The sequence below is a fragment of the Diaphorina citri genome, unplaced genomic scaffold (genome assembly GCF_000475195.1).
Source record: "Diaphorina citri unplaced genomic scaffold, Diaci psyllid genome assembly version 1.1 scaffold2054, whole genome shotgun sequence".
In the NCBI taxonomy this organism is placed as follows: domain Eukaryota; kingdom Metazoa; phylum Arthropoda; class Insecta; order Hemiptera; family Psyllidae; genus Diaphorina; species Diaphorina citri.
This window is the reverse complement of record NW_007379479.1, coordinates 1-51,182: the sequence shown is the minus strand read 5'-3', so window position 1 is coordinate 51,182 and position 51,182 is coordinate 1. Positions and strand designations below refer to the sequence as shown.

The following is a 51,182-nucleotide window of genomic DNA, read 5'->3' as shown; positions in this document are numbered from 1 at the left end:
GCCCTTTGAGTGGTAGGGCGTCCGCAGAAGATACTCGTTCCGGTTGTCCTCCGACTTCTTGAAGTAGGGCAGGACGTCTTTGTATCCCCAACCAGAGTTGCCGAGGCGCTCCCACTGGTCGTAGTCGTTCTTGTTGCCGCGGACGTAGATCATGGCGTTCAGGACGCTTGAGCCTCCTGGGGAAGAAAAATGAAATATTTATGGTGGATTTCACCAATCTTCTTTTTTGCCCCTAACAGCCTGTTAGCTCAATTAAAGAAGAACCTCAAACAAACCTAAAGAAGAACCCCAAATACCCCTGAAGCGAAACCTATAGGAGAACCTGAAACAAAACCTAAAGAAAAACCAGACTTCGAGAACCGAAACTTAAAGAAGAACCTGAAACGAAACTTAAAGAAGAACCTGAAACAAACCCTAAAGATGAACCTGAAACGAAACCAGAAAGACGAACCCATTCCCAACAGAAAGTAAAAACCGATTCCCGATGTAATAACAAAAAAGTTCCGGGAACAAGAAAGAAGAGCGGGGAGGTTTTTTAGCGGGTTGAGCGGCCAGGAATGGTGCCACAGAATGGGCGAAACACCATACCCTGAGCCGTGACTCCAGCATACCCTCCACACCATGCTGGAGAAGTCATTAAGATTTTTCCTCCTCATAAAAAAAAGCTCAACAGCCCCTTTAAGCCTATACAAATCAAATGGAACTTTACAGTCTGTTGGCTTAACATGCCTTTTAATGACTCAAAAAATATTGGTGAAATCCATTGTTCCTATAACTTCTACCCATTGTAACGTTGAATCTGAAGTTGAACCCATTCAGAACAAAAGCTTAGATACTTCATCCCTAAGCCATTTATTTTTCCCTAGGCCATTGTGATTCTTTCTACTTTTATTTAGAAGTTCCATCAATAACGCAAAACAAATTATAACTCATTTTAATGTTCTGAAGCTTTCTTCACATTTGTAGGTCGTTGAAGATTAACAGTTCGAGAAAATTAAAAAGTTGAGAGGTCGTTATTGAAGTTACCTGTCGATTTAGAAAATTTTGATTTAGGGAAACAAAACGGGAAAAAGCTAACTTCACAGGCCGAGAAACTTGGAACTAAAACTAAATAGCACTAAATCCACTAACTTAGAATTCGCACTTCCTCACACAACACTAAGTTCAACCCTGAGCCAAGTCCTGGCACGAGATACCATCATACTCCAGTCTGTTTTGTTCAATGACGAATTGAGAATTTGAAATTCAAATTCTGAACAAAACCGTAGAGCGTCTCTAATAAGAGTTGAAGAATTCTATGAGAGAAGGGCTGAATCCTGCTTACGCCCTTTTTTTTTAGGTAAAACGGATTTTCTAATGCGGAATGTTGTTGAAAATCAGTTCCAGAAAGAATCCTGCTGATATCTCCAGAAAACGTCAAGATAACACGAGTTTTTGTAAAAATCTTCACAATAGGAACGTATCTACTTTTCAGAGGAAATCAAAAACTTCAAATCTGTTTTCTACTAGTCTAGTTATCTTGGAGGGTAGCGCGTCTACCTTGTAAGCGCTAGTTCGCGGGTTCGATTTCCGCCCGAGGTGAACTTTATCCTCACAAGGTAAGTTTCGGAGTGGCGGTCTTTCTCCTCCCCTGTCCTCCTTCTCACTTCGATTTCGGGAACATAAGACCTCAGTCGTTACAGATTCCTCTATGAAACCTCTTGGAAAAACCCAAAGTTGTGACTTTGCCGGGAAAAAAAACGTTGCACAGAAAAGAGCTTTTTTCAATCGGACACATAAAGCTTTAACACTCATAGTACGGTCGCGGTCGTTCGCGCCGAAAAAGCAACTTTTTTTAGTGCCTGAACAACAAATATCTATCCGCTTTCAGCAAAATCTCACCTGACACCATCAGTAGCTGCGGCGAGTTGATAGCTCCGGCCGAGGATATAATCTCCTTCTTAGCCCGGATAATATGTTTCCGTCCATCCCTGAGGATTTCAATGCCCACAGCTTTGGGGACAGGGCCGGACTTGTCGAAGAGAAGTCGCAGGGCCTGCGTTTCCATGGCAATATGCAGGTTTTTCCGCAGTCGAATGGGACGCAGGAAAGCTTTAGACGTGGAACAGCGAGATCCGCGCCTTATTGTACCTGTGGGAATTAGTGGGAAGTAATGGGAAGATTGGTTAATTTTGGATACGAATAGAACATCAAGGAAGACTTTTAGCCGGCCTAGTCAGCTTGGTTGGTAGCGCGTCTGCCTTGTAAGCGTTAGGCCGCGGGTTCGATTCCCGCCAAGGGCGAATTTTATCCTGAAGGGATTATGTTCCTTCCCGGAACGGCTGGCTTTCTCCTATCCCGTCTTCCTTCTCTCTTCGATTTTGGGACGATAAGACCTTAGCAGCTACTGTTCTCCCTATCAAACCTCTTGAAAAAAAAAATCTTACCTTGAGCAATCATAAACCCAGTCTGTCCATTATGTTCCTTCCCGGAACGGCTGGCTTTCTCCTATCCCGTCTTCCTTCTCTCTTCGATTTTGGGACGATAAGACCTTAGCAGCTACAGTTCTCCCTATCAAACCTCTTGAAAAAAAAAATCTTACCTTGAGCAATCATAAACCCAGTCTGTCTTTGTTCCACGACTCTTGAAGGGTTCGTCCGATTTTGATGAAATTTGGCACAAATTTTCAACGGGTAAACGAAATTTTCTCACTAGATATTGTGCTCAATTGGGTCTTTGGGGACCGCGTACGGTCCTTGTTTCCGAGTTCTACCGAACTACTAGTATTATACGTAATATCTAGGTAGGTAGGTAGGTACGCATGTTGCATTCATATTTTACATATGAATGGAAAACTTGTCTATTACCAGCATTACTGTTATCTACCGTCCTTTGTGACTATTACTGGTACCGTCCTCTAGTTTCCAGCTAGCTTTAATCCAGTCCCTTCTCTCATGCCATTATTTTATATCCTGCCCAATGCCATTTTTACCACATTCATTATGTAGCTTCATACATAGAACTCATAGAAGTGATTCTAATATTCAAATGGTTTTTCTTTGATTACAGGTAAGATTGCGATATACGTAATATCTAGGTAGGTAGGTAGGTACGCATGTTGCATTCATATTTTACATATGAATGGAAAACTTGTCTATTACCAGCATTAATGTTATCTACCGTCCTTTGTGACTAATATTACTGGTACCGTCCTCTAGTTTCCAGCTAACCTTAATCCAGTCCCTTCTCTCATGCCATTACTTTATATCCTGCCCAATGCCATTTTTACCACATTCATTATGTAGCTTCATACATAGAACATAGAACTCATAGAAGTGATTCTAATATTCAAATGGTTTTTCTTTGATTACAGGTAAGATTGCGGGCTCAGCGCAGAATGGAAATCGTCTTTCGAAGATCTATTTTAAGAACTAAAACCTGAAATGGATATCTACGAACTTATGGATAAGAGACTAGATATCTTAGATAAGACAAACAATTACGTAAAGATTGCGATCTATTCTGCCAACGTTTCTGCGTGAGTCAACATGTCCTTCTGGTACTCTGATGGGTAAGTTCTGGAGATCCGTGATGGTAACTTCTTTTATGTAGGTTCTGCCTTTTCCGTAGACTGTTGATTCTAATATTTTCTTGAGAATGAGTTATAGAGGTCTCTAGAAACCTTGCAAAGTTTGATCTTGAAGTAGGAAGGTAAACCTTTTGCTATTCCTTTTTTATGGGCAATATGCCAAACGCTTGTGGTTAGTAACAATTCACATAAGTGTCTTTAGTGACAAATGTTATTACTAGATGAGGTACCTTGAGGTACCTATAGGCTGAGAACGTTCGCAGATTGTTTGATGTATTTCTGAAGTTATAGTTCACTTGATATTATTTTAGTTCGTGAAACAATTCATTTGGTGAATACCTAGAGCTTTACATGACAGTAAAAAAAAGCAAGCTAGAAGACGTTTTGCCCTCAGTCCTTTCAGATTATTATGGGTACTGATTACTGATTGTCTTGAAAATCAATATAATACTGAAGTATATCCACTACCCACCAATAGTCAAATACTACTATTTTGAAGATTGTGTTCACCATGTTTAGTGGATAGAGTGGACTAAAGTTCAAAGATGTAAAAGGGTTCCAAATACCAATACAATCCCACCTACTAAACCTAGAAATGACAACTGTTGAAATTGTATCAATAAAACTATGTTAGCGAAAATTGGGTGTTCAAGTTACATCAATAAGTTTGCAATAAGTTTTATATGTTTGCGAAATTGGGTTCGATTTTTTTCCCCTCCAAAGTATTCACACAAAAAACTTTTGACCCCATTGTCCAAGTTGGCTCGAAGCCCGTCAGTTAACATGTTGTGCAATAACCTCTTCAAGTCAGTTTGATGTACGAGTAAACTTTCAGTTTAATAAATTACTCTTTATTCGGTCTGATAGGTATTAATGTGACTAGAGCATTCGACAATATTGTAGACTCAAAGAAAGGAAGAGGTTTTTTTTTTTTTCTTGACTTCGTTCGGAGAACGAACCTTAACCGTTCAGGATAAAATCCACCCCGGGCGGGACCTAGCGCTTAGTGCTTACAAGGCAGACGTGCTACTTTCCAAGCTAACTAGGCCAAGTGGGTATTTGAGATGTTATGAACCTGGTCATAAAAGTTTCAATAAATCACTGAAGAAGTCAAGATTCAACCCTCAGTTCTCCAGTTTGTCTCATGAGTCTCAGGTAAATGCACATAACCTTCTGGTAAATTGACACAGTCGCTGAAATAATGCATTTTTTCCTTCCAGTGAGATTTCAAACTATTTTTTATACATGGTCTGAACTAATGATGAGAGAAAGTTCACGTCTCAATACACCATAACATGATCAGAATACTAGATTGTCCAATCGGCCTGACGAGTTGAATAATTACGCCAATCAGTTATTGGAATGAACGCGGCGTAGTCATTTTGTGTGTAAGGCCAGCCACTCATTATCAGATAGACCTGACACCTGATGATGAGCAGCACTATCAGGTAGACCTTATAGGTACGCCTGAATTCCATCTGTTAGGTATACCTGATGAGCACACACATTATCAGGTAAAACTGACTCTATCAGGTATACCTGACACCTGATCAGGTCTACCTGATAGTGAGTGGCTGGCCTAAGTTGTGTAGTAAGTACATTTCATCTCCTACTAGAGAAGGTCGATTATAATGAACGAGAATACCTTCCTAACCAAGCTAACCACACCCCTGACATATTTATGAGGATAAACGGTGGTAATTGAGGTAATAGATAGACAGGTTCTACTGGTGTTTATCCTTTAGTTTATCTTAGCTTCATCCTATATTATGTTTCATGTACAGTATGCATGCACACGTCACCTCTTCGTACAACTAAAGGCAAGATCCAGTAAACTCAGACTGAACCAAGCATCCATGAAAGCCATTTTATTGGAATGATGGGTTATTTGGGATAATCCAAATCTGTAAGAATTACTTATCAGCAAAAAAGTATCTTATCAGACCAAATATCCATCAAACATTTTCCTACAATAACCACGGAATGTTTGGAATATGCCCAATCATTTGATTATCAAATCAAGTATCCATCAAAAATCAAATACATTTTCCAAGTTTACCTATGAGGATCGCTTATTAAACCAAATATTCATCAAACATTATTCATCTTACAAACATCTTCCTACAGTAACCAAGGAATGTTTAGAATCTGCCCAACACCATCGTGAGGAGGATTGCTAGAATATTCTTCTCGTGTCTTTCGCTTATGAGTACTTATGACTCAATCAATAGAAAGTAAAATAGATGGCAAGTACTCTCGGTTTGGTATTTGACCACATGAGGTATCAGGATATTTCATGATGTTATTCTAGTGACTAGTCTTTGATACTACTTCTTGTGTGAAATGGGTCTGATCACTGATGTTGGCAATGTTTCTTGTTGACTTAGCACCTAGAATAACTAGATCGATGTAAAACTTTGAGTGGGTTTCAACAATATTTCTCAAGCAGGCCTGTTAAGTTCCATTTGATTTGTATTGGTTTAACAGGACTGTTGAGCTAACTGAGGCTGTTAGGAGCTAAAAAGAAGGTTGGTGAAACCCACCCTTTGTATTTTTATATTGTAGGGCATATGTGGGTAGATAGGTTTGAATTACAACTGTGGATGCGTCTCTGTCCGTTGATACGATTTCGCTGATTTACAGCGTCGTTTGAGGGTTTTGCAAATCATTCTGTCAAGAGGCACTCAAAGAAAAAGTATCGCCAAATGGCGAGGAAGACACGCGTTCACCCTGCCCCCTCTTTAGTTTCTGTTTAAACAAATCAACGACCAAAGGCCTCTGTTATTGTTGTTGTAGCGGTGTACCTGCACCGAGGGGAGTTGATGGTTGATGGAAATCAACGGCCAAAGGCCTCTGTTATTGTTGTTGTAGCGGTGTACCTGCACCGAGGGGAGTTGATGCGTTGATGGTGATTAGCCAATATTATTTGACGCGTCCTGAAAGCCCTACAAAGCTCTCTGTAGAGAAGACTTGTCAACAAAAGACATAGCATACATAGAAGATAATATAATTATATACACATCGTTCGTCACAATACACAAAATTGAATGATATTAAAACAGACATAAATACACATTGTTCCACTCAACACAGCAATAAATTCCAACATAAATGATAAATATGTAAGTATATTAAATGATGAACACAGTGCAACGGTTTGAGTTATGCAACTCACAATTATCATCCAAGGTATCTATTATGATCTCAAGAACACTCTAATGTATTCTGTTCACATAATGGCCACGTAATGACCAAGCCAGGACTATATGCCTTGTGTTAATTGTTCAATGCTATCGGATATACTAGAGGAAGTTATTCACACTGACATGGAAGACAATGTTGAATGAACAATTAGTACGACGTCGGGTTGTCTGGATTCTGTTTGTTTTGTACTAGAACTTCTTGATGATATAATGACAAATTTACCTGGAATATACAAAACGTTGTTAAAAGAGGAAACAAATCGTTCATAGAAGATACATATCGTTCATTCCAAAGTGTTGATGGGTAATGAGAACAAAACTGATCCATAGCACAGAAATCATAGAGTCCTCGTCGGGTTGTCTGGATTCTGTTTGTTTTGTAGAACTTCTTGATGATATAATGACAAATTTACCTGGAATATACAAAACGTTGTTAAAGGAGGAAACAAATCGTTCATAGAAGATACATATCGTTCATTCCAAAGTGTTGATGTAATGAGAACAAAACTGATCCATAGCACAGAAATCATAGAGTCCTAGAAAACTATTTGACTGAAGTTAAAAGCCGAGTGTAGGATTAGGATCATGAGCAAGTCAATTTGATAAATCTTATACCAAAGTACATGGTTTGATTGTCAGCTTTCGCTTATCTGGAAAATATTTTTGAGCCACTTTTGTTGCCCTTTCAGAAAGTTGCTACTGTTTGTGCACGTTGAGTTCAATAACATTGTAGGTTGATCTTTATTTAATGGTTTGATTGTCAGCTTTCGCTTATCTGGAAAATATTTTTGAGCCACTTTTGTTGCCCTTTCAGAAAGTTGCCACTCATTATCAGGTAGACCTGACACCTGATGATGAGCACTATCAGGTAGACCTTATAGGTACGGCTGAATTCCATCTGTTAGGTATATCTATACCTGATGAGCACACACACTATCAGGTAAAACTGACTCTATCAGGTATACCTGACACCTGATCAGGTCTACCTGATAGTGAGTGGCTGGCCTAAGTTGTGTAGTAAGTACATTTCATCTCCTACTAGAGAAGGTCGATTATAATGAACGAGAATACCTTCCTAACCAAGCTAACCACACCCCTGACATATTTATGAGGATAAACGGAGGTAATTGAGATATGAGTATAGTGGTAATTGAGGTAATAGATAGACATGTTCTACTGGTGTTTATCCTTTAGTTCATCTTGCCTTATGCACTATGCACACATCTACAGTATACTCTACACCCGTCTTCATTTACGTTTACGTAAATGTTGCCATCTGTCAAGTACCTTTATCACAGTAGTAATCTTTTCATAAATAGGTATCAAAGGAAACACCCATCAAATAAGTATCATCTTGAATAATAAAGGAATTGGAATACGTATGATTGCTTACCAAATCAAGCATCCACCAAAGCCATCTTATTGTAATGATGGTTTATTTCAAATATGCCAAAATCCAAATCTGTCCCAGATATTTAAAGAATTTTTCTATCAGACGAATATTCATCGAACATCTTCCTTCATCAGTGACCGTGGAATGTTTGGAATCTGCCCAACACCACCGTGAGGAGGATTGCTAGAATATTCTTCTCGTGTCTTTCGCTTATGAGTACTTATGACTCAATCAATAGAAAGTAAAATAGATGGCAAGTACTCTCGGTTTGGTATTCGACCACATGAAGTATCAGGATATTTCATGATGTTATTCTAGCGACTAGTCTTTGATACTACTTCTTGTGTGAAATGGGTCTGATGTTGGCAATGTTTCTTGTTGACTTAGCACCTAGAATAACTAGATCGATGTAAAACTTTGAGGGGGTTTCAACAATATTTCTCAAGCAGGCTTGTTAAGTTCCATTTGATTTGTATTGGTTTAACAGGACTGTTGAGCTAACAGAGGCTGTTAGGAGCTAAAAAGAAGGTTGGTGAAACCCACCCTTTGTATTTTTATATTGTAGGGCATATGTGGGTAGATAGGTTTGAATTACAACTGTGGATGGGTCTCTGTCCGTTGATACCATTTCGCTGATTTACAACCTCGTTTGTGGGATTTGCAAATCATTCTTCAAGAGGCACTCAAAGAAAAAGTATCGCCAAATGGCGAGGAAGACACGCGTTCACCCTGCCCTCTCTTTAGTTTCTGTTTAAACAAATCAACGGCCAAAGGCCTCTGTTATTGTTGTTGTAGCGGTGTACCTGCACCGAGGGGAGTTGATGCGTTGATGGTGATTAGCCAATATTATTTGACGCGTCCTGAAAGCCCTACAAAGCTCTCTGTAGAGAAGACTTGTCAACAAAAGACATAACATACATAGAAGATAATATAATTATATACACATCGTTCCTCACAATACATAAAATTGAATGATATTAAAACAGACATAAATACACATTGTTCCACTCAACACAGCAATAAATTCCAACATAAATGATAAATATGTAAGTATATTAAATGATGAACACAGTGCAACGGTTTCAACGGCCAAAGACCTCTGTTATTGTTGTTGTAGCGGTGTACCTGCACCGAGGGGAGTTGATGGTGATTAGCCAATATTATTTGACCCGTCCTGAAAGCCCTACAAAGCTCTCTGTAGAGAAGACTTGTCAACAAAAGACATAGCATACATAGAAGATAATATAATTATATACACATCGTTCGTCACAATACACAAAATTGAATGATATTAAAACAGACATAAATACACATTGTTCCACTCAACACAGCAATAAATTCCAACATAAATGATAAATATGTAAGTATATTAAATGATGAACACAGTGCAACGGTTTGAGTTATGCAACTCACAATTATCATCCAAGGTATCTATTATGATCTCAAGAACACTCTAATGTATTCTGTTCACATAATGGCCACGTAATGACCAAGCCAGCACTATATGCCTTGTGTTAATTGTTCAATGCTATCGGATATACTAGTAACTAGAGGAAGTTATTCACACTGACATGGAAGACAATGTTGAATGAACAATTAGTACGACGTCGGGTTGTCTGGATTCTGTTTGTTTTGTAGAACTTCTTGATGATATAATGACAAATTTACCTGGAATATACAAAACGTTGTTAAAGGAGGAAACAAATCGTTCATAGAAGATACATATCGTTCATTCCAAAGTGTTGATGTAATGAGAACAAAACTGATCCATAGCACAGAAATCATAGAGTCCTAGAAAACTATTTGACTGAAGTTAAAAGCCGAGTGTAGGATTAGGATCATGAGCAAGTCAATTTGATAAATCTTATACCAAAGTACATGGTTTGATTGTCAGCTTTCGCTTATCTGGAAAATATTTTTGAGCCACTTTTGTTGCCCTTTCAGAAAGTTGCTACTGTTTGTGCACGTTGAGTTCAATAACATTGTAGGTTGATCTTTATTTAATGTGTAGATTCTTGAACAATCTTTTCTCCAACATATCCTAGGTCTTCCATACGTAGCCTTCCACACATATCCAAGGCATCTATTCATAACCAGCAAAGTCACGTTGCATTTTCAAGATCTTCCATTCCTATACTGCAGCAAGCATAGCCAGCAAAGTCTGGCTTCACTTGACCTACTACGGTGTTTTCTAAAACATTCAATAGTGTCCATGATTATTTTTATTCATTACCTACATATTTCTCTTTAATCATATATTAATTCCATATTTCTCTTTAACCATATATTCATTCCATATTTCTCTTTGATCATAGATATTATTGGCATTTACAGAGTATCTTCTATCTTCAAGTAGAACTAGATCTCTAGATCACCTATAACTCCCAATACCACATTCTCGTTTTGATGAGAAGTGGTACCATTAGCTGAGAATCTCATTGATTGTTTCATTAATTCCTCTCTGTGGAAGACCATGAACCTCGTTTGTACCGTTTTACCTGACCATACTATTTTGGCACCATATTAGACTTTTATTCGTTTTCGTCCCTAATTTGGGCACCACTGCGAGTTTTAAAAAATCCGTTCTTAAGATACCTTTACTTACTAAAAGGCAAGCAACTATCTTACTTACAAACTTCATGTAAATTGACCTACCCGTTTTGGCCATGGGTCGATTTTTAGTAGTTCTTTGGTCATAGTGTGGAAACCACTGCGAGTTTCGGAAAATCCGTTCTTAGTGGGCCTATTCAAATCAAAAGGAAGCTTCTTGGATTAACTAGATCCCTTTGTTTGTCACTTGTCTAAAAGACCTTTAGACTTTTGATAAAGGTGAGTGATACGAATTTTAGATGTAGGTAGATACCACATTCACACAATGATGTTTTCTCCTATTGCTGGTGCTTCTTTGCAGAGCTGGCAGGGGTCTCAGCTATGCCTATTTTGTTTAGGTGGTAATTGGTAATATCTTGTTGATAGTTGATAATTACTTCAAGTACTCTTCATAGTATTTAGGTAATAGGTACTAAGGATTCTTGATATTGACTCTTATCATTTGAATTCTTAAAATTCAAGTTTGAGTGAATCGTCAAGTTTCCCAGACAAGCAAGGGTATACTACTTTTGAAGAAAAAAACAAAGACAGTTCCTTTTTTAAAATATACACGTAAGATTTTATTTTTATTTTGTACAGACATACTGACAGCTAAAAATAATAGACAGTAAAATTAAAATGCTTTATTTACAAGATTATGCTACACTTAGAAAATTAAAAGGAAGGTACTAACCACATTACATATATATACAGAAATTGTTTTGATATAAAAGAAGAGGCTTTTTTTAAATAATTTAAGTGGATAATCTTAATCTAATCAGGTAACTATAGCAAGGTAACTTCTTAAAGCTAAATTTATCAAATTTCAGAAAACCCTAAACCAGCAGTTTCTAAACTATGGATCCTTGATTAACAGCTACGTATCTGGGTGATCAGATCTCTCAGCAGTTTAAAAACGGCTGGTGTATTTACAAGTAAAATTAATTAAATCTAAAATCTAATTTACACAATTAGGTACCTGTCGTTATAGGAAATTCGTGTTACTAATAAATTCTTGTCTCTAGAATAAAATTTATTGAGCAATACGACTAAGTATCAAAATATAAATAAAATAAAATTTGAAATCAAAGATAATATCCTGATTTGAAATATCAAAGACAAATTCTTGTCTCTAGAATAAAATTTATTGAGCAATACGACTAAGTATCAAAATATAAATAAAATAAAATTTGAAATCAAAGATAATAGGCTGATTTGAAATATCAAAGATAGTATAAAGTTATATTATGTCTATTTCATTCGTAGAAGGTAAGGACATTATTGGAGAAAAATTCAGGTTGCGTTCCAATTTGCCTTTTCCAATTTCAATTTAGAGGGTTCAAAGTAAGAACCTGCTAAGTCCCATTCCAAATTATGGGACTTAATGGGTTTTTATTTTGACCTCTCTAATTGCGACTGTAGACCCTACTTTTGTACTACCTGAGGACCTTGTTTTTGAAAAGCCCAATTCAAACACCGCCTGTGATTCAAAATCCATAATTATGTCCTTCTTGTTAATTAGATTCATATTAGACACCCAAATTAGATAATTGCTTACCTTATTTCATCCATGACTAGGCATCCTTAAGGGCCCATGACTAGGCAGAAATCATAGAGTCCTAGAAAACTATTTGATTGAAGTTAAAAGCCGTGTGTAGGATTAGGATCATGAGCAAGTCAATTTGATAAATCTTATACCAAAGTACATGGTTTGATTGTAAGCTTTCGCTTATTTGGAAAATATTTTTGAGCCACTTTTGTTGCCCTTTCAGAAAGTTGTTACTGTTTGTGCACATTGAGTTCAATAACATTGTATGTTGATCTTTATTTTATGTGTAGATTCTTGAACAATCTTTTCTCCAACATATCCTAGGTCTAGGTCTTCCATACGTAGCCTTCCACACATATCCAAGGCATCTATTCATAACCAGCAAAGTCACGTTGCATTTTCAAGATCTTCCATTCCTATACTGCAGCAAGCATAGCCAGCAAAGTCTGGCTTGACTTGACCTACTACGGTGTTTTCTAAAACATTCAATAGTGTCCATGATTATTTTTATTCATTACATAAATATTTCTCTTTAATCATAATATATTAATTCCATATTTCTCTTTAACCATATATTAATTCCATATATTTCTCTTTAATTATATATTAATTCCATATTTCTCTTTGACCATGGATTGGCATGGATATTATTGGCATTTACAGAGTATCTTCTATCTTCAAGTAGAACTAGATCTTTAGATCACCTATAACTCCCAATACCACATTCTCGTTTTGATGAGAAGTGGTACCATTAGCTGAGAATCTCATTGATGGTTTCATTAATTCCTCTCTGTGGAAGACCATGACCTCGTGTGGTTTGTTGCATCTTGCATTCCATGCAACACCTTTTAAAATGACCCTCGAAATCTTCTTCTCTGGATTGCACAATAAGGAGTATTGGAAATCGTCTTTCGAAGACCTATTTTAAAACCAGAAATGAACCTCGTTTGGTTTGTTGCATCTTGCATTCCATGCAACACCTTTTAAAATGACCCTCGAAATCTTCTTCTCTGGATTGCACAATAAGAAGTATTGGAAATCGTCTTTCGAAGACCTATTTTAAAACCAGAAATAAATACCTTAAGGATACTACTCGTACATTGAATTCTAGGTAACTTTGTGAAGGTCCACTTTATTTTATTGAAATCACTTTTGTCCAAATGGATATAGGACACAAATCAGCTATCTCTGGATTGCACAGCGCAGAATAGAAATCGTCTTTCGAAGATCTATTTTAAGAACTAAAACCAGAAATGGATATCTACGAACTTATGGATAAGAGATAAAGATAACTAGATATCTTAGATAAGACAAACAATTATACATATGTATTTCAAGACAATACCTTCAGTCCCTATAACCCTCGAAGTCTTTTTCAGCAATATCTGGATTGCACAAACCAGCCTAGAAATCGTCTTTCGAAGACCCATTTGAAGATCTAAAACCAGAAGTTCTGAAACGACAAACAATTATACATATGTATTTCAAGACAATACCTTCAGTCCCTATGACCCTCGAAGTCTTTTTCAGCAATATCTGGATTGCACAAACCAGCCTAGAAATCGTCTTTCGAAGACCCATTTGAAGACCTAAAACCAGAAGTTCTGAAATAGATACCTTATACCCTTAAGGATATTCTTGATTGAAGACTTCGTAACTTTGTGAAGGTCCTTTTCAACTGTTGGATTGTATGGAAAATGATCATTACGTCACTTTTGTCCTTATTGATAATATACACAATTATGCCTATATTGCCTATCCTTCGTTCTGCAATAATCTCTATGTTGTTTTCTGCACTGTCTGTATTGTGCAACTTTAGAAATCTTCATTCAGAGTTCTATATTTAGAACTAAAACCAAGTATTATGTTGCTAAACATGACTAAACAATATGTAAAATGTTGGATTATAATCTTCAGGGCTTTTAAATTTCCTGATACTTACGTACGAGTAATTTGTTATCAATCCTTATCAGTCTTATCACAGTGTTCATAATCTGATATTGCTGTTATTTTTCTGTGCATAGTAACATCATAATCCTTCTACTCGTAGGTTATGTAGGTACATAATTACCTATGTATATTGTATATAACCTACTAGTTTGGCAAATTTTTTTTTCTAGATCAGTAAATACATTATTTAAATGTTTCTCTCAAAATCTGTCTAATCGTTCAAGATACATGTATTGCGGATGAAAGGTTCGGATCTAAATCGTCGAGTTAAAACTCATATCTCAATTCGTTCAATCATTTATTTTATTTTCACACAATTTGGCAACATGGGCCATTTGCGGCAAATAAATAAGGTGGCCTACAGTTCTTTTGGGAAATTTCTCTTTAAGAAATGCATAAGGATAGAGTCAGGACCATCTTTGAGGATATCAGAGAGTTCAATCATTTCGTTTCTCAATATTTGGATCTAGACCGTTGAGTTAAAACTTAGCTCTCAATTCGTTCAATCATTTCTCGATTTCTTCATTTTTGTCCTTATTGATAATATACACAATTATGCCTATATTGCCTATCCTTCGTTCTGCAATAATCTCTATGTCGTTTTCTGCACTGTCCGTATTGTGCAACTTTAGAAATCTTCGTTCAGAGTTCTATATTTAGAACTAAAACCAAGTAATATGTTGTTAAACATGACTATACAATATGTAAAATGTTGGTTTATAATCTTCAGGGCTTTTAAATTTCCTTATACTTACGTAATTTGTTATCAATCCTTATCAGTCTTATCACAGTGTTCATAATCTGATATTTGCTGTTATTTTTCTGTGCATCGTAACATCATAATCCTTCTACTCGTAGGTTATGTAGGTACATAATTACCTATGTACATAACCTACTAGGTAGTTTGGCTTTTGTCCTTATTGATAATATACACAATTATGCCTATATTGCCTATCCTTCGTTCTGCAATAATCTCTATGTCGTTTTCTGCACTGTCTGTATTGTGCAACTTTAGAAATCTTCGTTCAGAGTTCTATATTTAGAACTAAAACCAAGTATTGTGTTGTTAAACATGACTAAACAATATGTAAAATGTTGGTTTAAAATCTTCAGGGCTTTTAAATTTCCTGATACTTACGTAATTTGTTATCAATCCTTATCAATCTTATCACAGTGTTCATAATCTGATATTTGCTGTAATTTTTCTGTGCATCGTAACATCATAATCCTTCTACTCGTACCTACATAAGGTACATAATTACCTTTGTATATAACCTACTAGTTTGGCAATTTTTTTTTTCTAGATCAGTAAATACTGTCTAATCGTTCAAGATACATGTATTGCGGATGAAAGGTTCGGATCTAAATCGTCGAGTATGGCGACATCCTGGTACCGGCTTGGCGTGGAATTTGGCTCCGAATCTTTTCATGGCGTCCGTTTCACCTGGGAAGAAAGGGAATAGATTCGAGATGAGAAAGACTTCTCTTTTATCAACCTGTTACGTACATTATTTAAATGTTTCTCTCAAAATCTGTCTAATCGTTCAAGATACATGTATTGCGGATGAAAGGTTCGGATCTAAATCGTCGAGTTAAAACTCATATCTCAATTCGTTCAATCATTTATTTTATTTTCACACAATTTGGCAACATGGGCCATTTGCGGCAAATAAATAAGGTGGCCTACAGTTCTTTTGGGAAATTTCTCTTTAAGAAATGCATAAGGATAGCTATAGAGTCAGGATCATCGTTGAGGATATCAGAGAGTTCAATCATTTCGTTTCTCCATATTTGGATCTAAACCGTTGAGTTAAAACTTAGCTCTCAATTCGTTCAATCATTTCTCGTTTTCTTCAGACTACTCGTACATTGAATTCTAGGTAACTTTGTGAAGGTCCACTTTATTTTATTGAAATCACTTTTGTCCAAATGGATATAGGACACACAAATCAGCCATCTCTGGATTGCTCAGCGCAGAATGGAAATCGTCTTTCGAAGATCTATTTTAAGAACTAAAACCTGAAATGGATATCTACGAACTTATGGATAAGAGATAACTAGATATCTTAGATAAGACAAACAATTTATAGAGATCACGGAGTCACTACTTTCTCTTTAAATTTAGGATCGAACACACTTAAGTGGAGATCGAACACACTTAATTGAAAAAAACTACCAAACTTTTTACTAACTGAATTTGTCTTGCTGACTTTGAGTAGTTTCTAGTTTGCCAGAGGTTTTATTCTGAAAGATTGAAAATGTTGAGACTTGGAAAAGGGCCGTTTGCAATATGGCTCTATTAATAGAGTGTAAGAGCTCCTTCAGGAGAAATCTACCACTTAAAAAAAGGTCTATCGGGAAATTTGTGTTCCAGGAATCCAGCCCAAAAGTACCAGTACATTTGCAAGCCCATAATTAACAGTACTTCGGCTTTTGATTTCTTCATTTTCTTCTCGACCTGTATCAGTATCACTCACCTCTCACTGGATTCCATGTCGTGAAGTTCAGAAGAGTTTGGCCACCATAGGAGAGAGATAGGTCCAATATACATCCAGATATAGACAGTTATAGAGATCACGGAGTCACTACTTTCTCTTTAATTTTAGGATCGAACACACTTAAGTGGAGATCGAATACACTTAATTGAAAAAAACTACCAAACTTTTTACTAACTGAATTTGTCTTGCTAACTTTGAGTAGTTTCTTTAGTTTCTAGTTTGCCAGAGATTTTATTCTGAAAGATTGAAAATGTTGAGACTTGGAAAAGGGCCGTTTGCAATATGGCTCTATTAATAGAATGTAAGAGCTCCTTCAGGAGAAATCTACCACTTAAAAAAAGGTCTATCGGGAAATTCGTTTTCCAGGAATCCAGCCCAAAAGTATCAGTACATTTGCAAGCCCATAAGTAACAGTACTTCGGCTTTCAGTTTGGCCACCATAGGAGAGAGATAGGTCCAATATACATCCAGATATAGACAGTTATAGAGATCACGGAGTCACTACTTTCTCTTTAAATTTAGGATCGAACACACTTAAGTGGAGATCGAACACACTTAATTGAAAAAAAAAACTACCAAACTTTTTACTAAACTAACTGAATTTGTCTTGCTAACTTTGAGTAGTTTCTTTAGTTTCTAGTTTGCCAGAGGTTTTATTCTGAAAGATTGAAAATGTTGAGACTTGGAAAGGGCCGTTTGCAATATGGCTCTATTAATAGAGTGAAAGAGCTCCTTCAGGAGAAATCTACCACTTAAAAAAAGGTCTATCGGGAAATTTCTGTTCCAGGAATCCAGACCAAAAGTACCACTACATTTGCAAGCCCATAAGTAACAGTACTTCGGCTTCCGAATATGATTCTAGAATCTACACTAAAGAGTTAATCTTGAAGATCTTCTTAACGCCTACCTGACCCATCTTAAAATAGCTTTTTATTTTAGCTATCTCTAAATAAAATAGCTTGTTATTAGCTATGTAATTATCTAATCCTACGAGTGAGAAAAGGGAGTTTAATTATTTTAATATTTTATTGTTTCCTTCATGATGCGTTGATCGCTTGCGGTTCAAATTCCGATTTCTAAAAATTGCAATTAAAATTGAACAGTACCTATGTACACACCTTTCACAATGTAATAAAAATTCAATGTAAATAAATAAATTGAATACTTATTAAACAGATGAAATATTCACACCAAAAGAGAAACTTTATAGCGCCTAATACATCAAAACCCAAATAAACTTGAAACTGGATTTGATTTCACAAAATTTCAAATTTAAAATGTGCACATTGAGAGAACTTTAAAAACTTTTCATTATTATTATTTTTAAATTAAAAAACGATAGTTTTTACGATGATGGTTTAAGTCCAGCTGGGTTTGAATTCCAACAGTTACTGATAACGATTGGTTTGAACTTCAGGTTTAGAGATAGGATAGAGATATCTTGAGTATACTATTCTAAATTATTGGACTTAATGGGTTTTTATTTTGACCTTTCTAATTGCGACTGTAGACCCTACTTTTGTCAAAAACAAGGTCCTCAACCTTGTTTTTGAAAAGCCCAATTCAAACACCGCCTGTGATCCAAAATCCATAATTATGTCCTTCTTGTTAATTAGATTCATATTAGACACCCAAATCAGATAATTTCTTACCTTATTTCATCCATGACTAGGCATCCTTAAGGACCCATGACTAGGGATCCTTAAGGACCCTAGTCATGTATGAAATAAGGTAAGCAATTATGTCCTTCGATGAGACTACGAGATCCCTTTGCTACCCGTTTAGTCCTTTTGATGTACAGTGTACTGTTCGCCACCTATTTGCGTGTCCGACCAACACAATAGTACCTGAGCCTCTGTTGACAAACCCAGGGTGCCCACCTGGAGTTACGGCTTTCCTATCTTCCTGAATCTAGAAGTGGAATACTGCCTTCGAAAACGTTAAAGAACAACCCGCTCAGTCTAAAGGTGTGTCCAAAGTCGATCAACCATCGATTGATGTCGATCGACGTCGATTCACATCGATCGACGGCCGTGGCCTATGTGTGGAACTGTGGACATCTTAAAAATGTTTTGATGAGAACTACTTACATATATATACAGAAATTGTTTTGATATAAAAGAAGAGGCTTTTTTTAAATAATTTAAGTGGATAATCTTAATCTAATCAGGTAACTATAGCAAGGTAACTTCTTAAAGCTAAATTTATCAAATTTCAGAAAACCCTAAACCAGCAGTTTCTAAACTATGGATCCTTGATTAACAGCTAAGTACAAAGGTAACTTCTTAAAGCTAAATTTATCAAATTTCAGAAAACCCTAAACCAGCAGTTTCTAAACTATGGATCCTTGATTAACAGCTACATATCTGGGTGATCAGATCTCTCAGCAGTTTAAAAACGGCTGGTGTATTTACAAGTAAAATTAATTAAATTTAAAATCTAATTTACACAATTAGGTACCTGTCGTTATAGGAAATTCGTGTTACTAATAAATTCTTGTCTCTAGAATAAAATTTATTGAGCAATACGACTAAGTATCAAAATATAAATAAAATAAAATTTGAAATCAAAGATAATAACCTGATTTAAAATATCAAAGACAGTATAAAGTTATATTATGTCTATTTCATTTGTAGAAGGTAAGGACATTATTGGAGAAAAATTCAGGTTGCGTTCCAATTTGGCTTTTCCAATTTCAATTTCAAAGTAAGAACCTGCTAAGTCCCATTCTAAATTATTGGACTTAATGGGTTTTTATTTTGACCTTTCTAATTGCGAGTGTAGACCCTACTTTTGTACTACCTGAGGACCTTGTTTTTGAAAAGCCCAATTCAAACACCGCCTGTGATCCAAAATCCATAATTATGTCCTTCTTGTTAATTAGATTCATATTAGACACCCAAATCAGATAATTTCTTACCTTATTTCATCCATGACTAGGCATCCTTAAGGACCCATGACTAGGGATCCTTAAGGACCCTAGTCATGTATGAAATAAGGTAAGCAATTATGTCCTTCGATGAGACTACGAGATCCCTTTGCTACCCGTTTAGTCCTTTTGATGTACAGTGTACTGTTCGCCACCTATTTGCGTGTCCGACCAACCAAATAGTACCTGAGCCTCTGTTGACAAACCCAGGGTGCCCACCTGGAATTACGGCTTTCCTATCTTCCTGAATCTAGAAGTGGAATACTGCCTTCGAAAACATTAAAGAACAACCCGCTCAGTTTAAAGGTGTGTCCAAAGTCGATCAACCATCGATTGATGTCGATCGACGTCGATTCACTTCGATCGACGGCCGTCGCCTATGTGTGGAACTGTGGACATCTTAAAAATGTTTTGATGAGAACAATCAAGTAGGATGACTAGTATGCTTATTTTCTTTCAATTGATCATGGCGCTTGTTTTCATATTTGGACTCAGGAAACTCCCTGTTGCTGTTTCTTCATCATATCCATCATAGTGCCTTGATAGCTGGTACCCACTATATCGGAGTACCTCATCTTTTGACTATCCCGATGACGAGGTTGCGTATTTGATTTGGTCACATCTTCGTCATTAGATGGCACAAACTGGTATTGCTCTTGATTTGGTGCAGGGTTGGTGACGTCCGCTGAAGAGTCGCTTGTGTTGTATCTTACGTATTGTTCATATTGGTGACTTCTGCTTTCAGATGGTTGTTGTTGTTGCTGGTGGTGAGTTCTTTCTTTCACTCCAAACTGACCACTGTCTGGAGTTGCATACTCATCTACATCTTCCACAGTTACTTCGTCATTGTCTTCGTTGTAATAAATTCGCGAAGATTCGTAAGTCTGCTCCGGTCCAGCAACGCGTTCCTGAAGCCAACTGTTCTCAGGAGCGTTATCTTGCACGGGGTCGTAGAGAACTCTTTCATAGTTCTCTTTCACAGTTTGTCCTGTATATCCCGGATTGGGTTGTCCAGCAAAGGGATAGAAAGTCTGATTGAACGGGTTGTTCACATAGTCCGCATATTGCTTCAGGACATGGTCTTTATACCCGGACTGTTCCGTTGCTTCGCGGTACTGGTTTGGGCCTCTCGGTGGGGTGCGTTTTCGTTTCTTCTTCAGCGCCTCAGTACCGAACCAGTAGTCTTTGATCATGTCGGATCCCTTCTCGCCTATCATAATGACTGGGGCGTTGATATTGCCAGAGGTAATTCTGGGCATGATGGAGGCATCTATTACGCGAAGACCTTGCACTCCGTACACGCGAAGTGTTGGATCTACAACGGCGTATGGGTCTGAGTCTGGTCCCATTTTGGTGGTTCCTGTAATGAAAATGGTAAATTAGTATGAACTAATGAAGAAAATGGAAGAAACGAAAGAACCGTTTGTAGTGCTCGGCATCCTTCCTCCTTATTTTCTTGCCAAATCAAAACTTCCCTTTGTATGGTTATGGTTGGTGTATGATTTGGTTAGGTGTACGAGTATGGTGTATGGTTAAATCTGGGTTTCTTCCTTATAGAACAATTCCTGGGTGCCCAAAGGGATTTTAACCCCAATCCTTCCCACACAAGGTATCATGGCTGTCACACAGACAGGGGAAGTTCAACCTGCTCTACCATTACTACCCTTTTGTTTCCGTTAAATCGTCAAAATGGTAAAAAAATAATAATAATAATACATAATAATAAAAACCTCCTCGTCCCTTTTCTTCCTTATAGAACAATTCCTGGGTGCCCAAAGGGATTTTAACCCCAATCCTTCCCACACAAGGTATCATGGCTGTCACACAGACACGGGAAGTTCAACCTGCTCTACCATTACTACCCTTTTGTTTCCGTTAAATCGTCAAAATGGTAAAATAAAAACCTCCTCGTCCCTCATACAATCTCATACATATCTATTTTCTTACCCGACATGTGATAAATAGTCATCGTATATTGGCGAATATAGCAATCCCAGTAGTCATCCGTGTACAATTCAAGATGGCGACATCCTGGTACCGGCTTGGCGTGGAATTTGGCTCCGAATCTTTTCATGGCGTCCGTTTCACCTGGGAAGAAAGGGAATAGAGATGAGATGAGAAAGACTTCTCTTTTATCAACCTGTTACCGTCAACCTTGAGGTATTATAAATTATAACAGCACTCAGGGATTGTCAATCTATTTCGTACACTTTATATATTGCCAAATCAATAATGTCAATACTTGCAGAAGTGGGAAGACTAAAAAGTGCCAGTGACCTGAACATGTGCAAATTACTCCAAATTCCAGACAAACTTCACCTATTTTAGCTAGACTTTTCCTGGAAAAAAAAAAAACTTCGAGTGCATTATTGGATTTATCAATGAACGGAAAGAAAGGGATGTCCCCACGATAACACCATATTTTCCCATTCCCCGCCATAACACACACAACGTATCCATGAAAATATGGCTCAATTGCGGGGCTGTGTGTGCCCATGTAAACACTTGCCAACAGTCCTACATAGTGGATTCCGCACACAGGAATTTCGTTTAAAAAAAGTCCCCCATTTCAATTAATATGCCAGTGACCTGAACATGTGCAAATTACTCCAAATTCCAGACAAACTTCACCTATTTTAGCTAGACTTTTCCTGGAAAAAAAAAAAACTTCGAGTGCATTATTGGATTTATCAATGAACGGAAAGAAAGGGATGTCCCCACGATAACACCATATTTTCCCATTCCCCGCCATAACACACACAACGTATCCATGAAAATATGGCTCAATTGCGGGGCTGTGTGTGCACATGTAAACACTCACCAAGGGTGCAACTGTCCTACATAGTGGATTCCGCACACAGGAATTTCGTTAAAAAAAGTCCCCCATTTCAATTAATATAAAGGAATTTTAATTGTGTTAAGCATAAATGCTTGTCACAAATGTCGTTCCCTGCTTAATGCACTACGCTAAATTTTATGACTTCTAGATCCAACCTCTAGATCCAAAGTCCACCATGCTAACCACCACACCACTGAGGTTTCAATTAATATAATGTAAAACACTTACCAATGGCAAGGCCCGCTTTGACGCCTTCCCGCAGGACACGCACGTCATCCGGATGCGTCAAATAGTTGTGGTAGAACAGGGGATGCGCTAGCGGATTGTTACTCCGGAGCTTCATATGGCCACGCGACTTAGGTCGCAGGATCATCGGGAAAACCCCGAAGAGGTCCTTGTTGTTCAACTCGGAGAGGTAGTCGTCGTAAAACTTGTCCGTGAGACCGTGAGCGTGCTTACAAGCCGTACCTGGTTGTAAACATTATGTATTGTATTGATTTGTTAAACCCATAAAATCATACACAAAAAGCCCAATCTGAGGCTTAGGTGTACGGGCTAAACAACCCTAAAAGATGGGTTCAAATGTCGTTCCCTGCTTAATGCACTACGCTAAATTTTATGACTTCTAGATCCAACCTCTAGATCCAAAGTCCACCATGCTAACCACTACACCACTGAGGTTTCAATTAATATAATGTTATGTAAAACACTTACCAATGGCAAGGCCCGCTTTGACGCCTTCCCGCAGGACACGCACGTCATCCGGATGCGTCAAATAGTTGTGGTAGAACAGGGGATGCGCTAGCGGATTGTTACTCCGGAGCTTCATATGGCCACGCGACTTAGGTCGTAGGATCATCGGAAATACGCCAAACAGATCCTTGTTGTTCAACTCGGAGAGGTAGTCGTCGTAGAACTTGTCCGTGAGACCGTGGGCGTGCTTGCAAGCCGTACCTGGGACACGGAGGGAAAATATTCAATCAATCAAATCTCAATTTTTTTTTGTGGTGAAGCATTACAAAGTGCCTCCTTTTCAATCAATTTCTATACTTCAATAATCTTTTTGCACTGGTAATGCCGCCTCTGGTCGCTACTCGATTAAAGTAGCTACTTAGTTGTACTCGCGAGGCTGATCGCTATTCGATTAAAGTAGCTACTTAGTTGTACTCAGCGAGGCTGAGTGCGCCCCGAACTCCAAGCACAGAGCTGAAAAAACTTCGACCCCGCCGGAAATCGAACCCGGGACCTCCGGCGTGCAAGCTCAATTGCAATCCCGAGGGAAAGGATTTGAGAATGAGGATTTCCTTATACCTACATACTTAATAGCGAGGTCAATCTCGGATTGAAGTATTAAACTCAATCCTGAGACAATCCACGGTGGTAAAACTCGACCTTAAATGGTCCATCCCCCTTATTTTAATAATTTACCTCCATCAGATGGCGTGATATGGAGGATGGTGTCACAAGTTGATTGGTCATAGCTACCATGTTTGGGAATGATATGGGTTAATATTTGGACACTGGACACTATTGGTTGCTAACTGTTGTCACGGGACTGTTGCTAGTATGTTATTTAATAACAAACGTCAAGTTCTATACCAAAAGAATAAACCAATTGCAGGCTACAGTGGTTTCCTATTCACCAAATACATACTTCGGGACAGTAGCAGGGGATTTTGAAAATTCAAGGGTTGGTATTGGTGCAAGCAGGTCCATCGGCTTTTTAAGCCCTATATCACTGCGACCTAATTAGATCTTTTGTGACTTGATGGTTTGATAATATTTGGTAGCAATGAAATAACTGCCACATTACACGCGTGTGGTCGGTGTCGTAACATTCCCATCCAATAATACAACAGTCCCTCACTTGTGTCCATAGACCATAGCCTACTACTATTGGTTATTGGTTTGCTCTAGTATGTGATAGTCTAATAATTTGTTTAATATGTTCAATGGCTGTTGTTGTTTATATCTCCGTTTATATTTTTCGAAAAGAGAGCGTTTTTGCCTTCTGATGTTCTTCAAAAACCAATAAAAATGTTTAAAATAAACATTATAATATCCGTCAATTGCCATTGTATGATTTAATTTCAGATAAAATTACAACTTTGCTGTAAAAATTGGAAACCCCCAAATTCACCGGACATAGAAAATTAAGATGTACCTACGTTGTTCATAAATAATTGCGGAATAAATCGCACATACTTCACATGCACACGAATAATGTTTAATTCTCTTGTGCAATCCTTTACAAATTGGCAACTGGCACCCAAAGTGGGACTTAAAATCTGTGAGATTGATACTGAGACACGGTCAGCCTAGTGGTAACGCGTTTCCTTGCTATACAAAAGGTCCCAGGTTCAAAACCCAACATCAACTATATTAGGAAATTTGCACTCGTATTTGATTGCAAATATTTCAACGGGTTACTTTCTGATGTTCTCGTGTTAACTGTTGACAGTGTTGACCCAGCGCCTTAATGGTAGGCCTTAATTAAATAGTGTATCTTCTTGTCCATCTGATGAGAGACATCCCACAGACCACAATAGTCTAATATAGCAAATGTTTCATCGCTACGGAATAAATCGTGTTCTAACTAATTTGTATATTGATCCTAATGATAAGTTGATAACTATGTGGGCACGCAAGCTTCACATTAGACTTTAGAGTAATCGTGTGAGCACATCATATTAATCTCGGATTCTCAGATGGTTGTTGGTTAATAGTTCGAGACTATCTTATATCTGGATCAGGACTGATCAGTCTGCACAGGCGCGGAATCGCTTGTCTTAGGACAGCCACTCACTATGAGGTAGACCTGACACGTACACCTGACCAGGTCTACCTGACACCTGATGAGCACACACACTATCTGGTAGACTCTTCTAATGAGCACTCCAAAATCATTGAAGTCTCCAACCCGATGTTTTTAATTGTAAGTTGCAACATGGATAGTGCATCTAATGTTGTACCCATCTTGAAGAGTGCCTGCACCTATCTCTTTCGACTTAGTTAATGCACGTTACTATTCTGCCTGTGTAGACTTAATGCGTTCTACTTCTACCTGTGCACATTTTGCAGTTCTTATGTCACTCGGTAATTCTGCTATGCACTTGGCCGAGTAGGTATCAGTTGATTCTTCATTCATTAGCTATATCACTATCTAAACTTGTTGTACGTTAGATATGTACTTCAACTTGATGTAAAGTCTCCAAAAGAAACTTCTGTAAACTTTACCTATGAAATATGTATAAGACCTTGTTTAAACTGCGGGAGTAAAAGGACTTTTCAGTCTCATTCTGGCAGGATAAACAAGGTTTCTACCATTCTGTAAGTAGCGTCACTATTCCAATTACTTTTGTACAAGTGTTCGTGCCGGTATCGCGATTTAAGTATTTAGAGTATCCACGACGCTCCAAACTCCGTGATAGGTACGAAGAAACCCGAGCCCGGCCGAACCAAACAATAGGCTCGGTCATCAACGCGAACCAAGCGCCCGCATGCTCTTCTCTCTTCTCTCAAAACCAGCGACAACGTATGTATCTGCTCTCTCATTTTTCTTTGGTCTTTATGTCAAATCCAACTCTTGAGCTACCGACAACAAGGAAGCAGAAAAGAATCAGTTACTCTTGCTGCACCGCGCCGGTAGTGTGCGGAGCGATTTACCTGAAAGCATCAGTAGCTGGGGCGAGTTGAGCGCTCCGGCCGACAGGATCACCTCCTTCCGCGCAAACCCCTTATGGAGGCGCCCGTCCCGCAGGTACTCCACGCCGTACGCTCTTCGCGAGTTCGGATCTATCATCACGCGGGTCACATGACTCCACAGCGCCACGTGAAGATTCTTCCGGTGCTTGACGGGAGAGAGGAACGCTTTGGCGGTGGAGCAGCGATTGCCCCGCCGCATGGTGAACTGGTAGAGGGAGAAGCCGGTCTGTTGGGCGCCGTTGTAGTCGACGATGTTGTAGCCCATCTCCTCGCCCGCCTGTAGGAACCCGAGACCTGTGGGAAAAAAGAATTTTAGAGTTGAACTTTTTACTTGAAATATATTATACAAAAGAAGAGATTCGTAGAAGCTTAACCCATCCTTAACCCTGTTTGCCCCTACACCTAAGCCTAGGAGTGGGCTTTTTGTGTATGTTACACAAAAGAAAATGCACATCAATAACAGACGAAACGGATTGATTATAAAGTCAAAGTGACTTATGACCAGGAACCAGGAACACAATCAAAGTGTAAACCCAGAGTGTTTGTCCAGCCCCCTAACAATTACCCAACCAAAAATGATATTAGGGCCATTAGTGTTTTGAATCCACTTCTGCACTTGATTGTGGCAAATCTTCATTTCAGTGGCTCATGGATAAACTTACACTTTAAACTTTAAATCCATTATTAATAACAATCGTGCCTAATTGAAATACTTCAAAAAGAAATCGGACACAAAATACCGATTTAAAGTTCAAGTCGGTAATTTACCGTATTTACGAAATATGATTGTATGAGACCTGTTGTCGTCTTTGGCAGTGAAGAACTCGATACTGGGTATACCAACTTTGTTAACTTTAAGAGCAACAATAATGTAGGTTTGTCAGAAATTTCTTCATCGGTGAAGAAATGTGTGCTCGTAGATATTTAGAGACTTGTTTTAAATGGTCTATCTCTATCAGTCTATCTGATAAATGTTTTATAGACCTTCGTTTAAGCCAGTCGTGCTCAACTTTTTCTTTGCCATTGGCCACATTTGAGTCTTTCAAACTTCAAGAAACAAGCAATAGGTACATACATCGAAGGGTTCCCCCCAATACATATTTGGAGAAACAAAGTTAGTCACCGTCGCATCTTAATGGTTTGTAACCGGATTGGTGCCGAGGTGAATGTGAACAGGCTGAAAAGCTTGGAGGGCCAAATGCGACCCGCGGCCCACAGGTTGAGTATGACTGGTTTAGACTGTTGTGGCAGTAGGGATGTGTGTTGCTGGTGTCATTTGGTGAATTAACACATGATGTGTGACTTCTGAGTCTTCTGACTGACCAGTTGTATTGTTTGTCACTTGTCTAAAAGACCTTTAGACTTTTGATAAAGGTGAGTGATACGAATTTTAGATGTAAGTAGATACCACATTCACACATGATGTTTTCTCCTATTGCTGGTGCTTCTTTGCAGAACTGGCAGGGGTCTCAGCTATGCCTATTTTGTTTGGTGGTAATTGGTAATATCTTGTTGATAGTTGATAATTACTTCAAGTACCTACTCTTCATAGTATTTAGGTACTAAGGATTCTTGATATTGACTCTTATCATTTGAATTCTTGAAAATCATCAATGTTTGAGTGAATCGTCCAGTTTCCCAGACAAGCAAGGGTATACTACTTTTGAAGAAATAAAACAAAGACAGTTCCTTTTTTAAAATATACACGTAAGATTTTATTTTTATTTTAGGTATTTTGTACAGACATACATGTTTGTCACTTGTCTAAAAGACCTTTAGACTTTTGATAAAGGTGAGTGATACGAATTTTAGATGTAAGTAGATACCACATTCACACACGATGTTTTCTCCTATTGCTGGTGCTTCTTTGCAGAGCTGGCAGGGGTCTCAGCTATGCCTATTTTGTTTAGGTGGTAGTTAATTGGTAATATCTTGTTGATAGTTGATACCTACTTCAAGTAGTCTTCATAGTATTTAGGTACTAAGGATTCTTGATATTGACTCTTATCATTTGAATTCTTAAAATTCAAGTTTGAGTGAATCGTCAAGTTTCCCAGACAAGCAAGGGTATACTACTTTTGAAGAAAAAAACAAAGACAGTTCCTTTTTTAAAATATACACGTAAGATTTTATTTTTATTTTGTACAGACATACTGACAGCTAAAAATAATAGACAGTAAAATTAAAATGCTTTATTTACAAGATTATGCTACACTTAGAAAATTAAAAGGAAGGTACTAACCACATACATATACAATATACGCTAAAAATAATAGACAGTAAAATTAAAATGCTTTATTTACAAGATTATGCTACACTTAGAAAATTAAAAGGAAGGTACTAACCACATTACATATATGGTTTAGTAGGTACCTTCCCCTTGGAATCAATTAAATTTGAAGAAAATATTATTTTACTGATAACAATTTGTACCTATGTAGGTATTTGTAGTTTTGTACTGGTTCATCGACATTTATCCAAATTTAACTGGATTTGACTACCATTGATATGCTTTGCAACTCTCTTGACTGGTCCATCCCCCCTCTATCGATCAGTTTGACCCATACTTTACCTCCGTCAGAGGGCGTCGATGTAGATGTCAACATGAACTCAATGTCTGGCCAATCGTCGGTGATGTTACCATACTTGGTGGTGATGAATGCTACGGTCTCCAAACCTACTGATGACGTCAGCGGTCCCTTGCCCTGAGTAGCGTACCTGAAATACGAATAGTTTGTGAAAAACGGAGTAACATGACATTAATCGATCTATAGCTTAGGTATTAACCTGATTTTGGATTAATTCCAGTTCCAGTGGTTATCCGGTTTCCTAAGCCCCAACTTCATGTCCATTGGAACAATTGCAGGATCCGTCTTTAAGAATTTAAGATGGATTTACTTTAGCATTTACTTTAATTAATACAAACACTTTAATATGAGATTTCACATTTGCATGTAAGAAATTTCAAGTAGCATTAAAGTAATTATAATTTTGTGTTAAGCTTGTATGTGAGAAAACAAATGCTCGTCACAAATGTCGCTCTTCAATACAAGATGTATTGCTAATTTTTATGACTGGACTTGAACTCGAACCACCAACTTCTCCGAAGGTTCATCGTACTTACTTGACGGCGGCGCTCACGGTTACCATTCGGTTCATGACGAGGGACACCGGATAGTCGATTTTGAACACTATGCCGCCCACCGCAATATGGTCCTGAAGATTTTGACCCACTCCTGGGGAGTCGTGGATTAGGGGCACTCCTATCTCGGCCAAATGCTCGCGGGGTCCGATACCTGAGAGGGTTAAAATGGACAGGGGTAAAATTAGTATGTAGTTCAATGGACTGTAGAACTCAGAAAAAAGGGCCCATGATCTTGAGAGGTCCTAATAAACAAGTCTTAATCGATCACAAACTTGAATGAATTACTTTCCTAGCGTCGAATATTTTTTGCCAAATTTAATGTTACCTATATTTTTTAATTTCTATGAACGCCAGGTATTTAGATGAGTATGCAATATGGATTGTTCTCAATGTTTATGTCGTAGCTCATAAAAGTTGTACCTACCTACTGTATAGTATGAACATGAAAATAATGTTTAATTCAATGCTGGATAGCGCCGGTTATCAGCGAACTGCTAATCTGACTCTACTGTGTAGCGGGTCTTGAGGTGTGTCCGACTATGTCCACACATAGTCGACGCAACGGCCGTCGATCGAAGTGAATTGATGTGGATGGACGGCCGGTCGGCTATGTGTAAACACACCTTTACAGGACAACCTAGCTTAACCGGGTGCTGCCATGTGATGCCTACAAAGTAAATCTGTCTCGCACATCAATGTCACTTTATGGCAATCGAAAAGACTCTAAAAACATGAAACGAAATTCGCCATTTATCCTCATCATTCCGGGTATACCTATACATACGTAATTTTGTGTTCTTCCTCAATAAAAACTCGCTACAAGTTGTTAGACAAGACAATTGTGCAAGATGATTCATTGACAAATGTCAAGTGATTTGAGAAATGGGCAATCGATAGTCATAAACTTTGAGAAAGTTGGATACAATCACGTTTTTTGATTTATTTACCTAAAGTGGAATGTGGGACCTGTAGGTAGGAGGGCCGTATTCAAAAGTTGGATACAATCACGTTTTTTGATTTATTTACCTAAAGTGGAATGTGGGACCTGTAGGTAGGAGGGCCGTATTCAGGGGGGGGGGTCCCGTTACAAAATCCTGGATACGGCCCTGGTAGGTACATATTAGGTATTCATTAGGAAATATTTGCGTCACGAGAACGTCATGAATTCACAAAGAATTCCAGGCACATGTGCCTCGTTGTCTTCAACTTCATGTAAATTTTCCAACAATTAACTGGGTTTTTACAAATTGGATTCTGACCAGGCACATGTGCCTCGTTGTCTTCAACTTCATGTAAATTTTCCAACAATTAACTGGGTTTTTACAAATTGGATTCTGAAAAAAAAATCTTCTTTATCTTGGTGTGGTACCATATAATTTTCATACATACTATGTTAATAAGGTGGGCGAACATCAAGAGTTCGAAGCGCCAACCGGCCTATTCATATTTCAGCAAAATAGCACTGGCATATATCCCACCAGTGCAGACCCTCACGGCGAGGGGAGGCCTTTGGAATTTAGGACTCCCGCAGGAACATTTAGGGTCCCCCTAGGAATATACTAAAAATATCTGCCTATAATTTTACTTGGAGTAACCACCCTCTATCGACCGACAATTATGGAGTCACTATAATAGTATGCACTAATGCACTGTGGAGTACTTCGTTCTTTTTCAGAACTCACTCGTCACATCTGTAGCCAAAACCAAATGTCAGCCCAAAGCAATCATCCTATTTAGGGCTGATTCCAGGCACATGTGCCTCGTTGTCTTCAACTTCATGTAAATTTTCCAACAATTAACTGGGTTTTTACAAATTGGATTCTGAAAAAAATCTTCTTTATCTTCGTGTGGTACCATATAATTTTCATACATACTATGTACCGTGTAACAATTTCCCTTTAAAACCGATTACCTCTTGATTCGAACATTCAATGCAAAATATTTAATTTCAGATAAAATTACAACTTTGCTGTAAAAATTGGAAACCCCCAAATTCACCGGACATAGAAAATTAAGATGTACCTACGTCGTTAATAAATAATTGCGGAATAAATCGCACATACTTCACATGCACACGAATAATGTTTGATTCTCTTGTGCAATGCTTTACAAATTGGCAACTGGCACCCAAAGTGGGACTTGAAATCTGTGAGATTGATACTGAGACACGGTCAGCCTAGTGGTAAAAAGGTCCCAGGTTCAAAACCCAACATCAACTATATAGGAAATTTGCACTCGTATTTGATTGCAAATATTTCAACGGGTTACTTTCTGATGTTCTCGTGTTAATTGTTGACCCAGCGCCTTAATGGTAGGCCTTAATAGTGTATCTTCTTGTCCATCTGATGAGAGACATCCCACAGACCACAATAGTCTAATGTAGCAAATGTTTCATCGCTACGGAATAAATCGTGTTCTAACTAATTTGTACATTTGATCCTAATGATAAGTTGATAACTATGTGGGCAGTGGGCACGCAAGCTTCACATTAGAGTAATCGTGTGAGCACATCACATTAATCTCAGATGGATGTTGGTTAATAGTTCGAGACTATCTTATATCTGGATCAGGACTGATCAGTCTGGACAGGCGCGGAATCGCTTGTCTTGGGACATCCATTCACTATGAGGTAGACCTGACAGGTACACCTGACCAGGTCTACCTGACACCTGATGAGCACACACACTATCTGGTAGACTCTTCTAATGAGCACTCCAAAATCATTGAAGTCTCCAACCCCATGTTTTTAATTGTAAGTTGCAACATGGATAGTGCATCTAATGTTGTACCCATCCTGAAGAGTGCCTGCACCTATCTCTTTCGACTTAGTTAATGCACGTTACTATTCTGCCTGTGTAGACTTAATGCGTTCTACTTCTACCTGTGCACATTTTGCAGTTCTTATGTCACTCGGTAATTCTGCTATGCACTTGGCCGAGTAGGTATCAGTTGATTCTTCATTCATTAGCTATATCACTATCTAAACTTGTTGTACGTTAGATATGTACCTGCACATTTTGCAGTTCTTATGTCACTCGGTAATTCTGCTATGCACTTGGCCGAGTAGGTATCAGTTGATTCTTCATTCATTAGCTATGTCACTATCTAAACTTGTTGTACGTTAGATATGTACTTCAACTTGATGTAAAGTCTCCAAAAGAAACTTCTGTAAACTTTACCTATGAAATATGTATAAGACCTTGTTTAAACTGCGGGAGTAAAAGGACTTTTCAGTCTCATTCTGGCAGGATAAACAAGGTTTCTACCATTCTGTAAGTAGCGTCACTATTCCAATTACTTTTGTACAAGTGTTCGTGCCGGTATCGCGATTTAAGTATTTAGAGTATCCACGACGCTCCAAACTCCGTGATAGGTACGAAGAAACCCGAGCCCGGCCGAACCGAACAATAGGCTCGGTCATCAACGCGAACCAAGCGCCCGCACGCTCTTCTCTCTTCTCTCAAAACCAGCGACAACGTATGTATCTGCTCTCTCATATTTTCTGTGGTCTTTATGTCAAATTTTACTCGTTAACATTTCCAACTCTTGAGTTACCGACAACAAGGAAGCAGAAAAGAATCAGTTACTCTTGCTGCACCGCGCCGGTAGTGTGCGGAGCGATTTACCTGAAAGCATCAGTAGCTGGGGCGAGTTGAGCGCTCCGGCCGACAGGATCACCTCCTTCCGCGCAAATACCTTATGGAGGCGCCCGTCCCGCAGGTACTCCACGCCGTACGCTCTTCGCGAGTTCGGATCTATCATCACGCGGGTCACATGACTCCACAGCGCCACGTGAAGATTCTTCCGGTGCTTGACGGGAGAGAGGAACGCTTTGGCGGTGGAGCAGCGGTTTCCCCGCCGCATGGTGAACTGGTAGAGGGAGAAGCCGGTCTGCTGGGCCCCGTTGTAGTCGACGATGTTGTAGCCCATCTCCTCGCCCGCCTGTAGGAACCCGAGACCTGGGGGAAAAGAGAATTTTAGAGTTGAACTTTTTACTTGAAATATATTATACAAAAGAAGAGATTTGTAGAAGCTTAACCCATCCTTAACCCTGTTTGCCCCTACACCTAAGCCTAGGAGTGGGCTTTTTGTGTATGTTACACAAAAGAAAATGCACATCAATAACAGACGAAACGGATTGATTATAAAGTCAAAGTGACTTATGACCAGGAACCAGGAACACAATCAAAGTGTAAACCCAGAGTGTTTGTCCAGCCCCCTAACAATTACCCAACCAAAAATGATATTAGGGCCATTAGTGTTTTGAATCCACTTCTGCACTTGATTGTGGCAAATCTTCATTTCAGTGGCTCATGGATAAACTTACACTTTAAACTTTAAATCCATTATTAATAACAATCGTGCCTAATTGAAATACTTCAAAAAGAAATCGGACACAAAATACCGATTTATCACGCGGGTCACATGACTCCACAGCGCCACGTGAAGATTCTTCCGGTGCTTGACGGGAGAGAGGAACGCTTTGGCGGTGGAGCAGCGATTGCCCCGCCGCATGGTGAACTGGTAGAGGGAGAAGCCGGTCTGTTGGGCGCCGTTGTAGTCGACGATGTTGTAGCCCATCTCCTCGCCCGCCTGTAGGAACCCGAGACCTGTGGGAAAAAAGAATTTTAGAGTTGAACTTTTTACTTGAAATATATTATACAAAAGAAGAGATTCGTAGAAGCTTAACCCATCCTTAACCCTGTTTGCCCCTACACCTAAGCCTAGGAGTGGGCTTTTTGTATATGTTACACAAAAGAAAATGCACATCAATAACAGAAGAAACGGATTGATTATAAAGTCAAAGTGACTTATGACCAGGAACCAGGAACACAATCAAAGTGTAAACCCAGAGTGTTAGTCCAGCCCCCTAACAATTACCCAACCAAAAATGATATTAGGGCCATTAGGCCCATTATTGTTTTGAATCCACTTCTGCACTTGATTGTGGCAAATCTTCATTTCAGTGGCTCATGGATAAACTTGTGGATTATAAGATTTTGTGGTAACTCCTGGTCTTAAGAAATACTCTTTGTAGTGTTATCAAAGTTTTGTGATTTAGAACAAACTAAAATTTTAAAAAAACAATTTAAATTTTAATTATCTATCTATTATTAAGGTAGGCACCATACTTGGTGGTGATGAATGCTACGGTCTCCAAACCTACTGATGACGTCAGCGGTCCCTTGCCCTGGGTAGCGTACCTGAAATACAAATAGTTTGTGAAAAATGAAGTAACAGGACATTGATCTTGAATCATTGTTCCTTAATTCACAAAGTTACAAGGGCTTAAATAGTCGGTGATCTAATCAGGTCGCTGTGACGTAGGGTTTAACTATCGATGGCCCCTCTTATGCCAATGTTCCTGCATCGATCTATAGCTTGGGTATAGCCCGACCTTGGATTAGTTCCATTGGTTATCCGGTTTGCTAAGTCCCGACTTGATGTCCATTGGAACATTGCTGATGCGTCTTTAAGATAGATTTACATAAGAGGCAACTTTCAGCATATGCTGAGCATGCTTGGAAGTTAGCAAACATTTTAACATGAGATTATAAATCAACAAGCAGCATTAAGGTAATTATAATTGTGTTAAGCTTGTGACAAAACAAATGCTCGTCACAAATGTGAATGTTGCTCCTCAAGTAATACATCTCGTTAAATTTTACGACTTGACTTGAACTTGAACCACCAACTTCCAGGTCCCAAGGCTCATGATACTTACTTGACGGCGGCGCTCACGGTTACCATTCGGTTCATTACTAGGGACACGGGATAGTCGATTTTGAACACTATGCCGCCCACCGCAATATGGTCCTGCAGATTTTGACCCACCCCTGGTGAATCGTGAATGAGAGGCACTCCTATCTCGGCCAGGTGCTCCCGGGGTCCGATACCTGAGAGGGTTAAAGTGAACAAGGGTTAAAGGTTGTGGTTATGTATCGGGTTGAGGTGAGACAGGACTAGTTGAGACAGAATATTGTTTCTACAGGTTTAGCATGGGAGTGGTAATTTAAAAACAAGGCAAGTTTACCAACCTTGCCTATCTCAACCCGGTACATAACCACGATCAAAATCAGTGGTTCAATGGACTGTACAACTCGGGAAAAGGGCTCATAATCTTGAGGGGCCCTAACAAATAAGCCCCAATCGAATGAATGAATCAGAAACTTGAATGACTTACTTTCCTAGTCCTAGTCGAACATTTTTGCCAAATTTAATGTATTCATTTCTATGAACGCCAAATATTTAAATGAGTATGCAATATGGAACGCTCTCAATGTTTATGCTCATGTGTTGCAGCTCATGAAAAGTTGTAATATGAACAATTTATTGAAGATGAAATGTGGAACTCATAGCTGGGTGGCGCTGGTTATCAGCGAGCTGCTATTCTGCCTCTACTGTGTAGCGGGTCTCACAAGACAACCTGTCCTAACCGAGTGCTTCCATGTAATGCCTACAAAATGCCCCGGAGGGAGGGTGTCAAAAAAGTTAACAACTATTTAAAAACCTTGTCAGATACAAATGTATGATGTGTGTTATGAGCACTGCCATTGTATGCTTGAGCATAAAAAGAAGATGGACCCACAGAATGTACATATTTCAATATCCGCAGAAGCTCAGGAGGAATCACTTGTAATCACTAATTCCATAAAGGTGCCATAATCGACACCGCGCGCCGTCTATAGATGGTCCATCGACGAGGTGAAGAGATGAATCTACTCGTATGTTGTCGACCATTCATCGAGTCGACGGCGTTGACTATGTGTGGACGCAGCTGCTGCCCCGGAGGGAGGGGGTCAAAAAAGTTAACAACTATTTAAAAACCTTGTCAGATACAAATGTATGATGTGTGTTATGAGCACATAATAACATAATATTCTGTTTAAATACTGGTTTGGAACTTTAATCATATACGGGTGATTATGTCACTGGGGGCTAGACATGGCGTTGATAGTCAGTGGATAACATGGGGTCAGACGATAAAGAGACCTCTGACCTTCATGGCGAGAATTTTGAAATTTTAAGAATGTTGAAATATTGGAAAATACTAATGTCAGCAGTGGCGCTAAACCCCGGTACATACGATACGATTTGTCTGCAGACGTATCTTCCAACTTGTGGCCTTGTCTTTTAAAGGTGCCATAATCGACACCGCGCGCCGTCTATAGATGGTCCATCGACGAGGTGAAGAGATGAATCTACTCGTATGTTGTCGACCATCCATCGACGGCGTCGACTATGTGTGGACGCAGCTGCTGCCCCGGAGGGAGGGTGTCAAAAAAGTTAACAACTATTTAAAAACCTTGTCAGATACAAATGTATGATGTGTGTTATGAGCACATAACATAATATTCTGTTTAAATACTGGTTTGGAACTTTAATCATATACGGGTGATTATGTCACTGGGGGCTAGACATGGCGTTGATAGTCAGTGGATAACATGGGGTCAGACGATAAAGAGACCTCTGACCTTCATGGCGAGAATTATGAAATTTTAAGAATGTCGAAATATTGGAAAATACTAATGTCAGCAGTGGCGCTAAACCCCGGTACATACAATACGATTTGTCTGCAGACGTATCTTCCAACTTGTGGCCTCAAAGCCTTGTCTTTCGGCAGATCCTACGTATGTACGGCCATTTAGAACAAGAATTTTGCTCAAACATGCCATACACAGATCTCCTGGAAGACTAGATTTTGGGATCAAGTTGGAAAAAAGTCTGTAAACAAATTGTATGCATTAATACCAATTGGCCGAAATAAAGTCAAGGATGAATGCATTGAGAGGTCAAGGTATCCACGAACAGGTAAAAGGAACAAGTGTCCTTTTTGTCTAAACCGAATCAAACTTTAGATTTTTTATAATAAAATATAAAAAATCCCATAATCTAGAATCCTAGAACATACAACTACACCTAAAACCTGGATAATAATGATAATAATAACAACAATATGATGATGTTACATTCTTGTCTCAGTAGTTTATTTTTTCTTTTTTGCAACTTCACGAAGATGTGGGTCTTCAGTGAGAACTTAAAAGTTATAACATTATTTTGTGACCTATTCACCCTCATATAAGCCTCTGTGTCATGTGACTGAATACTTCCTCTAGCTCGAAGCTACATATGTGGCTGCTTAAGCTTATCCACTTGCTACCAAGACCTTTCATCTTCGAGTACAAAATGATGCTTGGAATATGTATTATAGCCTATGGGAATGTGGGGGCACTCTCTTCGATTTGGGGACGATAATACCTTAGCAGTTACAGTTCCCTCTATCAGACCTCTTTTTTTTTTAACTCACCTAAGGGCGTATTCCAAGGGGAATCCTGCACGGTCAAATAGCCTCCAGTGGCGTGGTACCTGTCGATCTTGGCGAGGTAGGGGTTTCGCTGATCCATGCTCTTCTTAAAGTAGGGGAGGACTTCTTCGATTGTATCTCTTTTTTAATCGAATCTTAAATACTGAGATACGAGTGTCGACATGTCCTGTGTTAAAACTTGTCGAATTAAGTATGTAATTATACCATGATCCTGACACTAGTTCGCACCATAATGTTTTGGTTACGTACCTAATGCTTAAATTCTTAAACCCTGCTAAAATTTTGACAAAATTTGGTACATATCAATGTAATTTATCCAATAGAATGGAATTTCATGTGATGGACATTGACTAGTAAATGGAATGCCCTTATGTCCCTCAATCACTACCATCTTTGTTGTCTCAGTGTGGGAATTTGGTTGCCAAAATCTGCAATAGCTTCGATTTTGGTCATAGGTTTGACATGCAATTTGGATGTAATAATTTCGTTGACACAATTAAGTATTGCAGAATTACTCAAACTTCAAACTTAGTTGACATAATGATTTTTAGTTTTTTTCCTTTACTTAAACCATTAGTTATAACTTATAAGTAGCAGGTAGACAATACATTTATTCACAAATATGTTGTAGATAAAACACTGAAATATGTAGTTTGACAGTGTTATCTGTTTAAGATTTAGATTGGTACTAGTTCTTGGTAGTTCTTGCAACCTTAAGCACACAATATTAACAATGTCCTAAACCAAATACAAGCAATCAAACTCCAATTTAATTGTTCAAAGGTTTGAAGTGGTCATTTCCAGCGATATGGCATTATTGGATTTATTGGCATTGATCCATCTCCTGTTGATGTTACAGAGACAATGTAGGTACCGACCTCTCAAACGTTATAGATGTTGTATTGATAACAATATTTAAAATTAAAATGAATAAATCACATGAATATAATGAATCTCTAACATGTATGTTTATGTACAGATTACATCATAAGATCCATACGCAATCATGCTGAGAATGCCCATACATATTATGTACAATGTACATTGTACATCTTCCTCAATACATTCAGAAGGATATTGAGTACTACTTACTTACAATATTATTTAATATAAAATTTTGGAGTTTTTCCCCCTAAAACTTCCTTATAACATCCAATGTCATTGGTCATTATTACCAAATGAATGAGGAAATCATGAATATTTCTGCGCTTTCGGAACGCGGAGCGCAGCTTTTGCGCAAACCTGCCTCCAAGGGGGGGGTCCAGACGGACGAAACCGCCCTGGCGAGCGCAGAGCGTTGAGATTTTCTATTCGGACATACACAAAAAGCCCATTTTGATTCTTAGGTGTAGGGGCAAACAGCCCTCAAGGATTAGGTAAGCTACGAATCCTAATGGTAGATTCCGATCAATCCTTCATTCCGATGAGATGGAGTTTTCTTCATCCGTTTCACCCTTTCATCGGAACCTAATCTGCCCTTAATCTCTAGTCCCAACAGTGTAAATGATATATTGTCTCTTTTTTGTCGCCTTTTCCCGTGTACAGACGAGGTCGGCGTTTTTCGTCAGCCTCTCAATCAGCTTTGGGGTGATTGCTTTGGGCTGAACCAGGCTACAAATTTTTCGAGTGGATGCCTTTCGCACTCAACCTTTTGCTATTTCTTTAGCAAGGGGTGGTATACTCCCTGTTTAAAGTCCCCTAGCTAGACTATAAATGAGATATGTATATTCTATTCTACCCTGCCCTTGTGCATATGACGACCTAATTTTAAGAAATGACCACGCTATCCCCGTTGCTAACATTGCATTGGTTCAATCAAATAAGACAATATGAGCAGACACGGAATGTTAAGTAAGCAAGCAAACAAGTATCGAAATCTAATTTACTACATCCTCTAAAATACTCTAAATCCATAATACATACATATAATATGTTAAAATCATTGTACCTAATAGATAACCTATTAATCCTACATAATTTCGATAGCATCTACAAATCCGCCGGCATATCTTGTCCAAGTTCCGTTTTGGGTTATAAATAGGTCAAATTGGAACTGTTCTTGTTTGGAAAGTGAAGTGACATCATCGTTGTCAGATTATCGCCTCGTAACTTATGTCTTTGGGACGATATCTTATTAGGATATTAGTAATAGGTTTGACTCATATACTCATTAGTAATAGTCCTACCAGATGGTTCAAACAATCTTAAGCTGTGTCCAAACATAGTCGACTGAAACCGTACACTGCCTCGACAACATAGATTCATATCTTCGATCGATCGACGGGGTCGACTATGTGTGGACACATCCTTAGAAACCATTAATGTGTCTTTCTCTTCTACTTTCTTTCTGTAGGTTTCATAGAGGAGAGGAAATTCTTATCGTCCCGAAATTGAGGAGAGAAGGAATACTGGATAGGAGAAAGCCAGCCACTCCAAGAACAAACCTTATCTGTTTAGGATACCCGCGACTTTGCGCTTACAAGGCAAGCGCGTTATCCTTCCACTTAACTACATTGGCTCTTTAGTCTCCGATTTGATCTCTTTAAAGTCTAACTCACTGTAATCTCTATTGCAAGTCGTCGTGATAATACACCATCAATTATTACTGTACTTGTGTGTAGTTTAAATGCTTTTGCAACGGATGAGAGTCACTTGAATGGATTACTATAATTTACTCTAACTCCGAACAATGACTAGACTGTTTTCGGTCGACGTTTTTCGTCAACCTCGCAATCAGCCCTAACTAGGGTGATTGCTTTGGGCGGACATTTGGTTTTGGCTACAAATTTTACGAGCGGATGCCCTTCGCACTCAACCTTAGCTATTTCTTTAGCAGGAGAAATTCAGGCTGGTATACTCCCTATTAAAAGTCCCCCAGCCAGATCACATCTCTAGTTCGATTCTGAATCGCGTAGTCTCTCGTACGTGGGCTCAATATTCGCTATATTTCGCAAGTTTTCCTCTCGATTTAATTTGACTTTCAAATGAGCTACATTATCAACTTCTGAACGAATCAGGTTTGCATATTTGCAGCGTCATGTATTTGTAAATTGTAAACAAGGTGTTCGCTATTGACGGATATTGAAGACCCTCGAGGATACTATTTATTCAAGCATCTATTCAGAGGTGGACCTACAATGGAGCACCAAATCAGAGGACCTACAATGGACCCTCAAAATTGTTTCCTATTGTTCTAGTAGACGGTATTGTAGAAGTTCTCCCTGTTGTTCTTGATGAACCAATATACAGTAGAACCCCGATTATTTCAATTTAATTATTTCAACTCTCTATTAGTTCAAATCCAAAAATCAAAGGATATCCTACCTTATCAGAGGAAGAGATCATTGAAAGTGTTCAAACTAACGAGACTAATGAAGAAAACAATTTCAAAGACATGTCTTTGGTTGTTTCTTAGTTTGTTTTATTTAATTTCGATGGAGTATTTTTTATTCCCTCCGATTTGATCTCTTTAAAGTCTAACTCACTGTAATCTCTATTGCAAGTCGTCGTGATAATACACCATCAATTATTACTGTACTTGTATGTAGTTTAAATGCTTTTGCAACGGATGAGGGTCACTTGAATGGATTACTATAATTTACTCTAACTCCGAACAATGACTAGACTGTTTTCTTTTATTCCCCATTTTGTTCTTTTGTAACTAAACGTTACCCTCTTTTCATTGTTTTATACAGAACCTCGGTTATTTCGACTACCCTCGGTCCCCATTAGTTGAAATAATCGAGGTTCTCCCGTATAGTATAACCAGTCAAGTGGATTCGATCTCAATTGAAGTGTTTAACTTGGTAATCTAGTTCCCTCCTGCCCGAACCCAAGGTTACTGGAACTATGACATAACGAATGACTAGAAGAGGTTAAACTCACAAGCTCACGTAGTGGTTACCGGTCGCTATAACCAGTCAAGTGGATTCGATCTCAATTGAAGTGTTTAACTTGGTAATCTAGTTCCCTCCTGCCCGAACCCAAGGTTACTGGAACGATGACATAACGAATGACTAGAAGAGGTTAAACTCACAAGCTCACGTAGTGGTTACCGGTCGTATTGCCCACGGCGCGGCAATGCCGCATGCTGCAGGTTGCTGTTGCCGGTTGCTTCCTAAATTGCCCCAGTGTAAAGGTACCTTAACTGGTAAGGTGACGGTGGTATTGTGGTATATTTCTATTGCCAGGTGTGGAAATATCCAACTTGGTTACATGGTTACCTTTCTAGAATGTGTAATGATTTATGATACACAGTTCTTTCATTAAGTTGTGAAATTTTAATGACCTTTCCATGTTGCTCTTCAATTGACATTCTACACAGAGGCATTCCTTCTAACTTCTAACGCCGCTGTTTAACTGGTAAGGTTTTTAGTGACGGTGGTATTGGTCTCCATTGGGCGACAATCTACCCACCTCCTCAAGTCCTCACATTAACATCAACGCATCAACCTGCCTGAGTGGGGTCGGAAAAAGGCAATGTTCAGATGGTCACCCATCGTGATAAAAACCATGCGCAATGTTGCTTAGTTTCAGTGATTTGTTGGTAACTGGTGATAGGTGCATTCATCTAGCGCCGCTGGCTTCCTTGAGGGAAAAAGAAGAATTCCCAAGCTTTCATATAATTTTGCATTTACTTATAATTTTAAACCTGTTTAACCTCAGATGCCTCCAACCAATCTTCTTTTTTAACCTCAGGAACCAGTTCGGAATTTTCTTACGCTCTCCCTCGCCGAACTTGTACTTCTTTTGTTATGCAACCGTCAATCCACCATTATGAATTATTTCTATTGCCAGGTGTGGAAATATCCAACTTGGTTACATGGTTACCTTTCTAGAATGTGTAATGATTTATGATACACAGTTCTTTTCTTAAGTTGTGAAATTTTAATGACCTTTCCATGTTGCTCTTCAATTGACATTCTACACAGAGCCATTCCTTCTAACGCCGCTCTATAACTGGTAAGGTTTTCAGTGACGGTGATATTGTGGTATTGGTCTCCATTGGGCGACAATCTACCCGCCTCCTCAAGTCCTCACATTAACATCAACGCATCAACCTGCCTGAGTGGGGTCGGAAAAAGGCAATGTTCAGATGGTCACCCATCGGCATAAAAACCATGCGCAATGTTGCTTAGTTTCAGTGATTTGTTGGTAACTGGTGATAGGTGCATTTAACCATCTCCTCTGGCTTCCTCGAGGGAAAAAGAATAATTGGCAACCTTTGATATAATTTTACACATGGACAATCCGGTGTGTATATTAGCCATCCACAGTATAGACATACCCGTACAATCTCTTATGTAGTACCTAATAATGTATATATGTCTTATGTACACATGTCTCATGTACAAGACATACTAGACGGGTTCTCAGTTTACAGTTCTTCTGTGTCTAAATTCATTAATTCATCAGTCATAGAATAGGTTAACCTTGTTTATCTTGCTGGAGATTCACAGATATTTCTAAATTAAAAATTATTAAATCTGTTAATCTGTTGTTTGATTGATGATTAGAGGCCTGTAAAGTCTTTAAGAACCGGTTGACCATTCTGTGACTGGAGCGTGACCTGAACAAATGGTGGAAATTGGGCTAAAATCATATTATTGGGTTAAAATCACATGGACACACCACAGTATCGTCAATACCCCATACGTCTTGAGTGGAAGGTAACCACTTGGTGAGGTCATCACCGGAGGCGTTCTCTACCACCTAAACCTAACCCTTAGAGCTTCATTATTATGGGGTCCAATTCTCAAATAAATTAGGATAAAATTCCATCCCTCAGCTGGGATCGAACCCGCTTCCTTCTGTTTACCAGGCAAGCGTCTTGACCACCGAGGCAGGTGCGGAGCGGTGGAAATCCCGTCTCTTCTCCAGAATATTTCCTGCCCCTATTCGTCACTATCTATCCAAGATCCAGTCTTCCTTGATCATATCCGCGGCCTTTTCTGCAATCATGATGGTCGGAGCGTTGGTATTGCCGCGTACGATTTTGGGCATAATGGATGCGTCGACCACTCTGAGATTCTCAACGCCGTGAACGCGGAGTCTTGCGTCCACGACGGAACCTGGGTCGTCTTTAGGACCCATCTTACAAGTGCCTGAAATCGAGAGCAGAATCGAACATAAAGGGATTTGAAGAGAAACATGTTGAATCCTTTTTTACTAGAAGCGTCATTTTTGGGCTTATAATCTGCCTTTAGTTCTACTTGATTTGGATGTTTCCAGTGAAATTTCAACCTGGGCTGCACTCCAGAAAGCAAATTAACAATTTTGCACTGGACATTTGAATTTTTGGACGTCACAGTAATTAACATAAAAGTTATGTAATGTTTTAAAAGGGTCTTCTTCTGTAATATTACGTCATGACTTGAAAATTTCCAAGGTAATGTGGACCTGCTTCTCCTACATAATTTTGTCTCAAACAAAAGTGCACTGGGACATATGTGTTTCCTTTCCGATTTAAATTCTGGACCTATGATTGAGCATTGCATTTTCATAATTGTATTTCAGAAGAGTACAAATTGTTAAACATCACCGCTTAATCCTGGCGTTAACCACGATGATTAGTGGCTGCCTGATTACGAATGGTGATGATTAACAAATAAACAAGAACGTGAAATCACTGAAAAGTCCCTTTGTCCCCCAGTCTAATCAAGGTCTTATGTAGGTACACATCTCGGGGTCTTATGTACAGCAATGGTACTAAGTTTAATGATGTGATGATTGCAGTAGTACCATGTGAACAATGTTATGTCCATGTATGTGTGTCGAATCTATTTAGAATTTAACCAAATTTGGAAACTATTAGCAAACAATTATTTATTGGTCTAAATCCGAGGAAAATAGAATACCTATTATCCTTTGTTAATCCTGCTGAGTTAAGACTGAAAAGTCCCTTTGTCCCCCAGTCTAATCAAGGTCTTATGTAGGTACACATCTCGGGGTCTTATGTAGGTACACAATCAAGGTCTTATGTAGGTACACATTGCAGTAGTACCATGTGAACAATGTTATGTCCATGTATGTGTGTCAAATCTATTTAGAATTTAACCAAATTTGGAAACTATTAGCAAACAATTATTTATTGGTCTAAATCCGAGGAAAATAGAATACCTATCCTTTGTTAATCCTGCTGAGTTAAGACTAAAAAGTCCCTTTATCCCCCAGTCTAATCAAGGTCTTATGTAGGTACACATCTTGGGGTGCAATAGTCCTGCATCCTAGACTTCGCACACGGGAATTTCGTCAGAAAAACCCCCATTTCAATGTAATGTGTGAGCTTTATAACTCACCTACGAGATGCTAAATGGTGCCTGTGAACTGCATAGCAATACAGGCCCAGTAGTCCCAGGTCCCGAACTTGTAGAATACAAGTGCTTTATTTAGACTACGAACAGTTTTGTTCCATTATACTAACAGAACCAAAGTAGAGCAGAAATTGGGAAAACGAGAAACCTCTCATGGCAAAAGAACTTTTAGACATTCGAATTGTGCAGCCTGCGATCATAATCATCCTGTTCACACGTCACGAATTTTCATTCGTCCAAATTAAAATTTTTCCGAATTTTTCTTCGTTGACAGTGTGAACACACTAATTCATTTGTCACGAAAAAAAATCGTGAACGGGCTGTAACTCACCCACGGGATGGTAAATGGTGCCCGTGAACTGCATAGCAATACAGGCCCAGTAGTCCCAGGTCCCGAACTTGTAGAATACAAGTGCTTTATTTAGACTACGAACAGTTTTGTTCCATTATACTAACAGAACCAAAGTAGAGCAGAAATTGGGAAAACGAGAAACCTCTCATGGCAAAAGAACTTTTAGACATTCGAATTGTGCAGCCTGCGATCATAATCATCCTGTTCACACGTCACGAATTTTCATTCGTCCAAATTAAAATTTTTCCGAATTTTTCTTCGTTGACAGTGTGAACACACTAATTCATTTGTCACGAAAAAAAATCGTGAACGGGCTGTAACTCACCTACGGGATGGTAAATGGTGCCCGTGAACTGCATAGCAATACAGGCCCAGTAGTCCCAGGTTCCGAATTTGTAGAAGACACACTGGGGGGGAGATACATCCACCAAACGGGCGTGTATCTTTTGCATTGCCTCCGTTTGAACGATGGACGCCCCGAGCTTCATACCTGGGAATTCAAAATGTGTAAAAAGTGAGTTAATTGTTGGAAAAGAACTGCTATCTACAAAAGAATTGCCAGATTTTTTGGCCTTTAGTGTGGAAATTGTGGATAATAGACTTGGCCATGATTGCTTCCATCCTCTTATCTTGACAAGAATTATGCCTTTATATTTTGGTACCTAGAATAAACATAATATAAGAGGAAGTTTAAAATTTAAATGTAAAAAAAAGGAAAGGTATATTCTATATTCAAATTCAAGTACTCTTTTCAGTAGTTCTATTTTAAGGCCCGGCTTGGCTTTAATTCTCGTCTCCATTTTCGTAAGAATCGCAAGGTGCATCTTCTCTAAAATTCCCTTTCTTGCAGACCACTATTAAAGAGCCCATTTAAAGAGCAGAGATCACAAACTCATAACTACTGAGCTAGAGATTCTTTTTGGGATCAAGTAGAACTAGCTTTGCGCAATTTGTGTCTAATGCGGTGATCTAGAGTCAAAGTCCGGTGGTTGGGGTGACCCTGAGCGGTGTAACCACGTGCTCACCGTTACACCGATGGGGTCACACATCGGTGAGAAACGGTTACCCCATCGTCTGGAATGGGAGGTGCTGAGATTGCCAATCTTCGGTGGTACAGTGACCACGGGCTATTGGCGAAATTGATTTGATTTTTACTTTCCTTATCCTATAGGAAGGATGCGACATGAAACTTTTGGTTACGATCGGTTCAACGCTTGGCGGTATTTTACCGCTTTTTGGCGGTTTTCGGTGTACGAGTAATTTAACATATCCTATAGGAAGGATGCGACATGAAACTTTTGGTTACGATCGGTTCAACGCTTGGCGGTATTTTACCGCTTTTTGGCGGTTTTCGGAGTAATTTAACGATATCTCGGGAACGGTATGAGCTAGAGACTTGAAATTTGGTATGTAGTTCTCAAATATGACAAGGATGTAACACAAACACGTTTGGTTGAGATAGGTGCTGCGCTTAGCGGTATTTTGACCGCTTTCGGACAGATTTCCTTGAAGAGGTGATTATGGGTCACTCTAGTGTGACCGATACGAAGTCTGGTGAGAACCACTTCTTCGTACCTATTGTTTCTGAAGCTGGATGTCCATGAGTCTACTGTCGGTTTTATTCTTTTTAGCTTGTTGCTAGGAGGAATAGAGTTCCACATATCAACAATGTCTTTTTTAACAATAGCTTTAATCCAAGGTTTTAGGTCATCTGTGGAGCAAAGATTGACGTGCCGGGGATGTGTATGATGATTCGCAGCTGAATCGACTGCTTCATTCCCGTCTATCCCACAATGGGAGGGACACCACAAAAATACGACATCGGTGTATTTTGCTCAAAGAGACGGAGGAGACGGTACCGTCGATACTGAACGCACAACTAGTGGCGGATGGTGTTTTCGAGCCATCGGTGAAGCAGAGGGTGTAATTAAGGTACTTGGAATGAATAAGATCACTATAATGGGAACGGTATATGCTAGGGGGAGTATCACTTTTCTTGTATTTAGATAGATGGATGTCAATTTTGGGAGTTTCGGAAGACCAGGGTGGGATACAAGGAGAGAAAGGTGCGATAATGTGCTGATCAAGGGCAGTATGGAATTCATTAACAGATTTGTACCGGACAGTGAGGGGAATAGGTTTAGAACCAAAGTTGTCGGGAAGCAGGTTGTTATCGAACATCAATTTGAATACAGGATTAAGGGGGGAGGCTGCAATTTTGGCAACATAATTCATCATGAGTTTCTTACGTCTAATGGACAGTGGCGGAATACAGGATTCGACATACAGGCTAGGTATCGGACTAGTGCGAAGTGCACCGGTAACAATGCGAATGCCCGCGTGATGGGCTGGGTTTAGTTTGTCTAACAAACTTTTCCTCGCACTACCGTATACCATGCACCCATAATCAAAGATAGGTATTATATATGCACAGTAGAACCTCATGAGCGTTGCACGCCCAAGGCCCCACTTTTTATTACACACCATTTTCAACATATTGAGGGCTGATAGGGCGCGTTTTTTCACGTATTCAATATGGAAGTTCCATTTTAAAAAGGCATCTTAATCTTGAGACGAAACCAGTACGCACGTAAGTTACATATGTAATATCTGTTATACACTCTCAGACGGTCTGAGTATGAGTGGCCGGGATACGACATACTTATAAATTCTTTGAAAATGGCAAGAGTGGTACTTGTTACTTCGATTATTACTTATAACTTTTAACTTCGGCCCTTCGAATTCCTGCTAAATAGCCTTCAGTTCCTTGGGATTGCCACCAAATGGAAGTCTTTCTATAGTGTCGTCCGTTTGAAGTACTAAATATTTTCCCATAGAAGTCCTACCAAATAGCCTCACTGCGGGTTTCAGCAACCTTCTTTTCCCCGCCAATCGTTATTTAACAGCCCTGTTAAGTCTATACGTATATACAAATCATATGGAACTTAACAGGCTGTTAGCTTAACAGGCCTTCTAGGGACTGAATAAATATTGGTGAAATCCACCCTCAGCTTTCTAAACATCAGTGGCGAACTCACCTGCTACAAACACGTCGAGATCGGGTTTCTTCGTGAAGAACTTCGGAAAGATCAGTGGCGGCCCCCACAAGGGGTCTGTCGCGTTCAGTTGTATATAGCCGCGACTCTTGGGCTTGAGCAGAATGGGCCGCACCGTTATGCCATCGTAGTAGGCGAAGGGGGACATGTTGGTGGAGCTTGCGTTGACCGGATTGGTGATCCAGTCTCTCACCGACATCGGATCGTGATGGAACTGAATGTCCGGGACGTCCAGAGAGTCGGCTAATCTGGAAGATCACTCTGGGATTAGTAAAAGGGCTGACGAGATATTTAAGGTATTAGAGGCATTAGTAAAGGGACTGACGAAATATTTAAGGTAGAGGGATTAGTAAAGAGGCTGACGAACGGCTGGGCTTTCTCCTTTTCGATCTTCCTTCTCTCTTCGCTTTCGGGACGATAAGACCTTAGCAGTTACAGTTCCCTCTGTCAAACCTCTTCAAAATGAACTCCCCCATAACAGCTACATTATTGGAATAAAATTCCACAATTTTGTTATTGTAAATTGTAAATAAATGTTGATTTTATTGTGATAATAATATACATAAAGATAGGTCTTAAAACTAGCTGACAATTACATTTTTATTTTTTCTATTTGGTATCTATCTAATGTATGTTTTTTTTTTTTTTTCTCGTTGATTTTGTCAGACTTTGAAGTGCGGACCATACGGACCGTCAGTCCGCACCGTCCACACTCCACATCTGACAAAACCATTTTTTAACTATCAACAATACCGATCACACTAAAAGGACTCTATAAAGGGGATAAAGTCCTTTTGATTTGTGATTCGGGAGTAGATGTATGTAGGTATATCGCACTTAAGAGATGTAAATTAAAAAAAAAAAAAAAAAAAAAAAAAGTTTTACTTAAATATGAAAAATAATGAAAAATAGTGTAGAACAATAGGTATTTTCTCGTTATACTAGAGAAGTAAAAAGTAATAAATTGTAGGTAGTTGGAAATATATAAAAAGCTGTAAGTTTAGAATAATAAGAATTTAACAAAATAATAGATAGGTAATAGGTAAATAAAAAACAAAATAATAATAATAACAGAGGTAAGTAATAGGTAAAAAAAAGAAGAAACTATTTTCTAGGTATAAATAAACTGAACTTGGGATATTTGTACTAGTTTGGAGGTGCTTAGATATATTTAGATACTTCAATATTCGGTTTATGGTTTAGTAAAAATAATTTAAGTTCTCTTTTAAATTTCTTTGTGTCTTCTATGTGTTTTAATTTTGGTGACAGATTTTCGTATAGCTGGAGTCCAAGGAAGTGAATATTTTTTTGTCCTTTTTTTGTGTTCTGTTTAGGCATTATAAGATTCTTTTGTCTCAAGCTGTACTGATTAGTAGTGTACTTTATGAAGGTACTTTTGTTTTTATGTACGTGTGAACAGATGTTTTTTATAAATAGGTATTTCACGTCAAGTACTTTAAGTTCGTCATAGAGTTTCTCTGTGGAGTATCGTCTGTCTTTTTTGTAAAGAATTTTTAATATAAGATTTTGGACTGTGCAGAGTTTCCCTAAAATGGTTGGATCTGCTCGTCCATAGGCACAGACTCCGTACTCCAGGATAGACTGGACAAGAGCGTGGTAGACCTGCTTCAAGAGAGAGATGTTAAGAATCTGACGAAGAGATAGAAATGGATAGATATACCTTCTCATCCTTTTAGTAAGAGTTTCAATATGATAATCCCAACGAAGATGGCAATCTAGTTCTACCCCCAAGTATTTCCAGTGTGAGACCACTTCTATCTCTTCACAGTTACAGGGTGTTTCACAATCTTGTTCATGGATTTTTATAGAGTTATTATTTGGTAAAGTTCTTTTGTCATTGGTGAATGGAAGTATCTTGGTTTTATTCATATTTAAACTTAAATTATGTTTTTTGAACCATTGTTTGACTTTACACATATCTAACTGTATCCTGTCAAACACCTGATTCCAGGTATTGCCTGTTACTATAAGTGCGGTATCATCCGCAAATGAAACAAGTTTTCCATGTAATTCTAGTTCACCTAGTTCGGATACATAGAGATTATATAGGGTCGGACTCAAAACTGTACCTTGGGGCACTGAATATGGATGGTTTGTTATTTTTTCACTTAATACTTCAATTTTGGTTCTCATCTTTTCTACTAGTTGTCTTTGGTTGTTATATTTATGGCTTGGTTTTTGTATAGTTTCTGTTTTAAAAGAATGAATTTTCACTTGTTGTACCCTTCCGTTTAGATAGCTCTGGAAGAATTTCAATGGATTTGGGGCGTTTTCTATACGTCTCCGCTTGCACAAATTTCCTCTCACCATGAGACTGTAAACAGTGTAAACCAAAAGAGAAGTAAGGTGATTCTCTGTCGAACAAAATTTCAAATCCAAGATTCCGCTTCAAATCCAAAAATCCCGCAATAATTCCGAGACACCCTGTCCCAGTCAGTAAAGTTCAGCAATCACAGAGCGAGAGACAATGTCGACAAAGCGTAATTTATATCTGTTGGGTGTTTTAATTCCAATTGAGATTCGATCCTGAACAGACTGCGAGTGATTAATCGAGTATAAACGTCGACGATAAACGACAAATACGACGATAAACGTCGTAGATATTCGGGTACCGTGCTATCCTAGTACCTAGTTCTGATATCCTTCGAAAGCTATACGGAAAGGGTTTTCGCATTTTATGAAGATGCATTTTTGGAGATTTTGTTCATAGACATTTTGTTGGAAGCTTTAAAGCTCAAAAAAAAAA

The 51,182-nt window shown here is 38.7% G+C and overlaps 3 protein-coding genes across 3 annotated transcripts; all 3 read right to left on the bottom strand.

Moving 5' to 3' along the window:
* Nucleotides 1-19: 19 nt before the first annotated feature.
* Nucleotides 20-2,447, bottom strand: LOC103518040 (glucose dehydrogenase [FAD, quinone]-like; the record flags this gene model as incomplete). The annotated part of the gene is made up of 3 exons (XM_026829948.1): nt 2,427-2,447; nt 1,882-2,130; nt 20-176 (listed from the first exon to the last, which is right to left on the bottom strand). Coding segments are annotated over exons 1-3 (419 nt in total), but the record flags the coding sequence as incomplete, so codon positions are not given.
* A 16,586-nt stretch (nt 2,448-19,033) lies between these two features.
* LOC103518039 (glucose dehydrogenase [FAD, quinone]) lies at nt 19,034-41,783 on the bottom strand. Its single transcript, XM_026829947.1, has 8 exons — nt 41,731-41,783; nt 37,677-37,813; nt 32,995-33,327; nt 29,348-29,519; nt 28,796-28,941; nt 22,747-22,986; nt 21,627-21,767; nt 19,034-21,039 (listed from the first exon to the last, which is right to left on the bottom strand). The coding sequence occupies exons 1-8, from the start codon at nt 41,781-41,783 to the stop codon at nt 20,171-20,173; spliced, it is 2,091 nt and encodes a 696-aa protein (XP_026685748.1). The 3' UTR covers nt 19,034-20,170.
* Nucleotides 41,784-42,950: 1,167 nt separating this feature from the next.
* LOC108253532 (glucose dehydrogenase [FAD, quinone]-like) lies at nt 42,951-48,663 on the bottom strand (the record flags this gene model as incomplete). The annotated part of the gene is made up of 3 exons (XM_017447670.2): nt 42,951-43,798; nt 45,685-45,849; nt 48,398-48,663. Coding segments are annotated over 3 exons (631 nt in total), but the record flags the coding sequence as incomplete, so codon positions are not given.
* Between the last annotated feature and the right edge of the window lie 2,519 nt (nt 48,664-51,182).

Coding starts and splice junctions, on each gene's coding strand:
- LOC103518039 (XM_026829947.1), bottom strand. CDS start 41,783: ATGCGGCATTGCCGCGCCGTGGGCAATACGACCGGTAACCACTACGTG. Junction 29,520..32,994: donor CCAGCTACTGATGCTTTCAG/GTAAATCGCTCC, acceptor TAACCCTCTCAG/GTATCGGACCCCGCGAGCAT. Junction 21,040..21,626: donor GACTATTTATCACATGTCGG/GTAAGAAAATAG, acceptor TTTTCATTACAG/GAACCACCAAAATGGGACCA.